The following is a 72,089-nucleotide window of genomic DNA, read 5'->3' as shown; positions in this document are numbered from 1 at the left end:
TTTCATTCTTCTTCTTCTCTTCCACACAAATTCAAAAAATTGCTTAGTGTGAACTGGAACTTTTTTGAATTTTGAGGCACAGCTTTTCTCATAGTTTTTAAAATGTCCTTATCAATATTATATATCGTTGCAGAATGCATTCATTTATAAACTGATTGGGAATTATGGACCACCACAAAGCATATACCTAAATCTATATTAATAAAAAACTGTTCCTGCGGCAAAAATTACAAAAATTAAAGGAGTGCTAAACATTGTAAGACGAGGAAACGTGATATTCTTATAAAATTATCAAAAATCCCATAAACATTTAAAGTTGAAACTCGTGGACGTAAACCGTGACGCCTCCTTCAATGATAAACCGTATAGTACGCTAATTAAGAAAGACCTCATTTGTGTCGAGTTAAACCCTCTCTATTGACAGCAAGTCATGTGGCAAATTGATTAAAATTTGCTAAAACTCACATAAATTGGTCTGTTTAAAAGTGGAGTAATATTCTTTCGAGATCAACGACCACATTTAAGATGTAAACGACTCGAAACAGAGAAGTGACATTTCCATTTTAACAGAAGTAAGTTAAGTGATTTGCTTAAAAGAATTGAGTAATCGATAAATGACAGAAGAAAATTAAAGGGATCAAGAAGAAATGCAGTAGCCGGAGAAACATTGGGGGTTGTAATAGAATTCAATAATTGTCGGAATTGGATTTGAAAGCTTCAAAAACATGAGCAGATTTAATAAAATCCATTATTATCAGTTTTGTGTTCGATCTAGAACACGATTCGTAATCGAAAAAAAAAACGAAAATATAAGATTTCATAAAACCAATATATTTTTTGGTCCTTTTTAAACCAATTCCATCAATGATTAGATTCTATGACAACCCTGATTAATAAAATTTAGGAACATTGAGTCTTTTTCAGTTAAACAATCAGAATATTATAATAAAGAAATAACATCCTACTATTTAGATGGAAAACTCATTTCATTTGTACTTACACACTAAAAAACACTTAAATGATTACTACATACCATCTGCATTACTTATAAGTACTCTTATAAACCATTATTTGACGCACAATAAAATAACTAAGCAGAATATCTGCCTTTAAACTATAATTCTAAAATGTTTATATTTATTTTATTAGATGAATGCCATTTTGAAATTAGACCGTATGAATCAGAGATAACGGATTAACACAATTATAAAGGCTGGAGAATTCAGTCATTTTAGTCGTAGTAGTTAATTAAAGATATCGTTTTCTATAGATTAATATAGGAATTCCCGGTCGATGTAATGACTAAAAAAAAATGGAAAATCCTATTTAGAGAAATGAATTTAAAAGGTTCCCGTGTTATTATTTAGCCATTGTGCATTTAGATTATCCAACTGTATGATGAAACCTTATTCTTTTTAAATGCCCCCATTGCAGAAAAAGTATGTACCGTCAAAATGTCGTCGGGTATACCGGAATGCATTTAATACTCTATCGGTTTAACTTGAAGAATCATGGGGAAATAAAAAATATATACCTTTAGTTATCAACTAGATTTTGACGGAAATCTAATTTAAACAGGATTTCGTTTATATTAAGCGAAAAGTGAGAGTAAGTTGACTGGTCTAAGAAACGTTTGGAATTGATGACGAAAGTGAGTAAAAATATTTGATTAAATATAAAATATGTACATATACATGTGACATCTAGATGTACATAAATAACATTATATTGTTACTGAAAAAGCAGCTGAGTCTGAACTCAATTAAAAAGATGATTCAGATGATAGTGACTACTTTGCATTAGAAGACGTTTTAGTTTCTAAATTAAATGAATCATTATAATACTTAGAAGAAACACTAATTTTATAAAAGCTGTCGTCTAAAACGCGCTAATTTTTCGGCTAAAACTAAAAAGTTCAACTGCCGCAACAATTTTCTCTAAAAACTAGTCGATTAATAAAATTATGCCTGAATTTTCAGTAAAAAAATTCATAGCACAGGAAGCAAAAAGACTTGTACATATGTACATACATATAAGGAAAACGGGTCTTAAAGCTGGAATTCCACACCACGCGTTCTACGCTTCTTCGCATTCTACGCGGCTGTCAACAAATAGAATCAATGTTGTTGTGTGCTAAAAGTTACAAGCACAAAAGCGTAGGATGCCTTGACGCGTAGAATGCTTAAAGTAGATCTTCTCTCAACTTTTATAAGCGTCATAAGTGGCGCACGAATATGTCAGCTGATTTTGACAATTTTCATATATTCTATTTTTAATAAACTAAAACGAGTTAAATTGTGAAAATATAAAAAATTTAAAACAAGTAAGAAAGTATAGTCGGGCATGACCGACCATATGATACCCTACACCAGTTATGAATATTAAATGTGATTTATTTTTCATAATAAAGCATTTATCTTCAATATTCCCTTGTTCCGATACATTTAAGCAATTTATGGATGAAAAACTAATTTTCTGAAAGAAGCTTTATATGGGGGCTAGGGGCAAATATGGACCAAGCCTGATAAAATTTTGTGAATATATTTATATTTACATAATATTTTATTGTGCTTAATTTCACCGCTATATTTGTGTTTATAAGTTAATTTTGGACATTCAAGTAATTTTCTGAAGGGGACTTTGTATGGGAGCTGAGGCCCGATCTCTATGAAATTTGGCAAGGTCATCAAGGCTTGTATAAAACTTAGTTGTACCGCTTTTTATCAATATACAGGTATATTTAACATAATTATGAGCTCAGAAGCCCTTTTCGGAGGGTTCTGTTGATGGGGGCTAGGTGAAATAATGGACCGATTTTAATCATTTTCAAAATGAAAAAGGAGTGTGTGCCAAATTTCATCCAATTAACTTGAAAATTGCGACCTGTACCTTGCGCACAAGGTTTACATGGACAGCCAGCCAGGCGGACGGACGGACATAGCTTAATCGACTCAGAAAACAATTCTAAGCCGATTGGTATACTTTAAGTTGGGTATAGGATGAATATTTTTGTATGTTACAAACATCAGCACAAACCCAATATACCCTCCCCACTAGAGTGGTGTAGGGTATAAAAACGCGAAGTTCTTTATAAATAAAGCAACAAATCGAAGCTTAAGAAGCGTAGCATGTAATTTGATGCTTTGGATGCAAAGAAGGTATGAAAAGCACGCAAAGCTTTGACGCGAAAACGCGCAGTGTGAACCTCTAGCTTAAGTATTCCAAATCCAAAGCACGAAACTATGTTGAAAAGATACAACCCCAAGAAATCCAATAAATAGGGCTATATATTTTTATGCAGCGGACCATTTTCAATCAAAAAGTCGATTTAAAATGTTTATGTTGTTATGACTTTTTGCATTTCAGGTATTGGTTTGTATAAAACCAATACCTGAAATGGACCAAAAAAAAGCAATGTAAATAAAAAAAACACTTTACGATTTTGAAGATTCTAACTATAATAGTTTTCCAGATATAGATTTTTTACATATTGGGGATGCCACGCAAATTATTGCTCGCCAATTTTTCCAAACGTTAATTTAGATTTTAATGTAACCTATGAAAAATTTTAATAGTATAATATTTTCCCTGATGGAAAATGCCTAGGTCCTATTGAAAGTCCGCCCATTTTTCTCTAAATGTTCACATGAATGTCAAAGTTTTTCATGTAAAATTTTTGTATTTAATTCATATGGGAGGTTCCAATTTGCTAGTCCGCCCATTTTCCTCAACACGTTCAAATAAATGTTAATTCTAGGTCTAGTTTCCCAGACAACGCCAAATTAAGGCTTTTGCAAGATTTAAGGATTTTAGCTCTAATAGTTTATCAGATATACGAATTTATCTATTTAATTCATATGGGGCGTTCCAAGCCTACTGATGAAAGTTCGCCCTTTTTCCCTAAAATATTGATATGAATATAATAAAGTTCTTCGTGCAAAATTTTAAGATGCTAGCTCTATTAGTTTCCCAGATAAACGAATTTTTGTATATTTTATTCATATGGGAGGAGCAATGTCCTCCCATTGGTAGTCCGTCAATTTATTACCCAAATTGTAACATGAATGTTAAAGTTCTTCATGCAAAATTTGAAGATTCTAACACTAATAGTTTCCCAGATTAGCGATTTTTTGTATTTAATTCATATGGAAGGTACCACGCCCCCACTGCTAGTCCGCCCCTTTTTTCTTAAATAATAATATTGACACTATAGTGGTTCCGACAAAATTTGAGGACTCTATCTGTTATATTATCTCAGATATACTGATTTAATATTTTCTTCATATGGAAGGTGCCATGCCACTATAGGCATTCTGCCCATTTTGTCCAAAAATATCCTTATGTATGTCAATGTTGCCCATACAAAATTTGAGGACTCTAGCTCTTGAAGTTTCTGAGATTTGAGACTTTTAATACAAATTTTTAATGTGGGCGTTGCCTACTTGAAATTTTGAAGTAAAAAGTTGCCTATAATTCCTTCCCGACATATAGGAAGACACTGAAAATTTCAGAAAAATCGGTCCAGCCGTTTAGCTGTCCATAAAGTCCAAACAAACAAACATACCTACACACATTCATTTTTATAGAAATAGATGGGGGTGCCACGCCCCCTATTGCTAGTCTCCTCCAATATTTCCACCAAATAATCATGTGGATGTCAAAATTGTCCATAAAAAATTTGAGGACTCTAGTTGTACCATGTTCCGAGATATTCGACTATTGAAAAAGTGGGCGTGGCACCCCTCCCACTTGCAATTTCAAAATAAAAAGTATCCTATTGTTCCTTCCACATATAGGGGAACATACATTGAAAATTTCAAGAAGATCGCTTCAGTGGTTTAGCCTAATATGTATAAGGTACAAACAAACAAATAAACAAACATACATTGATTTTTATATATATAGATTCTAATCTATTCGACTAAATATTGTTCTAAAACAGTTATTCTAAAGCTAGCTTTCTGTCAAAATTAGCTGATATAAAAAATATACATACATACATATATAATGTAAAAAAAGACTCAGCCAGGAAATAAAATGGCATAATTTTGCCATGAGCGAATCGAACTGCTCCACACCAATTTGAGAGCTTGGGTAAAGTCTCTTTTGGTAGATCTCACTCCACTTCATAAGCCTCTTCTCGTCTTTGGGAACATCGAGGAATAATTTCTGCCCACACCATTGACTTGGCCTGTTTGAAAATGCATCACTGCACTACATCTGATGCTTAGTGAAAAAGTCGAAACACACGGACGCGGTTTAGTGATGCAATGAAATTTTTTCTCTTGTCTAGGCATCAGCATCAGAGACTAATCAGTAGATGCAGTGCAGTAATGCCTTTTCGAACATACCCTGTATAACATTTTCTTGCGAGTTCTCAACATTATCATCTGCACATAAAAAATTTAAATTTCCCTGTGTATTGTCTCTTTTAGTCATAATTTTCAGGAAACTTTTCAGAGTTGTACATATTTAAAGTAACAGGTGATCTTCAATGATGATGGCATTGCAACATTGGAATCTTAACTTAAATATTTGTACAAAGTTTACTAATCATTTTTCTTCTGTTCATAACAATTACGGTATTCACACATGCGTAGCAATTTGAAGTGTCATGTCCATTAGAATTTTATCAAATCATTGGCACACCAAACGTAAACTTTGAAATCCTTCCAACTCATTAGATTATTATAACACTTTTTGCAAAGAATCTTTAGAACCCATGGTACATTTGATAAAACTAGATGTTTGAAACGTGTTTTCAAGTTAAAGAAAAAAAAAGAAAAATGTAACCAAAAATGACGTGAATATGGCTAGAATATTATTTTTTTAACCACAATGTACTTTGCTTTCTTTTAAGAGACTCTGGTTTAAGTTGCAAATTCCGAAGCATATGCATCATTTAAAAAAAATAGGCGCTTTTGAAGATTAACGGAATTACTTTGCTCAATAAGATCTGAGTCAATGATTTTCTTGGTGAGAAATTTCATTACGGTTAATTTTTTCAAATAAAATTTAAAGTTTTTTTCCATTTCTCCCAAGAAAATTTCTGTTTGCTTTTTGTCAGGACCGCTTAGAGACCCAAGTATATAAATCTTTATGACTTTGGTATTCTTCAAGATTCCTCATAATGTTTCCACCTACATAATCAAATGCATCCTCCTTCCTGAAGAATTTTAAAGAGATCACCAAAGTCTTTATTTTTCTATATCTTCTGCCTTTTCTAAAAATGTTGTATTACTGGATTTTCTTATACTTTCAGGGAAGAATTAAACCATTCAGTGGATTAATCTTCTACATTCCCTTTGCCGTTGAGATGCTGATTTTAGTGTTGTCAATCAGCATATAAACAAAAAAATTCAATAGATTTTGGCATAACGATAAAGTGGTAACCCAGAAATCACAAACAGACAGCTGTTTACCAAAACAAAAAACTCAAATTTATAAAAAACAGTTTCTTTACTAGTTTAAAATGTGGAATAAAGAAAATAAAAGAATCTTAATTTATTTATAATTTATAAAAAATAGTTTTGAATTTAGTTTTGAATCAAGGACGTCAAACCCGTCGTTTATTAATTGTTAAAAAACAGCTGTCCTGGTGGGATTGTATACGAAACGAAACCAGGTTAATAGCATCTTATAATATTCGCTGTTGTATGCGAAAAGAGTTGGGCTGCTAAATTCACCTTTTGTCTTCCTGAAACTTTGAGACACTCCTGAAACCTCACTGTAAGATATTTATAACTTATTTTAGAAGCATCGGAAGTACATACGTGAGTGAAATCATAAAATACGAGTTGCTTTCATGACTTCTCTGAGTCCTCTAGCTATTTAGACCTGAACGTAATTTGCTGGGTCATACTCATACGTTTCCGTTAACTTCAATTTATCAAATGCGAGCACACGGACTTTATCTTCTGGAGCCAAGTCATTGGTATGTCGCATAAGAGCAATGGATGATGACAGAACATACTCGCTTATCTCTAATTTCAAACACCAGCATTTTAGTATTAACATATGAGGTAGCGGAAAACATTTCATGCCCTGGGTACTGCAATATTTAGACAAATGGCATTTGATATATCAGACCATTTCTATTGTATTTTTCCATAATTCGCCTTATTTGGCCCTCGTAAACAGCCAACACATCCCTCCAACAAAATTGTTTGGTTGAGCAAATTGAAGTATGAGGTTTTTATTCTTTAATACACATCTTTTAAACATTAATAAATAAATTTATTTAAATTAATCCCCAATATTAGCCGTTCCATTTCCCATCTTTCTGATAACATAGAAAATAAGAAATAAGAAAATAGTCAATACTTATTTTATAACAAAACAAGTCAGAGTGCTATATTCGGCTCAGCCGAATCTTAAATACCCTCCACCAGCTACTTTTATATTAATACTTTTTTAATTGATGAAATATTTGTAGAAATAAGTTTTCTCATGTCTCAAATAGAAAACCCCAAGATTTAAACAGCTTAAATCTGTTACAATTCCAAGATTTATTGAACATTACTAACCCCATTTTCTTTTATATTTTTATAGCGTCCTAAGATATGCTTTAACGATATTTAATGTGCATTTGTGCATGTGTGTGAAAGATTTAAGGATTTTCAAAATACATATATGTATATATAATTTTGTTCTACAAAAATTGATAATGCAACTAGTTAAATACGGTTACATTGCTTTTAGGGGCAGGACCTAGTATGGGAGACATGACCAATTATAGACCGATAGTAAAAAATTCCTTAAGCAAAATTTCTGTACATAAAAGCTATATTTCAGTCAAATTTTGTATCTATATCGTAATTTAGTAATAACTAATGTGTGTTCAAGTGATTTTCTGAAGGGACACTTGCACGGGACCGACCGCACTTATGTTATGGACCGATTGTAAAAAAATCTTGAAATAGAATTTTCGTATACCAAACTAATATTTGTGCCAAATTTTGTATCAATAGCTTTATTTGGCAATGAGTAATGTGCGTTTAAGAGATTTTCGTAAAAGGACCTTGTATGGAAGACAAAATTTAAAAATTCTGTATCATTATTTGGCAATAAATGTTGTGCATTTAAGGGATTTTCTGGAGGGGACTTAGTATGAGAGCTATGACCAAATATGGACCGAACGTAAAACAATTTTATAGTGTAATTTATGTATATAAGAGCAATATTTGTGCTAAATGTATGGATATCAATATTTTGTAATGAGTTATGTGAGTTTAAGTGATTTTCGGGAGGGGACCTTGTATGGGAGCTATGACCAATTATGGACCGATCGGAAAAAATTTCACAGTAATATTTCTGTGCTTATAAGCAATACTTGTACCAAATTTTATATGGATATCTTAATTTAGTAATGAGTTATGCGCGTTTAAGAGATTTTCGGGAAGGGACCTTGTATGGGAGCTAAGACCAATTATGGACCGATCGGAAAAAAACTTTCATAGTAATATTTCTGTATATGTGAGCAATACTTGTACCAAACTTTATATGGATATCTTAATTTAGTAATGAGTTATGTGCGTTTAAGTGATTTTCGAAAGGGGACCATGTACGGGAGTTATGACCAATTATGGACCGATTGGAAAAAAAACGTTCATAGTAATATTTCTGTGCATATGAGCAATACTTATTCCAAATTTTATATGAATATCTTAATTTAGTAATGAGTTATGCGCGTTTAAGTGAATGTATGGGAGCTATGTCCAATTATGGACCGATTCAGAAAATGTTTTCTTTCAATGAATTCTATTGATATAAGATTTTAACTTGTAAAATTTTGTAAAGATATCAACATTCTGACGGAAGTTATTAACAAAAAAACTCATTTTCCGGGAATATGTACTTTTGTATGGGAGGTATATGAAATTATGGACCGATTCTGGCAATTTTCAGCAATAATCAAGATCTTGTGTAGAAACAAATGTATGAAATTATCTTGCATAGTTTTTGAGAAAATTACATCAGAATGTGTAAAAAATGCTTATTTTTTCGGAGTTGTTTTAAATTTTGATTTTTAACTTTTCCCGATGTGAACCGATTTTGCTCATTTTCAAAACCAAACTGTACCGGATAATAATGAATATTTTGGGTGAATTTGGTTTGGAATTGCTTCGTTTTAACGTGAGCGTATTTTACACAGACAGACAGACGGACGGACATAGCTACATCGACTCAGAATTTCATAAGCACCCAGAATATATATACTTTGTTGGGTCTCAGATGAATATTTCTTGGTGTTACACACGGAATGACAAAGTTATATATACCCTCTATCACCACTGATGGTGGTGGAGGGTATAAAAAATTTGATGAAAATTGCATTCTCAGGTTTAATATATTAAAAAAGTTGAAGAACAAAAAGTACCAAAACAAGTAAGAGTTCTATATTTGGCTGTGCCGAACCTTATACATATATATGTATACACCTCACCATGATGTGTTATAATAAAGTCAGTACTTACATTTTTTATGTTGAATTGTACCTTGTCTCAGATATACTTAAGCCATTTATTGTTGAATAAAATTGTGGACATTTAAGTCAAATTTTGAAGGGGGCTTTTTATAGGAGCTAGGGTCAAATGAGGCCCTATAATTAGAAAATTCATGAGGGTTATTAAGGCTAGTATAGAACTTGGTTTTACAGGTTTGTCCAGATAGGAGTATATTAAACATAATTATGAATTGAAAAAGCCTATTCGGCGGGTTCAGTTGTATGGGGGCTAGGTGAAATAATGGACCGATGTTAACCATTTTCAATAGGCTTCGTCCCTGGGACAATAGAAGATCATGTACCAAATTTCATTGAATTATCTTCAAAATCGACTCAGAAAATGATTCTAAGCCAATTGGTTTACTTTAAGGTGGGTATAGGACCAATATTATTAAGCGTTACAAACATCAGCACAAACCCAATATACCCTCCCAACTAAAGTGGTGTAGGGTATAAAAATTGTTACAAAAAATCTAAAAATGCTAGTTGTAAAATGAAAAATACCAGAAAGTAAATGAGTACTTTCTGGTATTTTTTCGCTTAATCAAAAAATGCCAGTCATGGAACAAAAAATTACAAAAATCCTTTTCTCCAGATTTTTATGAACTTCTTGGTTCAATATTACAAAATATTCAAAAAGGTCCTCTTTGAAGAAGGAAAAAGTACCGAAAAGTCCCCTTTTACATGTTCTCACCTACTCCTGGCTCTACATGCTTAATTTCATGTTTCTGGGTTCAATATTATAGAAAATTCAAAAAGTACTTTTTGAAGAATCAAAAAGTACCGAAGGCCCTACATGTTTAATTTCATGTTTCTAGGTTCAATATTATAGAAAATTCAAACAGTATCTTTTGAAGTACGAAAAGGTACCAAAAAAGTCCCCTTTTATGTGTTCTCACCTAATCTGGGCTCTACAAACTTAATTTCATATTTCTAGGTTCATTAATATAGAAATTATAAGAAGTGCCTTTTGAAGAACGAGAATGTACCAAAAAGTCCCCTTTTATGGGTTCCCACTTAATCTGGGCTCTACAAACTTAATTTCATGTTTTTACCCAATAACAACACACTGCTTTATTCGTAAAGTGTTTATAATTAACTAGCTATACCCAGTGTGCTTCGCTACCCTCATCGTAATGGAATAAAATAAATATAATTATTGTAAATGTATATAAGTATATCTGCAATATCAAAAAGTCCCTTTTAGAGAACTCTTTAAGTTTGATTTTATGATTCTAGTCTCAATATTACAGAAAAAAAAAACAGTGGAAGAACGAAAAAGTACCAGACAGTGCCTCTTTATAGATTTTCATTAAATCAGGATGACGCATCTTTAATTTTCAACCAGAAACCAAAAAATCGCATAGAGATTTTTATACAATAAGGAAGCTGCGTGTTCAATTTTATGTTTTTACGTTCAATATTATAGAAAATTCGAAAAGAATTAGGAAAAGATCAAAAAAGGATACTCTGGTACCTTTTTAAATTTTCATTCAATTATGTTTACATATGTTTATATATTCAATATTTTAGAAAGCTCAAAAAGTACCAGTTGAAGTACGAAATAGTACCAAAAGACCTATTTTATTTTATTTCATGTTCCTAAGTTCAATATTATAGAAAATTCAAAAAGTACCAGTTAAAGAATGAAAAAGTACCAGAAAATATTCTAGTTTAAATTTTCATTCACTCAAGTCTCTGATAGAAAATAGAAAACTCAAAAAGAACCAGTTGAAGAACGAAAAATTACCAAAGGGCCCCCTTTTATAGATTCTCATTAACTCCGGGATCCACATGCTTAATTTTATTTTTCTAGGATCAATATTATAAAAAACACAAAAAGTACCTTTTGAAGAACGAAAATCTACCAAAAAGTCCCATTTTATAGATTATAATTTACTCCGGGCTCTACATGTTTATTTTTATGATTCTGTATTTAATTTTATAGAAAACTCAAAAAGTACCAGTCGAAGTACGATAAAGTACCAAAAGGTCCCCTTTTATAGATTCTTATTTATTCCAGGCTCTAAATGCTTAATTTCATGTTTCTAGGTTAAATTTTTGTAGAAAACTCAAAAAGTACCAGTCGAAGAAAGAAAAAGTACCAAAAAGTCCCCTTTTATAGATTCTCATTTACTCCGTGCTCTACATTAATTTCATGTTTCTAGGTTCAATATTATAGAAAATTCAAAAAGTACCTTTTGCGAAACGAACAATTATCCCTTTTATAGGTTCTCACTTAATCCGGGCTCTACATGCTTAATTTCACGGTTCTAGATTCAGTATTATACAATAATTCAAAAAGTACCTTTTGAAGAACGAAAATGTACCAAAAAGTCCCCTTTTATAGGTTATCACCTAATCCGGTCTCTACATTCTTAATTTAATGTTTCTAGGTCAATATTATAAAAAAATCAAAACTGCCAGTCGAAGAACGAAAAAGTACCAAAAAGTCCCATTTTATAGATTCTAATTTACTCCGGGCTCTACATGTTAATTTTTATGATTCTGTATTTAATTTCATAGAAAACTCAAAAAGTACCAGTCGAAGTACGATAAAGTACCAAAAGGTCCCCTTTTATAGATTCTTATTTATTCCAGGCTTTAAATGCTTAATTTCATGTTTCTATGTTAAATTTTTGCAGAAAACTCAAAAAGTACCAGTCGAAGAAAGAAAAAGTACCAAAAAGTCCCCTTTTATAGATTCTCATTTACTCCGTGCTCTACATTAATTTCATGTTTCTAGGTTCAATAAAGTACCTTTTGCGAAACGAACAATTATCCCTTTTATAGGTTCTCACTTAATCCGGGCTCTACATGCTTAATTTCACGTATCTAGGTTCAATATTATACAAAAATTCAAAAAGCACCTTTTGAAGAACGAAAATGTACCAAAAAGTCTCCGGGCTCTACATTCTTAATTTCATGTTTCTAGGTCAATATTATAAAAAAATCAAAACTACCAGTCGAAGAACGAAAAAGTACCAAAAAGTCCCCATTTATAGATTCTAATTTACTCCGGGCTCTACATGTTTATTTTTATGATTCTGTATTTAATTTTATAGAAAACTCAAAAAGTACCAGTCGAAGTACGATAAAGTACCAAAAAGTCCCCTTTTGTAGATTCTTATTTATTCCAAGCTCTAAATGCTTAATTTCATGTTTTTAGGTTCAATTTTTGTAGAAAACTCAAAAAGTACCAGTCAAAGAAAAAAAAGTACCAAAAAGTCCCCTTTTGTAGATTCTTAATTATTCCAAGCTCTAAATGCTTAATTTCATGTTTTTAGGTTAAATTTTTGTAGAAAACTCAAAAAGTACCAGTCGAAGAAAAAAAAGTACTAAAAAGTCCCCTTTTATAGATTCGCATTTACTCCGTGCTCTACATGCTTAATTTCATGTTTCTAGGTTGAATATTATAGAAGATTCAAAAAGTACCTTTTGAAGAACGAAACATTACCAAATAGTCCCCTTTTATAGGTCCTCACTTAATCCGGGCTCTACATGTTTAATTTCATGTTTCTAGGTTCAATATTATAGAAAATTCTTAAAGTACCATTTGAAGAACGAAAAAGTGCCAGAAAGTCCCTTTTTTAGGTTCTCCCTTAATTCTGGTTCTACACGCTTAATTTCACGTTTCTAGGTTCAATATTATACAAACATTCAAAAAGTACCTTTAGAAGGACGAAAAAGTACCAAAACAGATTATCATTTACTCTGGGTTCTACATACATAATTTCAGGTTTCTAGGTTAAATTTTATAGAAAACTCAAAAAGTACCAATTGTAGGATGAAAAAGTACCAAAAAGTCCCCTTTTATAGATTCTCATTTGCTCCTGGCTCTACATGCTTAATTTCATGTTTCTAGGTTTAATTTTAAAGAAAACTCAAAAAGTACCTTTGTAGAACGAAAAAGTACCGAAAAGGGACTTTTCCCTTTTCAGTTTCGATTTCAATATCATAGAAAACTCAGAAAAAAGTTTCAGCATAAATATTATGAACTGCTTTCATTGACTAAAGTTAATAATATTTAAGAATAAGTTCCTAAATTGTATGAATTTTTTCATTTTTATATTTTTAAACATAATATAGAAGCCTTGACTTAAAATATTAAAAATTTTCTTTATATTTTTCTGTTTATTAAAAAATGTTTGAAATTTTCTTTAGAAAATTTTTTATTTCTTTATGATTTTTAGATTGAAAACAATGAAATATGCGCGTAACATGCAACATTTTCTGAAGAATGGATGTTTAGCTATATGCTGGTTTTTTTATTTTATATTTTGTTTTCCAGCATTTTTATTTATTTATCATAAAAATTCGCTAATATGTGATTATTTTCTAAAAAATGGAAGATATTAATAGGTAACGATTATTTATTTATTGCATTTTTGATGAAAATCAAAGAAAATGAACAAAAAAACAAAAAAATCTTTCATGTACAAATTCATACATTTTATGAACTTTTAATATTCTGAATGAAAATGGTTTGGGAAAAAAAGTCATGTTCGATTCATTCAATTTATTTCAAAATTCATTCCAAATATGAATTATTTTTTTCTGTGCAGTTGGAGAATGAAAAAATACAAAAAAATATCTTTTGGTACCGGTGTTCCAAATAACACCCCATTAGCATATTTAGTGTTTCTAGATCTAAAAATTTTATATAAATTGGATCATTGTGTTTGTGTTTCCCGTTTTAACCCCTTTTGGTACTTTTTTCTTCCCCATTAACGAAATAAAAATTCAGTTCCAAAAAGTTGCAACATCGTATTTGGAGCCTGTTAAGTTAATAAACCAAAAACAATGTTTTATGAAAAAAGTACCAAAAATAGGTAAAATTTTCACCCCTTAAACGGCCGAATATCCAAAAAGTACTAAATTCATATTTTTATTTTTTCGTTAAGTTATGAAGGAGTCAAAAATATATATGTTCTCTGGTTTAAAAGATACATGGGGTGCAAAAAAAGTACCAAAATACAGTTTTTACCCGTTTATTCTCCAAAGGGCCGAATTTTAAAAAAGTACCAGACACCTGTCCGCTTATTTTTTAAATGAACGACGATAAGCTTTAAACTGTTTTTGTATCTTTTATAGTTTAGGAGATATGAGGTTACCGAATTTACCGGTTTTTACCCCCTAAACATTCGAATTTCCAAAAATCTATCTATTTGGTGGGAGACCAACCTCCTGTCCAAATTTCAGCTCTTAAGCTTCAATCGTTTAGGCTGTGCGATGATGAATCAGTCAGTCAGTAACGTTAGAATTTTATATATATAGATGACTCAGCATGCATGAAAAATCTCAATTTGTTATGAAATTTCTCGCAGATATCTGGGGGCTTCTAATTTCAACAAACATTCAGACGCTATCTATAAGAATATAGAATAAATATACTTTATAGGGTCGGAAAATTATATTATACTCTTCTCACGAAGATGAAATTCACTGTTACTAATTTTCATCAGTATCCTAAATGTTTAATTATATGTTTGTTCAATATTGCAGAAAAATAAAAAAGTACATTTTGAAGACAGAAAACTCAAAAAGTACCACTAAAAGAATGAAAAAGTACAAAAAAAACAACAAACTTATATACATATGTACATTAGGGATATAACTATAGACATTTGTTGCATAGCATAGTCGAATATAGCATTAAAAAATGTGAGGAACTACGTTATTTTTTCGCGGTCGCTAAAAAAGTTCACGCACTAAATGTCTATCCGTCTGTTTTTTAAGATTAGTTTTTTGAAGGCTCCATATATTTCGGGAATGCAAATCTTAAATAATTCAATTAGATATCCTTTTAAGAATTTAGCTATTTAAAACCAGTAAAATCGGTTCATAAGAATCGGACAAAACAAATATGATAAACAAATATAGTATATTTGTCTAAAAATCAAAATGTGCGGAGATATAGGCAGTGATGAGCTGCAATGTGACAAAAGTATACTTTTCGGTAAAAATGCCCATATATAAATATATAAATTTTGAAATAATAAAAATAAAAACTTGAAAAAAATTTGGTTTATATCAGAAATTCGGGTTTGTGCGTGATGTTTTTAATTTCAAATGACCTAACCAAATTATTTTCAGTACTTATACAACATTGGCAATCACGTAGTGGTATGCCAAAAATTTCGCCAAATTAGTTATATCCCTAATGTACATATATACATATGTATGTACCTTAAACCGACTCACAAAAAATGGTGCTTGAGTTACCCCCGTCAAAATATTGGCTGTTATGTAATATGATGTTACCCAAAATATTTTGGGTTTAGTGTTGTCCGTTCGTGAGCTGGACAGTTTACAAGAATATACCCTATAGGGGACACGATTTTTCATGTTCAATTCAAAATTTTACCCAGCTTCAAAAGACGACCCTTTGGTTACGCATTCATCAGATATTTCATTTCCCCGGATGTTCAGGAACCCATATCAACTCAACGTGATGTTGTGTAAGTTGTGCCAATGATTGAATACAAATTAGAAGACATTTCGACTTACTAACATTGGAGTTAAGAGTCTTCATTGATGCAAGGCGGTCCAAGTATATATCTATAGTCGAATTTTCGAGATTTAGTTCCCGGATTCTTATCGCGGCTGTATAGATGGCATATATCTCTGTCTGCATGCTAATCTTTGTACCTTGTTTACAATAGAGAGGTAAGTCTTGATATCCACCGCTTTCCACCAAACAAGAGCTCCGTAGGTCAAAATAGGTCTTATGGTCGCGGTGTACACATCCAGTGCACAATGTATGGTTTAAGACCCCATCCTTTCCCAAAGGTTTTATTTTGTTCCTTCTTCATTCTACTCTCAGCATTACGTGTCCACGTGAGCTTAGAGTCTTAGATTACGCCAAGATATTTGGCTTCGCTTGAGGTATTCAGAATGGTACCATCCAAACGCGGAGTTCTGAATTCTGGAATTTTGTGAACCAGTTGTTTATAATTACATAGTTGCAATTTTTTAAACATATTTTCTTAAAATGCATTAATGTATAGAAGTTTTAGTCATCAATAGAATGAGGAAAACTAAGTAGAACTTTAATGTCCATCAATAGTAAAAATAGAAAGGTTGAAATAATGTTTATGTCGCTATCTATCTATCTATCTATCTATCTATCTATCTATCTATCTATCTATCTATCTATCTATCTATCTATCTATCTATCTATCTATCTATCCATCTATCTATATCTCTCTCTCTCTCTCTTTCTCTATCTATCTATCTATCTATCTATCTATCTATCTATCTATCTATCTATCTATCTATCTATCTATCTATCTATCTATCTATCTATCTATCTATCTATCTATCTATCTATCTATCTATCTATCTATCTATCTATCTATCTATCTATCTATCTATCTATCTATCTATCTATCTATCTATCTATCTATCTATCTATCTATTACTGCAGAGACCTTACAGTGTCTAACTCTTGGTCATTCGTTTCATCTTTTCTTTGAAAAATGTTCAATTGGATATTGGAGACAAAACAAAGAGGACACTGGATAATCAACTGAATTTTCTTTAAAAAGCTCTGAAGTAACCAACTTTGTCTGCACTTTGCTTTTCGTTAGTTTAAATATGAGATAAAGGCACATAGATTTATATATGGAACTACCATGTCTCATTTATTTCAAGGACTTTCTTCTTATAAAACACCGGATCTTGAAAGTATTATTCCTTCAGATGCTATTGATTTATAAAGCATGCTTTGGAATAGAATTATACTTAAACTACTTGACAGTATAGTATCATAGAATCTGAACATTATGAATATGATAAATAAGGCTAATACATATACATATTTATTGTTACGAGAGATCTATTCATGCCAACTGAGGTGTTAACCCTATAGATTTTAACTGGATTTTAAAAGCAGGCCAACTGGGTTTAAACCCAGGGTTTTTATATTGAAGACACAGAAACACAAATATACCACCGTTTACCTAATCACAATACTAGTTTCCAGGCAGAAGTCCGAGCAATAACGGAATGCGTAAATTAGATAAGAATAAAAATGACGCCCACAGGGCTTAACAGTCAGAAGGCAATTAGGACGATATCAGGTGATAAAATTAAATCTAAAACCGTATAAGATTGTAAAAAAAGCTCTAACCAAATACTCTCCCAGAGGTAATGTTCACATCATATGGGTACCAGACCACTCGGGAGTAGTCGGCAATGAAAGAGCGAATGTAAAAGCTCTAAAGGGAAGGGAGCTTGAGGTAGTTAACCTGACGAACGCAAAACCATTTGACGCAACGAGGGCAGAATTAAAATTATGGGTGAGAGAAACCCATAAGGCCTCTTGGAATAATGAAACCGTGGGTAGGACAACAAAGATCCTATGGGGTGACCCTAGCGAGAGCAGGACGAGAAGCCTCCTCAAAATTAACAAGTCTGAAGTTAGTATGATGGTACGTATTCTGAGTGGACACACAGGATTACGGGCACACCTATACAAAATTGGACGTGCGAATTCAGACGAATGTAGAGCATGTAGAGAGGACAATGAAACTCTGCAGCACTTTCTTTGCCTTTGTCAGGCTTTCGCCGAAATTAGATCCAAATATCTTGGAAGTGATATTATTCCGGAAATAATATCCCTCACGAACACTGATTGGAAAATTCTTAGGAATTACGTCCAGGAAACTGAGCTTCTGAACGTCGGACGATAATACATTTAGTGAATACTATATAAAATTTTACCCGAAGAAACATAGCTATTCTTATTACTGGAGCAATAAAAACAAAGCCAACGAAGGCTCTGTTAACTATACTGAAATTGTTACCAGTTGATCTAATGACAACTAAACAACGAGTACTCTGTACACTTTGAAAATGGCGATAAAAGAGTTCAAATTATCTTTTACACAGTCTAGTTATTGTAGTGTCCTTCAGGCAGAAATATTTGTCTGCTATCATACGTGGGACAAACTGGCTGAGGTATTATCATATATCGAGGTCCATATGCACTCTGTATGGTGCTTTGAGATTACTATTAAGCCTCCCTAGGGAGAAGTTAAGAACGCTGTTTTCGGTAATAATGTGATACTGGAAACATGCCAGGAGATTGAGTCTCGAATATAATGATTACTGCAATAGTTGTAATATTGAGGAGGAAAAGGAACAATATTTTTGTTCAGTTTTACTCTTAGATATGGAGAAGCTTTCTGGCATAAATCGTACTTTCTAAATGGACTCTGGAAGAAGTGTGTAATACTACAAAAGTGTCTAATAATATCATAATTAGATGGACTCAAGCGAGCTGCTCATTGCCTGACTACCCTTTGTACATAAACCTAAACTAAATTATTCTCTATAAATTAGATGATATAATTAATACTTGAATAAAAAACTGATTGATTTCTATCTAAATAGAGTTAACGACAAAAATAGCAATACAAATGCAAAAATTAATCTTTTAATATAGAAATATCGTTAGTTAGTAATTACAAATACAAAATATTTATGTAAATACTTGCACATCGGATTCTACTTATTGAGCAAAAACAATTAATTATTGATTTTATTTAAATAAACCAATAATAAATAAAACAAAATGAAAGTTTTCTTTAGTTAATGATCAAAGTCAAAATAAGTATCTTCATAGTACACAAACACTTGATTATAAATACGTACATTGAACATAAATAGTACGAATGTGAAATGACCTCGTTTTAAGCCAAATTAAATATAAATAAAATAAAAACGACTAAAAAATAAACGACGACACAAACACAATCATAACGACAGACAGACATAACTAACAGAGACGAAGAAACAAAAATTGTCACAAAGAAAACGAAGGCAAAAAGGCCAACAACTAATGGCAATAACCAAAAAAAAATTGCATAAAATATGGTCGCTGTTGAAGACTTCGTCATCGTGTGTTTGTTAGTTCGTCTTTTAAAGCAGGAAGAAATATACATACATAAGAAGGAAACAAGAAAACATGTCCTTGAACACAAAAATATCAATAAATTTTAAGGATTTTCTGTAAAGTTTTTCTGGTAATCAATTACTTTGTTAAATAAAAACCAAAAATCAAGACATTGCTGCTATTGTTGTTTGTCTAAATTATTAATTAAATATTTGCCTAATCGCTGGCTTTTGTTTGGGGTTTTTGGGAGTCGACCATGTTTTCTTTAAACTCAAAATTTCGTATTTTATATTTTCTAAAGTATTTTAATGAATTACAATAAAAAATTATACATACATATAGAAAAACAACAAATGCCGCTAAACAACAACAGCTGTTCTTTTATTGTTGTTATTTTATATTGTTGTTTTTTGGAAATATAAGGAGAATAAGAGTATATAAATCAACTGAATAAAACCCGAAGTTGCATGAAGAGAAAACACGAAGTCATTTATAGTCGTATTTTGTTATTGTGTGCCATAGTGATTTAGTGAGGCCAAACGCCGCTTCGCATTAACAACATTGCAAATGAAGAGTTTAGTTCTGTTTTCAACCCCGACGAAGTGGGTTTACTAGCGTCGCGTTTGTTGTTTACAAAATTCAAAGAAAGAAAAAAAAAAGAAAACAAAAGCAAATTAAAAGAATGTTTGAGAATATTTAAACAAATACAACAAAACCTAAAGAGAAACTTAACAGAGATGTTAGTAAAACTAAAGAGTAAAACCACACAACTGATGTTACAGTTAACATGCCTGTACTAACAGCTCTGTTGTTAGTTAGTTGGATGGATGGATGAAGAAGAGTGTGTGAGCGAAAGAGTGAAGAGCCATTTTCTTTAACAGTTTCATATTTTCTTGTGTGTGTTTTGTGTTCTGTTTTATTTTTTTTTTTCAGTTTTTGACAGATTTTATTTTATTACGCGAGTGTGTAGTAAAAGACGACGTGCATTTATTAACGCAAGTGAAAAAATTTTCTTTTGCTTTTTTTTTTTTTCTAAGTTTACAATAAATTTTTTTATTTGAAAGTAATTAAACAAGAAAATAAAATGAAACTAATAAAGTTGCCAAGAAAATTTGCAGAAAACTGTATGCTAAATTTGCCAAAAATACAAGTTTTTATAATTTTAATAAAGTTTTTTCCAAATTGCTTTTATTACAATATTCGTGTTTAATTTGTAGTGGGTTCATTACGTTCGTTGCAATGCCATTTTGTATTTGGCAAATTGCTTTCTCCTAATTAGTTTTTGTTTATTTTGTACTTTGTGTTAAAAATTAAGAAAATCTAGTTCCAGCAAAGTGATGTATGGGAAAGTGAATTTTCTTTAATTTCTATAGAGCCTTCATATTTTTATGTTCTGTTTTTGCTTTCATCATTTATCGGGTGTTTTTTCTTCAACTTTTAGTTGCTAGTCGTGTTTCTTTGGTTACGTTTTGTGTTATTTTTTTTTTTTCTTCTATATACGCTTTGCTCGTTTTTCATTCGTTTGCCAATTACGTTGACGACTAAAGACATCGTTAATTTCCGTTTTGTTGCGTTTCCTTTTCATATTAAAAACAATAATATATATTATTTTCTTTAGTTTGTTTTATTTATTTTTCATTTCAAACTTATATTTTATCAAAAAACATGGCTGCTAAACATTTAATAAAATAAACAATAAATTCTCTTTACACTCTATTTCTCTCTCTCTCTCATTCTTCGTTACAATCTAACACTCTCATAAGAAAAAACTGTTTAATTAAACAAAATCAAAATAATATTAAGCAAATATTTATTATTTTGCCAATATTAGCCAAGTGTCAGTTATAATAATTTAAATAAATAAAAGTGCATTACTAATTAATTAATTTCTTTCTCTCTCTCTATAACAACTATTTAGATAAAACTACTTTCATTTGTTAATGTTTAATAAAAACAAAAATATGCAAATTTTATTCTAACGTTTATTTTGTGCAAAATATGTGTTAAAAAAAAAGTTACAAAAAGAAAAAAAAAAAACAAACTAAACCAATATTAAAACTCCAAATCGAATACAAATAAAGAAGACTCATAAACAAATAATAATTTGTGACATTATTGAGAAACAAAAACTATAATAAATGTCACTTAACAGTTGTTTCCTATTACTGCTTATTAGGCTGTCGTAAATAGACAGCGCGTATGTGTGAGTGCGCGAATTGTTTTGATTTTTCTTCTTGATTTTTTTATGTGTTTTCCCCATTTTGCTTCCTATTGTTTTTTGGGGAAAATCTTTTGTTAATGAAATCAAAACCAACAACAGCAAGAAGAAGCTTTATATATGTTGCTCTAAAGCATAATTAAGGATTACAATACTGTTTTTTGGAAAACAAGGAGAACAATAACAAAAAAGCTAAAGAACTATATAACAAAAAATGGTGAGTAGTTGAAAAAATTTATTTATATACTTAATATGGTTATGCAATTAAATTGCAATTTTCCTTAATATTCTAATTGGAATTTATTTTTTTTTTTAATTATTTTTTTATATCTAACTAATTAAAATATCAGTTAATATTTGTATCAGGGATGGCAAATGCAGTTTTCAAATTGTTCAAAATTTAACTTTTTTGGTTTCGATTATACCATATCAATATCAGTAGACTTATCTGTATTCATATGCATATAAGTATGTATTAGTCCATAGATTAGTCAATAGACTAGTCCATAAATCGACAAGTTTATAGTCTAGACAATTGAATAGTCCATGGACTAGTCTAAATAATAGACTATTCTACAATCTAGACAAATGACTAGACAAAAGACTAGCCTATTGAATACACTAGTTTATAGACTAGATAGCAGGCAAGTTCATAGTCTAAACTAGACTTAGACAAGACATACACAATAGACTAGACAATTTACTAGGGTATATAATAAACGAGTCTATAAACTATCCTCTAGACAAGTCTAGTGAATAGTCCATATACTAATCTATTAACTAAAAAATATACTATTTTATAGACTAGATAATAGGCAAGTCCATAGTATAGACTTAGACAAGAAAAGAAACAGATATGTAGACTAGACAATATACAAGCCCATATACTAATATATAGACAAGATAATAGACTAGATAATAGACTAACCTTACTACTGCAAAAACTAAATCATGCACCTATAGAATAGTTCATATACTACCAAATCATACACTAGTCCCTAGGATACAACACCTATTACACCAAAAAAGTACTTTACTACTGCAAAAACTAAATCATACACCTATAGAATAGTTCATATACTACTAAATCATATACTAGTCCCTTGGAAAGAACATGGGAAACTTCATAAACTAGACAGTAGTCTAGTAAAAATTTCTTTAAATATGTATCTATTACACCGAAAATTTGCCAACCCTGATTTGTATATATTTTATATTATTGGTCCTGCACATCATAAAGGGTGTGTAAAAATGTATACCAGATAAGAATTATGTGTAATTTTTTGCGATCGGGAAACCAGCAAAGTTTTAATGCATGTTGATCTTTGAGAACCTCTGATCTTTGTTTTTATACTAGTTTGACTATCTATAAAGATCGTAATATCGCTATATACTTTTGGTCTCATATATATATATATACATAAGTCTTCCTTCTTCCACTACTAGGATTTCGTCTTTGTGAAAAGGCTACACTTTTCACAAATATTCCACTATCTATTCTATTATCCTTTCTTAGAGTCATTTTTATAAACCGCAATATCATTCTCATTTATTCTCTGCCAGTTATCTCTAAGTGAAATGACTATAGTGATCTCTTTGCCCCAGCAGATTTGCTAATAATACATGATAATCCGTTCTGATATCATATAGTTAAAGTTTCTAATAAGTGTATGCCCTCAATGGCTTTACAGAAACTTGAAAGGAGGATATATATTACAGCAGGCAGCCAGCAGTCCAGTTACACGTCCTTTACTTGAAAAAGTTGGTGGGAAAACGTTCTATACCGATTTATTTATCGCCCAATATACAGAAACTCACTTTTCTGGACGTAGATCCTTAGTGTTTCCGAAGGTGGTATTATTTGGAAAAAGAACGCATTCAACACATTTAAATATAATTTCGACAAAAGGCATATAATGCTCTGTCCTCCGTGCGTGTTATATGTTCATCCAATCAGAATATACTTGTATCATACTAATGTCACACTTATTAATTCTGAAGACGCTTCTTGTCCAACTCTTGCCTGGATCGCCCTTTAAAATGTTTGTAGTTCTATTCACCGTTCCACTATTCCAAGTGATCGTATGGGTTTCCTTTCTTCCTTTTATAGGAAGGGTCATTGTAAATTAACCACGAATACTTTAAATACAACAATTTCTGAGAGTTCGTGGGCCCATATATTGTCGACCTTAAATTAATATTCCATTCTCAACAAACTTACTTCAAAATATTACTGCATAAATGGTGGAAATTGTGGCACACCCTTTGTAATTGCAATGAAATTACTCTGTTTTAATTGCCATTCAAAATTTCAGTTCCCAGATACAATAATTGGTTATTTCCATAGAAAACTAGTATAATATCCTACGATATCCTTTTTCAATTTTATATCAAAAATAATCAATATATGTACGTATGTATGTTCCAAATCTTCAGATCAATTTATTGTTTAAAGATAATAGTTCAATTAAGGCTTTATCAATCGGTAGTTATAGCAATGACTCAACTTAACTAAGATAAGTTTCATGATCAAGTTTTAGTAATTTAAGTTTTTTACGAGTTAACGATTTGTGTAATAATAGAAAAAAATTTCCAAACTGCAATACTGACTAGAATCCTAATTGTGCTCTAAAAAACTCTATTAAAAATATTACTTAATAAACACCTTATATGTATATGATCTTGTACTATTATCAGAATTGCATATTTCGTACTATTTAAGCAATAATAGAAATATCTAGAATCCTCCACCTATTTTCCATATTTTAAAATAAATAAATAATAAATAAAAATAAGTACTTAAAGTAGACAGTTCTCTTTTCATTGCAATTTTTCAGAGATGTAATACACATGAAACAAAATATGTATGTACAATTATTTACTTATAAGTCCTGTTTTGTCCTTTTCTACCTTTCTTACATTTTTCACAATACAATTTATCTTGTACCCGACAGTTTTTCTTTTCGTTTTCCTTTTGCCAAAAAATTAAGGAAATCATGTTAACGATAAAACCAACCCTTATTTAATGTCTTCCTAATCTCCTAAACTTCACAGAACAAAAACAACACAGCATCTGTTGATAGGCCTGACCTTACTAACTATGAATTGTTGTTTTTGCACTGTGTATGCGTGTAAGTATACAAAGGAATTTCTTCTAATATTTAGGCAAAAATAACACCTAACTCTTTACGTACGGCTCTTTTTTAATTTCAGAATAAATGATTTATGTTTTTCATTAACATAACTTTCGTTGCTTTATAATAACTTTATTTCTTTGTTGCGGAGCATATTCGAAATAGCCGGGAGTTTTCGATTCTGCAAGGGATGAGTCTGAAAATTAACAGAATTAGGACATTTGTATACAAGCCAACAAATTCTAAACTGAAGGACCATAGGATTGAGCTGCTTGAATCTGATTATGGCCTCAAAATTTATCCATTACATCAAGTTTTCGAAATATTTTGTCTTTAAAATCGAAAAAAAGTTTTTGGCCATTTTTGAGATGGTATATAATAGGTTACGCCAGGTCCTAAGAAATACACATAGGCTGCTTTCGGTTCTGATGTGTGCTCCTTAGCATGGAAAATTATGCTAGAAAACCCTTATATTGTGACCTATGAAAGGAATTACAGTTTCCTGGACATACTTCCTTAGAATTTTCTAATCAGTCTTTCTGAGGGATGTAACATTGCTCCTAAGATATTTAGATGCAACTTTAATGAAAGTCTGGCAACGAGAGTTTTCCAGCTTTTCACTACGCGTGCCTTACATTCTTCTGAATCCGTTAGTCCGTTCTAGTAATTCCAGTCAGAATATGAACCATCATACTAATCTCTGACTTACTAATACTTAGGAAACTTACCATCCTCCTCACTTCTGTATCACCCCATAGAATATTTCGTTTCATTAAACGAAGTACCCGTATGGAGTTCTCACGACCATGCCTTGTTGCGTGGAACGGTTTTGCATGCCTAAGATTAACTTTCTATAGTTCCTTTTCCTTAATAGCAAAATCATTTGTACTTTCATTGCCGACTATCCTCGATCTTAGACTTAACCTGATCAACATATGTATGTATATCGTCCTAGTAGCTTTCGTCATCGTAAAATATGCTGCTGCCGCCATATTTAAGGAAGAAGATAGAAATATCATTCTTCTCTCTTGCGGTACGTAGAGAGACCAGTACAATAATTTCAATAATTTTCAATAGGCTTCGTCCTTGAGAAAAGCATGTGCCATATTTTATCAAATTATCTAGAAAATTTCGACCTGTAGCGTGCGGATAATAATAAAAATAATAATAATTATCCAGGAGCGAGTGGTGTAGGGGTAACATACCGAGCGAATACACCACCAGAATCTTTACAGATGCTTCTAAAATGAACTGTGGTGTTGGTTCTGGTGTCTTCTGTGAAGACGCTGGGGTAAGTATATCTCACCGTCTTCCAAATAACTGTAGTGTCTTTCAAGCAGAAATATTCGCGATAATGTCAGCTTGTAGGGTACTACACGACCTCAATATTCGCGGCAACATAGGAATTTTTGTCGATAGTAAAGCGGCACTTCTCTCACTGAATTCTTATACTACCACTTCCCTATTAGTTAAGCAATGCAAGAAGGATCTATCAAGGCTGGGTCGCCTGTCTGACATTACCCTTGTCTGGGTCCCTGCGCATAGGGACTACTATGGAAATGAACAGGCAGATGAGCTTGCCAGAACGGGATCTGCTCTTGATATCTCCAACGCCGTTTCAGTAGCAACCCCGTTAGGTTTTATCAAGAGTAGTATCCTCAGATTCTATCTTCAAAAGGCTAAAAATAGGTGGAATAACCTAGACACATGTAAAGGGACCATTATGTTGTGGCCCTCCTTAGAAACGCACAAGTCACCTTATAAACCGAAGTAGACGGGATATATCGAGATTAATAGCTGTAATAACAGGACACTGGGTGCTAGGCAGACATGCAAGTAGGCTTGGGCTACCCTTCACTGAACACTGTCGCAGTTGCAAAGACAGAGAAAAGGAAGAAACGGTCTTCCATCTTCTCTGCGAATGCCCTGCTCTATCCGTGAAAATAAATCGTTTTCTTGGCAGTTACTTCATATCTAATCTTGGTGAAATATCTGGATTTAAGCTCAATGATATCCTAAGATCTAAGACTATAAAATACTACATCTAACGAGTGGAGTGGTCCGTTCAAAACGGAGTCTCTTCGGCTCTACTTGACTGTTCGCGCGCAGTGAACTATCACGTTAACCAACCAACCATACATACTTATAAAATTACATTACAACGAACTTGTGGTAATGTGAATATCCCACATTGTTAACTTATCACTAATGTAAACACTTTTTGAAATTTTCCACCATTTTACAAAATTTTTTCAAAAGCGAGTTTTTAACAAAACCTAATTAGTCGACTGTCCTATTTCAACAGGCGATTGTTAGAAAGTCGATTTATGTATATAACACTACTATAATGTAGTGTTGCTACTCTGGCAACACTATTTTATACTACAACAATGTATACAACATAGTACAACGTTACGTATGAGTAATATTTAAATTAATTCAGAGATTCTTAAATTATGTCACAAAAAGTAACTTATTTTTTAACTTTAAAAACAAAATACGTTAATTATGTCAAAATAGATTAAATATTTAAAATGTAAACATATTTTATATAATATTTATTTTATTAAAATTGTGATTTTGATGATAAAATATTTCCAATGAATTATTAAAACAAAATTTTATTTTAAAAATTGATTTCGGGATTTTTATTATTCTTTCAAATAAGTTAAAGAGTTTCTTATCGTGCTTTCAACCCCAATTTTTAAATAAATTCACTGTAATGTATTGATGGTGGGGAAGCTAGTTCCTATGCGCATTTCGCCGGTTGCTTAAGTAATGTGTAAAAGAAATCGAAATTTTTAACTCCAATCCAACTTAAAATAAAAATCCTTTTATATAACTGATTTTGTATGCCAATGTTCAATGGCCCATTTGCATAATATTCATACACAATAACGTCTATATAACACTTTTTTTAGTTTTGTTGCCAACATATTTTTTCGTTCGTTCTTTCGCAAAGTTAAGCTTTAAAACTGTTCTGCTTCAATGAATATTTAGACACAACACTAAGAAACCGGTTTCAAGGAGTTGCTTTGGTAAAACGAAAGAAAAAGAAACACAGACAAGTTAACAAAAAAAAATATGGAAAAGAAAACGAACTAGTAAATAAAACACATGCTCCAGCCATGTTCTAAAAACAGCATCTACAATACAGACAGCAGCAGCACTACATTAATATATTGCTAACATCAACAAAAGTTTTCATCGTCTTTTTGTATGTTTTGGGAGGGTAAAAATGCATACATGTAGATAATATATTCATAAATACATATATGCATACAAACCCTGCAGTTTATAAATTATAACTTGTCTACTTTGCACTAGTTATATTGCTTATAGAACTGCTCTTAATGATATACTTCCTACATTCTTCCTAGTAAGTTTTCTAATGGAAATTAGGCAAAAGGTATTAAATAGAAAGTTTAAACTCAGTGTTCATTTCAAAAAGAGATACGGTTGGCGGATTTCCGGAAAACTAAATATTATTTTTAAAACTTGTAGTAGTTTCAAGAACTGCAGGGTAGACTTTACTGCTGAGCTGTCATCGTAGTAACTACAGCTACAGTACATATTAATTGATCATACAAAGAGAGGAAAAAGAAGAGATGAAATAAGTATTTGAAAAAAAGAAAATGGCTACTAAAAATCGAATGTATAAGTTAACATATATTTTACCCTTTTCCAATATCCTTTTTAAAAACAATAGCATATATTGTAATGATGATATGTGAACGTGAGATTTTATTATCAAATATAACTGAAGTTCATTGGGTAAATTATAGCAATTGAGAGTGATCAGATCACCATCCAAATTTATCGATCGGTTTTTTAATATTTCTTATACCTTTTCCGATGTTTGTTAAATAAAACTACTATTTAAGTTTTTTAAATCAATAGTAAAACATTTTTTAAATCCATTTGTAGAACCCTATTCGTTATCATTAAACTTCAGGCAAGACATTGCAAAAATTCTACTTCTTAAAATTTTATTTTTTAACAAAAATTAAAAACGATTAAAAACAAGTAAGAAAGTATAGTCGGGCGTGGCCGACCATATGATACCCTACACCAGTTATGAATATTAAATGTGATTTATTTTTCATAATAAAGCATTTATCTTCAATATTCCCTTGTTCCGATACATTTAAGCAATTTATGGATGAAAATCTAATTTTCTGAAAGAGGCTTTATATGGGGGCTAGGGGCAAATATGGACCAAGCCCGATAAAATTTTGTTAATATATTTATATTTACATAATATTTTATTGCGCTAAATTTCATCGCGATATTTGTGTTTATAAGTTAATTTGGGACATTCAAGTAATTTTCTGAAGGGGACTTTGTATTGGAGCTAGGGTCAAATGGGGCCCGATCTTTATGAAATTTGGCAGGGTCATCCAGACTTCTATAAAACTTAGTTGTGCCGCATTTTATCGATATATCTGTAAATTTAACAAAATTATGAGCTCAAAAGCCCTTTTCGGGGGGTTCTGTTCTATGGGGGCTAGGTGAAATAATGGACCGATTTCAACCATTTTCAATAGGCTTCGTCCTTGGGTCAAATAAAACGTGCGTGCCAAATTTCATCCAATTATCTTGAAAATTGCGACCTGAACCTTGCGCACAAGGTTTACATGGACAGCCAGCCAGCCAGCCAGCCTGCCAGACGGACGGACGGACATAGCTTAATCGACTCAGAAAACGATTCTAAGCCGATTGGTATACTTTAAGGTGGGTCTAGGACGAATATTTTTGTATGTTACAAACATCAGCACAAATCCAATATACCCTCCCCACTAAAGTGGTGTAGGGTATAAAAATTGTAATATCGATTTAAATGGAGAATTTATATATACACTCAAACCTCGATTTATGCGGTTAATTCGTTTCGCAGAAAAACGCATAATTCGAATGCGCACAAAACGATACACTAGCTCCATACAAAATATAGTAATTGGGTTTTTAATAAAAAAGCGCACAATTTCAAATTATTCCCTTAAAAGTCAAACAAAATCGCATAAAAAAATCAAAAAAAAAAATTAATTCTCTACTGAAACTATTAAAAAATTATGAAAAATAAAGGTAACAAATAATAACACAATACAAATTCCAAATAATGAAGTATATGTACAAAATTTCTTAAAAATAAAAAATAATATTTCTTCGTGTACAAAGGATTTGAACAATACTTTATATATCCGAATCGGAATTGGTAAAAAATCAGTAGTAGTACTTTGTTGAGAAATTTTTTTCGATGTAGGTGGACCAACATTTTTCTCAAAATTATTTTTGAAAGAAAAATTTTAGAATTTGGAAACCTCACTAATTCAAATTCGCATAAAATAAATACGCATAAAACGAGGTTTGAGTGTAATTTCACTTAATTGGCAACTCTCTAAGAAACACATTATGGACGGCGTAAAGACTTACATCGGCGTGGAAGTTTATCCCTGAACGCCGTTACTAGTTGTAATTATAGTAAACGATAAATTTACACAAAAAATTAAAAAAATTATTATTAAAAACTATTATTAAAAACTAAATCTATGTTAAAGTAAGCAAAACTACTTTTATACCAATATTTATGTTTTTTCTTTTCAATTTCAGTTGACTTGAAAAAAGGGACCAAATTTTGTTTTGCGGATCGAAGAAAGAAAATTCTTCTTGTCTAAGAGAAGTAACGGTACTAACCGAATACTTTAAAAGCAACAAACAAACTTCATGAACACATTGTACCATGTCAACACGAAAATCAACACTAGCTTCTCCAACAGCTCAAGGGACGAAGGTGGAAAATGCTTCAACGTCATCAACCTCATCAACAGTAAACACAGCAAAGTCATTAGAGAAAACAAATGCCAGCTCCAACTCTCCGGGGGACAAAGATGAAATGGGAGCTAATGCCTCTTCCAGTACAAATACATTAAATCCAAGTGATTCAAAAGCCACAGAACAAATCCAAAAAGCAAATCAAGACACTAAACCATTTCTACAAAGAGTTACCAGAAATTCACCACTTTTACTAGCGTCACCGGTAGGTGCTATCACAATTAAGAAAGAACCACTAGATCCCAACGATCATCACACAAATAGTGATAGTGAAGAGGTGGGGGGGCCAAACACCACAACCAATACTAAGAAGACCAATATAAGAGGACGTAAGTCACTAAAAGAACATAAGGAATTGTTAGAGAAAGAAGAAGATCAAGAAGCCAAGGAAAAAGTAAAAGACAAAGAAGATTTAGCTAAAGAAACAAAAGAGGAACAAAACGAAAAGAAAGAACAGTCTGAGCAAAAAGATAACACAGCACCTGCTCAATCCACCACCAACACAACAGCCTCAAATCGTTTGACCCGCAAGTCAGTGGCAAACCAAGAAGCAGCCAATACTCGTGTTACCAGACAACGTCAGTCTAGCGGAGCTTCAACACGTTCCGAAACACCTCCAGCTAGATCTAGAAGTGGCCGTACCATAGGTCGAAATAAAATGCCAGTACCAATGATTGATACTACTCCTGCCGTCACAAAACGCAAACGATCTGTTGATGTTGAAAATGCAGCTGTCAATAAATCCACTATTGATGAGCCAGGTCCAAAATATATCAAAATAGAGGTAAAAGATCCAGATGTGGAAAATGAGGACGTTTTGCTATCATCACAAAATACCAATGCCAGTTCGGAAGGAGCAGAAGAACCTTTAATTAAAATCAAACAAGAAATTCTAGATGAAAGTGAAAATGAATTGCCCGCTACAACAGAATCTAATACTACAACTGCCAGCAGCACTGTTACTACAAATACTAGTAGAAGCAAAGGTAGAAATGCTAATAGAAAATCGACAACCAATACTACTACAGGAGCAACAACCAATAATTCGCCTACTACACGAGCTACTCGACAGACAAAGCAAACCTCACCGCCGGTTCAAAGTAATAGCGCACCTGCGGATACCAAAAGAAGACGAATGGGCTCACAGACACGTAGTCTCCTCAAATCGAATGTAGGCAGCAATGCCAAGAACCAACCTGCAAATGGTGATGATGAAGACTCTAAAGATAGTGTTGCTTCCTCGACAAATACCGATGACATTGTTTTGGCACTAATAAAAAGTGAAAAAATCTCTATGGAATTAGATGATGACAACACTAATGATGCCAAAGAAATTCCCGCCAGCGTTGAAAAAGATGAACATATTAAAGATACTGTGGTTACAGAAGAAAGCAATGATTTACCTCCCTTAGTTGTGGATACAGACGTAGCCCAATCAATAACTGACGAAAATCCTGAAATTGTTGAATCAGCAGCAGCTTTAACTCCTGTGGCCGCTAGTTGTTCTTCTGTAGCCTCAGGCTCTGAAAAGGCTGCCTCCTTAAGCCCTTCTGAGTTGGTGAGCGAAGGTGTATCCGAAATCAGTGTTAAACAATTTTACAAAAAGCCTAAATTTTTGGAAAATAACTTGGGCATAGAAGAAGATCCTAAATTGGGAAATATAGTGCAGAAAGTTGTGGGTCTGGAAACTGCTACTGTAGTACCACCTACAACGGCAACAGTTTTAGTGACCTCAACGGCTTCTTTATTAACAGACACCAGCGCCAAAACGGATACGACATCAGGTGTACCACTACTAGATGAATCCTATTCAAATGAATCCCTTAAAGAGGGAACTTTATGTCTGGAAGAAAGTATTGATGATAAAAAATTGACTACACAAGATGATAGTAACAGCCTGTGTTCGAGTGATAATTTAACACCTCTATTAATTGTGGAAGATGATGATGAAGAATTAGGAGAAGAACTTGAAGCTAAGGAGAATGCAACTGAAATAACAGAACCTATAGATGTAGAGGAACCATTACAGAAAACACCAACTAAACAGATTGTATTAAATAATGCTGTTGAAGACGAAACTACCAAATTTGCTGTTATCGCAGTCGATGAAGAAGATAACGAACGGGATCAAGACCAAGAAGATGAATTAACTTTAGAAGAAAGTGAAACAATATCAATGGATAACAATGCTTCGATAAATGATGAAGTCATAACAGAAACCGAAGATCCAGCAAATGAAGAAAATATAGCAGAAATCGAAGATTTTAGCGATGTTACAGAAGCTGTGGAAAAAATCGGCAAAATAAGTGAAACTCAGGTCCAAATCGTTGATGATAAGAATAAATTAGTTCTAATGGCAACTAGTGAAGTTGAAAAAGATCACGAATTTAACAAAATTGAACTCATTACCAACGACAAGGAAAACATAACCTCAATTAATACGGTCACTGAAGTTTCTAATGCCAACGTTGCTATTCCAACCCCGGAGGATGAAGATAATGATGTTTTGGCAAAAATAGATGCTGAATTGAAAAAAATCGATGAACGTCATAAAGAAAAACTTGTAATTAATGCTGAAGACAAGTTAGTGGTACCACCTTTGGTCTTAAATATTACTGATGATAACGTTAAGGAATCTATAGATGAATTAATGGTTTCTCATGAAAGTATGGACATTGATGCTGCTATTAAGTTAACAGCAGAAGACGAGACCAAAAACATTACTAAAGAAGATGGAATTATGGATGATGTATTGGATATTAAGCTAGATGATGAACAGCCCTTAATTATAGCAGAAGATATTAAGTTAATAGAGGACAAAGATAAACAAGAAGAGGAGGAAGATGTAGGCATTGGCAGTGATATGGATAGTTTCTTAAAAGAAGAAAAAATAGAGGTTAAAAATAGTTTACTTAAGGTAAGTGTTGATGTTTTATGACTTCAAGGATCTATTTAGTTTCTAATATTTAAAACTATTGAATTTTCTCGAAAATTAACAATTTTTAATTTTCTATGTCCTTTAGGCTTCTTCTGATACAGAAATTGAGAATGTAAATGGTAAACCTACACCCACATCATCCTTAGGCAGTTCACCAATTAAATCAAATTTAAACATAATAAAAGATGATGATACAACTTCCATGAAATCGGGGCAATCAGCAACATCTTGGATAACACTCGATCTAGAAAATGATGATGAGGAAACACTAAGGAAAAAAGAACTACATTTACAAAATTTGGGTTTGGTTACGCATAAGGCGGCCGAAAAACGACGCTTAGAAGTTATACAAAGTTCAGCGGCCAATGTGGAGGCTTCAAAGGCAGCCACACAACACAATCAACACAACAAAAGAAATGGTAAAAATTCATCTCATGCTGCATCCACACATCACGAGTATACTGGTACATTGAAAACAATCATCAAAATTAATCGTAATTCAACAGGTGGTTCCACCAGTGGTAGCAATGGACGCAAATCTCAAAATAATACAGCCGGTTCTTCAACGTCCAAAGAACAACAACAGCAACAAAGGCGTCAATCATTGAAAATGACATTCCAAAAAGGACGTGCTCGTGCCCATGGTACAGGCAATAATGATCGTTCTCAACAAGATCGTGAAGGTCATGGTGAGGACAATTATTATACTATACAAAATGAGGTAGGTTTTATTAAAATAATAAAAATAATTGTAAATATTTAACGTTTTTTTATTCTTTCGTTTCAGACTGAAGGTGCGCTTCACAAATATCATTCTTTTCCTACAACCTCTACTACCTCTATAACTAGATTAGCTTTAACACATACTAACAATAATAGTAACAATATCGTTAAAAACTTAACCACCACGTATGCTAGAAAATCATATAATTATCGTTATAATCATCAACATCATACGCATCATAGTGCCACCTCTAACAACACTGCCCATATTTATGAAATGGGTGTGTATTTTATAGTAAAACAAATTAACATGGCTTAAAGAGTAATATTATTGTTATTGTAAAATATAGTTTTGTTTTTGTATTTGTATATCTTAATGTTTTTTTATTGTGTTACTAACTCGGCAAAGGACAAAAATGCATACTTCCCAAGCAAATTGATAAACTTTAAGACAAAATTGAATATCTTTGCAAATGGAAGTTTGTATTTGGTTCCTGGCATACAACCTTTATTGTTAACAATCTATTTTCTATTGTGTTTATTTCTTGTGTATATAATTTTCTTGTATTCTTTTCAATGTGTATCTGTATTGTTTGCTATACAATTCTCAATTCAGATTCTTCCAATTCAGAATCTCATGACCATATCGCTGGTGTCTCCAGTAAAAAAGACGAAAAAGAAGAAATTCTTATACCGGAAAAGGCGTCATCATTTAAATTTCATCCGGAACGTTTGTGTGAAGATCAATGTTTCTATTGCAGTGGCAAATTTGGTCTATACGATACACCCTGTCATGTGGGACAAATAAAATCTTTGGAAAGACAACAGAAAATTTTAGCCAGTAAGAATATTAATAGACATTTAATTATTAACTTCTCGCTGCAGTAGAAATAAGTATTTTATATTTTAATATTATTTTTCCCCCAAAAGATGAAGAAAAACTAACAGTAGATAACTGTTTATGTGATGCCTGTTTTCGTCATGTGGATCGTCGTGCCAATGTACCATCATATAAGAAACGTTTATCTGCTCCTGGAAATCTAGAATCAATGGCTTCTACATCTAAATCAACGGAAAATCAACAATTCGATGAACATCATAATGCAGAAACTGAAGGTAGTGGAGGCGGCGATGGTTTTGCCACAAACTCCTCCTCACGTAAATGTTTAGTACCCGATTGTGCTCATCCCGCTGCTCACTCGCTGCGACGTAAATGTATACGTAAAAGTGTTAAAAAGTTCTTGCTTAAATTTGAAATTCCCGCGGGTGCCGCCTGTGTTTGGCTTTGTCAATCACACTATGATACAGTTATACAATGTTCAGGCTGTGTTTTATGTAAAAGACGTTTGGGTAAAAATCATATGTATCATATAACATCGGTAAGTTTGTTAGTGCTGTTTATAAGTTTTTGTTTAAATAATTTATGTTTTATTTTATTTTCTAGGACACTGATCGTTTGGAGAAGGCCTTGTGTGAAATGGGTATTCCCGTACAGTTGGGCATTGGTACTGCTGTTTGTAAACTTTGCCGTTATTTTGCCAATTTACTAATGAAACCGCCAGATAGTACGAAATCACAAAAGGCAGAATTTGTTAAAAATTATAGAAAACGGTAAGTAGAACAGTTATTCGAACATAACATCGAATTTTCGAAAACTTTATAAGAATCCTTAAAAAACTTGTGTTTATTCTGAAACTATAAACCAGCTAAATTCAAGAAGCTACCTAGAATCGGCGGAATCAATCCAACAATACAAAGAAATGAAAGTTTATAGACTGACCCTTTTACTTCTGGAAACATATTTTTCTGATAGTATAGACACCGGAGATAATATCCCCGACTTCGCATAATTTCTATTGATAGGTATTTTTAAGAGTTAATGTTAATTTCTATACACAATGCTGGCAAGTTGCATCATTCGAAGCTGAAAGATAGATCTCATAGCAACATTCAACATGTTTATGTTAAAGATAAATCTGTTGAGAGTGCGCTACATGAGTTGGTATGTTGTAGAGTGTGTTGGATAGGGATCCTGTTCTTGCCGCTTTTTTGGACGTAGAATGAGACTTCAGCAACATCAAAATTATGTTAATTAGCTAGTAGAGACTGCAGTTCAATACATAATACATTCAAAATAAAGAAAGAGTTGTTCAATGCATGAACTTCATCGGTTGTCATACTTATGTTTGTTGTTTTACGTTATTCCCTGGGGAATAACTTAAAACTCAGCTGTTGCTGAGTTGAAGATCTTTGGCCGATTGTTGTGGAATGCGTACGGTTATATGGATTGGTGGAATGTTTTTAGAACGGACAGCTATAGAAAAACCAAATCTGAAAGGTATGCGTTATTGGTGCAATTAAAAGTCACCATAGAGGCTGCGTTAATTAAATCTAGATTTCATTTAGATTCCACCTCTTAGATCCTATAAACTGTATGTCATGTATACCCGTACCACAATCGATCAATGCGCAACCATTAGGCAATGTTACATCCTGATCTTATTAGTGTCAGAACAACTTTTGTTGTCGAGCAGGTTTTCTTCTGTGTCTCCTATGGTCGTTGGACAATCTTCAACTATGAAATTCATGCGATATCCAGCGACCGCAGTATTTATGGCGTTACCATTAATTTCGTTTAGATCTGCCATATACGGGAACTGATCTGTCGGATCCTGCACATAACTAAATATGTTCTAATTGTATATAGGAAGATCCTTCCTGACATGCATCGGGAGAGGAACCAACAATGCTTTCTTATAGGACTGTCAAGATTTTTGAGTGGTGCACGACCGGAATTTGTGGTCCATCAACCCTCACGCCAAGAGTTAAATTTACTTGCTTCGTCAAGGTCATAACCAACAACAATGATTATGTCGATATCTCCCATGACAAATGGATCTTCGCTCCGGAACGACCCGATTCATATTGGCCACAGTCGAACTTTTACAACAACAACTACTTATGTCGATTGTCGTGCACCCGGAACGATCTAAGAAATGACCGAAATGATACTTATGGGATTGTACAGAGGAAGTCCAATAGGGATTTTAACGGATCATTGTACAAATATAACTCTTACTAGTAAATGAAACAATACCATACCGGATTTTGGCAGTTTGTGCGAAGATGTTGGGGACCTCGACACAATTGAACACATGACATTTTCCTTGAATACTGAGTCCCAGGGAAAGATGTCCAGTAGATATGTTCGACGACGAACTAGGGAGTATTGATGTGTATAACCCATGTAGTCTGTTAGGTTTTATTACGTAGATTACAGCAAGAATTCTGATCCTCTCACTTTTCAGAAACTAAGCCGCGAATCTACCAAATCGTTTGTTCTATAGCTACATTAAATACGCTTTAAAATTTTCAATATTTTATTAACAAAACAACAATTCTATTCATATCTTTCCAGCCTCCTACAATTTCACAATATACACGATGGCAGTAATGATGCTTCCGAAGCTGATGAAGATGATAGCAACAGTAATAGTGCTTCGAATCATGATAATAATGAACAGCAGCAAAGAACAGATACGTCAGCAAAAGAAAATAATGCAACAGCAAATGAAAAAGAAACTACAGAAAAATCCGCTGACACTTTAGCAGAAAAATCGAACACTAATAATAACAATGCCGTCGATGAAATTGAAACGACAAATACTCTGGTACATGACTTCGAAACGGCCGGTATGACAACAGATTCTTCCAATTCTTCTTCGGTTTCGAATACAGCCACAAATTCACCAAATGAAATGTCAAAATTAAAAGCAATTCTCCAAAGTAATGCTTCTGCCGAAAAGCAACCATCTGCCGATATCTCAAATGTCTTAAGAGCAAATCCTAACATTTCAATGCGTGAATTGTTTCCGGGTGAAGAAGATTTGGGTTTGCATTTTAAAGTACCCTTTGGTGGTAATAGCAGTCAGAGGACGCCTGAAGGTTGGACTAGAGTACAAACATTTTTGCAGTACGACGAGCCCACACGGCGTCTTTGGGAAGAATTACAAAAGCCCTATGGCAATCAAAGTTCTTTTCTGCGCCACTTGATTTTACTAGAAAAATATTTCCGTAATGGTGATTTGGTGCTGTCGGCTAGTGCCTCGAATAATGCCAGTGTTTATACGCAAACTGTAAGACAACGTTTAACTTCCTATGATAAAGGTCATTGTGGCGGTTTACATATGGGTACGGGCACGCCAAAGGAAAATACTCCTAGCTGTAGTGGCAGTAGTAATAATAATAATAATACAAAAGCCAAGGAAATTGATACTCAAATACCAACATTTGTAATCAATGAAGATGATGATGAAGAAGATTCTGAGGATCAGGATGTTGAAATGACTGAAGTCGACAAATTAACGAAATCAGCTTCTGTGCAAAAGGACAACAATGCCAGTAATCAAAATGTCCATCAATTACAACGATCACGTAGTCTTTCGGTGGATAAACTAACTAAACAATTGAGTTCTAATGCTGTTACCATTACAGCACGACCAAAAGATCCAGCATCTTTATTAAATAGCAAAAGAGCTACTCCCTCACCACAGAAATCATTGCTTAAAGATAATCTTATGGCCGGACCCGCCAATACTTCCACTTCCTCGACTACAGCTAATTTGGCAGCAGCTAACGCGGCAGCTGCCGTTGCTTTGGCGGCTTCAACTGCCTCGGCCAGTGTGGGAGGTGGACCCAGCAACAGTCGCAGTATTTTGAAATGTAATTTATTGGGCATAAATAAATCAGTTGAAATCTTACCCATCAGCAGTACAACAGCTACTGCAATAACCAAAGCCTCCAGCAATCCTAATGCGCCACCACCACCGCCTCCTCCTCCAGCTCCCATACCGCCAGTACCCGAAACAAAACAACAGAAAATACTTGATGTGGCCAATAAACTTTTAGGCAATCATTTAGAAGCTACTGCTGCCAATCAGAATAAAAATCAAACTTCTCTTCTTAGTTCACCACCCGAGCTGGTAAGTTTACAAAGAAGATCCACTGGACAAGTGATGCCGGGTGCAAACGCCAATCCAAACAGTAACCAACAACCCAGTAATCTTATCAAACGTCCTCAGTTATTGGGTAAGCCTGGAACATCAAGACCACCTCCTAATGTTGTTATACTGCCAGATTCTCTAACGCCACAAGAACGTTTGCAAAGCAAGACTTGGCGTCCCACACTAATGCCTGTGGAGGAAAATCAAAACTTGCTCAACAAAAACGGACCACTTTATCAGACAGCCGATGGTCGAAGACTGCCGGCATTAGTGCAAGTGCAATCGGGTGGCAAACCTTTCCTTATTTCCATATTCGATTACAATCGTATGTGCATTTTACGACGTGAAAAACTTATGCGTGATCAAATGTTGAAAGCCACTAAGAAACGGCAGGAAGCGAAGCAACAACAACAGCAGCAGCAACAACAGCAAGCACAAACACAGCAGCAACAACATCAGCAGCAGCAACAGCAACATTTACAAAATCAACAACAACAACACCAACAACAGCAACAATTCCAAAAAACCAATTTACAAAATATGAACAAAAACTATCAAACTCCCTCTACAGCTGTTAATCAACGCCAACAACAACAGGTGGCACAACAACAATTACTACAACTACAACTTTTGCAACATCAACAAGCTCTATTTAAAGCTGCTGCTGCGGCCAATAACAACTCGAACACACAAAACCCACCACGTTATCAAACTATTGCTCCCAAACCCGCTACAAGTAACATCACAACTATGCCTCCCCTACAGGCTCCCATCAATACTAATGCCAATTTCACCGCCCCCATGATGCCTCTATTAGCGAATGCTATAACAAATGCAGCTAATACCGGTAATGTTAATCCCGCCTCCTCAACACTCAATAACACTTCATGGCTATGGAATAACTTTCCCGATGCCAATCAACTCTTACTCAATGGCGGCGCAGCTTCAGGTGGTGCAAATGTACCAAAACTCCCCCAACTATTAGCCAAACCTAATAATCCTGCTACAAATTTAACAAATGCCAATAATGCTATGAAACAGCAGCAGCAGCAACAACAACAGCAGCAGCAACAACAACATCAGCAGCAACAATATTTATTGTCGAAAATTCCAAAATCTCTAACAGTTATACCCCAGCATAAGCTAATGCATAATAATCCAGCTGCCAGTGGCAATGCTAGTGGTAATATGATGAAGGAGTGATGATTATTACATTGTTATTGGACAGTTAAAAGTCGCAGGAGAAATTATATCATTAAACGTAAAGTAAGGACTTGTAATACGCATTGTCGTAAAACAAAGTAAGTAAAGTTATTTGAGAATTTTGTAAACCTTATTTGGAAGCTTAGTTCAAGCGGTCAAGCTTTCGGCATACTTAGCACTATTAAATCTAGGTACATAAAACTTCGGCATTTTTGATCAAAAGAGAACACAGTTTCATTCCCTAGATCATATTTCATTGATATTGATATTAAGGGCTTTTCATCAAGATTTTTTGAAACGTTTTGGACAGATATCCAAAGGTAGACACGTAGTGTCTGAAAGTGGTCAAAGCATAAAAGTAACGGGATTACTTCTTTTGTTTCAATTTCTTCATCGTTACTGCTTCTACAGCATTCATTGTAAGGAAGTGTTAATCTTTTGGCGTTTTTACCAACTATCCAATGACTCGTTATATGAGTTTTCCTAATATGCTAAATCTCTTTGTTGGCCGTGCTAGTGGGACCTTTCTGCTATTCATTCTTGAAAGGAACTCTGACCCTGTAAACTCCATAAAATTCCTTGTGTGGGATAATATAGTCGGTTGGTTGGTTCAATACTGAGGGCAGTATGTTTAAATTACTCACATGTCCAAAAGATTCTAGATCTCCAACATCTAGTTGCGTTTAGACTCGCAAACGTAAGTTTCCGAGATTGTTTGAAGTCTAGGATAATTCCTAAAAATTTAGCATTAGTATCTCAACATCAGCTTCAACTTGTATGCCTCTATTGTCCAGTTTAAAAAAAATCGAGTTATTAACAATGAGCCAAAGTCTAGTGGATGGATCACGTCGAACAGGGGTGTGCCTCTTGCTTAGACTATTCTAGATTTCAACAGTGTTACCAACCAATATACTCTTCAAAAACGAGATTAGTAAGAGTCTATTGAAGTATTTTCGTTATAGAAGTCGTCTTCTCTGTCTAAGTACACTTTCGTAGTATACTATTTAAATACGCTATATCTCTTAATAATTCGGACCATCTGATGGAGAAGTTTCTCTGTAAAGTACACCTTAATGTACCGTCTCACAGTGGGGCAGAATGGAAATTTTTTGGAAATAAATCTGGCATTTCTAAACGGCTGATCCGATCGGGATAAAATTTGGTGTGAGCGTAGCCAAGGAGTATTCGAGTTTAAGTTTTGAAGATGAACCCTGCAGATGCCCCAGGGACGGCGCTGTGGCGGCTCAAAGTAGGGTACCTACGACATGTAAAATTTTTAAACTCGTGCCATTTTTTTGTTTTTCACCCAAATACAAAGATTTTTATATTTTGTGAAAGCGCTCGACGAGATCTTGAAATACCACTTATCTCTTATAATATCCGAGTTATATGCATATAAAAATTTAGTGATACAAAATTTACCATACCTTGGTCCGCCTTTTTTTGAATACCGGGCGTAATTTTGGACCAAATGGACTCAATTTTTTCTTGTTAGTTAGACAACAAAATTTCCAATAATATACAAAAAATTTCAGATCAATATCGTTTACAGATCCAAAAATATACGTTTTTTAATTTAAAAATTCAAAAAATTTTAGATTTTTGGCGTTTTTTTGCCAAAAATGTGTCTTAACTCTTTTATTAATAAAATAAAATTTTTATTAAGAACATATAACAATTTTATAGTTTTCTAAAAGGTATCTTTACGCAGAACGCTTTGGCGTAAAAAACTTGTCCTATTTTTTGAAAATGTTGCCACTGCGTCCTTCCGAATATGACCTATTTTTTATCAAAACTTCAACTTTGGGCGACATGTTCTAAAATCCCAAAGCTGGGATCAGAAAACTGAAAGCAGTTTTGGAAACCTCAATATGTTTTCTATTTACTCCAAAAGTATTTTCCCAGCCCTGAAAGAAATGTGGACCCTATGGGCAAAAAAGTAAAAAATCCCATTTTTGGGATTTTCATTCCTATTTTTGGGAATTGCGGGATGCCCTTTGACCTTTTCAATTTTTTTTTGCGTATTCTTATTTAAAATGACAAATTTAACAAGCGTTGAAAATTTCATTGAGTTTTGTTCATAAATAAAGATTTTGTCATATATTACATATTTGTTTAATTTCTAAAACTATGATTTATATCAAAATTTTAATAGGATCGCAGATAGCTACAACAATTTAGTCCATATTTATCCCTTAATATAATTTTTTAGTTAGATATGGAAATTCTCGACCCTTTACAAAAAATTTCAAGCCAATATCTCAATTACATTCAAAAATATGTTCATTTAAACCTGTGTCCTTTAATTTCATCTTTTTCATATTTTAGTATTAAGTATGACAGAACATACATTTGGTGTTGAATAAAATATTTGGACAATTTTTAAAAATTATTTAGTTAATTATTTTATTATAATATTGTATATAAAATAAAAAAATTATAATTTTATTATGAGCCACGCACAACAACACCTAAATCACCCCACACAAATTACCTTTCCCGCCCACCGAAATATAAAACACAATTTAATACAATATCATCAGTTAGTATAATAGCTTTTTTTATTTGAACTGTTTATCTTAAACATAATACAATTAATTCTTACAACCTACTTATATAGTTAATTCCTAACACTACTTATTTTCTATAAAATAATCTGTCATATCGGTATACATATCCAGAAGGTAATATAAGTCCTTTAAATCTTCCTTGTTTTGAGATGATAGAGTTTCATAACAAATCCATCTTTTTCGCATAGTTGAAAGAACAGGATCAGAAGATAGAAGTAAACTATTAAAAATATCTTCATTCTGTGATTGCCTGGAGCATTTTCTTGAGCTGAATAGTTGAACATGCTTAAAATCTCGATTCCTCGCTTCCTGGGCTTCTTCTGTTAACTCTCCAAGTGGAAGAATATTCGATTCAATTATTATTTGACCATGACACAATACTTTGTGTACTGTTGGTGTTAGTTCCCTCCATGGATACAGAGATACAAGTAATTTAGAAATTTCAGATGTGTATTCCCCAAATCGATTTTCATTAATTTTATGTTTACTATTCAGTGCCATTAAAATAGTTTTAACTCTTCGAAGCAACTCCTTGTCGATTCCAGTTATTTTTGAAGTAATTTCAAAATCACGAAAAAACCTTCTCGACGTATTACCGTCATTTGTACTACCGCAACTTGAAAGTGGTTTGTCGATGTTTAATCCCATCTGAACTTTAAATTCTTTTTGGATTATGCTTTTTTCCGCAGCTCTCAGTTCTTTCAATTCTTCATTATTTTTTGTTGATTTAGTAGGATAGTTTGTTTTTTTTCCTGGATCGCCTTGTATGATGGTAATATATTGTGTCCTTTTTCATGCAGAGCTTTCCTTAATATTTGGTACTTATTTCAACTGAGACCCAGTTCCAACATAAGCGCTATTGCTTCCTCTTCAGTAAAATTTGATTGTGATGTTGGAGTTGGTATACTTTCCACAATTCGCTTAAGTCGTTTTGGTGATGCATTAGGAAGAATAGTTGCAATATCTACGGCATCCATATGTTGGTTTTCCTTTTTCAGCATTTCGTTAAATGTATCAGCAATTTCCTCATTTGAGATTGAAAAAAGTTTTTGTGTGACCCTCTTTTTTTTTACCTTGAACATAAGTCTTCGTATGACTTGCAAGGCGCTCCTGTTGATGTGTTGTAAGTTGAGATTTCCGTAGTAGTTTCCATCCAACTACAAAATTTTAATCGAAATTTCTTTTGATTTCCATCCACAGACTTACTTTTTACATCAAAAAGTTTTAAAAAGTTTTCAATTTTTGATATGCCTGTTTTGTCTACTTTTCTACTATATGTAGTTTTTATATAATTTGAAATGTCTTCAATTCTTTCTGGCCCCTTTGAAGATATACTCCATAAAACGGAACACAACTCTTCGTACTTTAATGTAATCTTCATTGTAGATTTATTAAATATGGTACTTAAAATCTGAGAAGTTTACTTATATACCAATTCTTGTCATTTCCGATACAGCTATTCCAAAGTAAAAAAATACGAATTGTCTACCTATTAACATTTAGGACTATATTAATATAACCTGTAATTCAGTCATTGATATTTCTTATTAGTGAATGAATCGAAATTATCATTACCTGTATATTTTTACCTACATGATCATAAACGAAACAGAACGAAATGATCTGTCGAAAAAATTTTGGTAAAAAATGGTTATAAATTTTTGAAAATTCAAGCATAATAGGACCTTTCAATTATAAGGATAAGCAAACAAATAGAAAATAGGTAAATATAAGATTTAAATATGTGCTGTCATACTTAATACTAAAATATGAAAAAGATGAAATTAAAGGACACAGGTTTAAATGAACATATTTTTGAATGTAATTGAGATATTGGCTTGAAATTTTTTGTAAAGGGTCGAGAATTTCCATATCTAACTAAAAAATTATATTAAGGGATAAATATGGACTAAATTGTTGTAGCTATCTGCGATCCTATTAAAATTTTGATATAAATCATAGTTTTAGAAATTAAACAAATATGTAATATATGACAAAATCTTTATTTATGAACAAAACTCAATGAAATTTTCAACGCTTGTTAAATTTGTCAAATAAGAATATGCAAAAAAAAAATTGAAAAGGTCAAAGGGCATCCCGCAATTCCCAAAAATAGGAATGAAAATCCCAAAAATGGGATTTTTTACTTTTTTGCCCATAGGGTCCACATTTCTTTCAGGGCTGGGAAAATACTTTTGGAGTAAATAGAAAACATATTGAGGTTTCCAAAACTGCTTTCAGTTTTCTGATCCCAGCTTTGGGATTTTAGAACATGTCGCCCAAAGTTGAAGTTTTGATAAAAGATAGGTCATATTCGGAAGGACGCAGTGGCAACATTTTCAAAAAATAGGACAAGTTTTTTACGCCAAAGCGTTCTGCGTAAAGATACCTTTTAGAAAACTATAAAATTGTTATATGTTCTTAATAAAAATTTTATTTTATTAATAAAAGAGTTAAGACACATTTTTGGCAAAAAAACGCCAAAAATCTAAAATTTTTTGAATTTTTAAATTAAAAAACGTATATTTTTGGATCTGTAAACGATATTGATCTGAAATTTTTTGTATATTATTGGAAATTTTGTTGTCTAACTAACAAGAAAAAATTGAGTCCATTTGGTCCAAAATTACGCCCGGTATTCAAAAAAAGGCGGATCAAGGTATGGTAAATTTTGTACCACTAAATTTTTAAATGCCTATAACTCGGATATTATAAGAGATAAGTAGTATGTCCAAGCATGTTTTTTCAAGATCTCGTCGAGCGCTTTCACAAAATATAAAAATCTTTGTATTTGGGTGAAAAACAAAAAAATGGCACGAGTTTAAAAATTTTACATGTCGTAGGTACCCTACTTTGAGCCGCCACAGCGCCGTCCCTGGGGCATCTGCAGGGTTCATCTTCAAAACTTAAACTCGAATACTCCTTGGCTTCGCTCACGCCAAATTTTATCCCGATCGGATCAGCCGTTTAGAAATGCCAGATTTATTTCCAAAAAATTTCCATTCTGCCCCACTGTGCGTCTAGTTATTGCCTAATATCATCTTGAGTTAAAAAAATGAAAGACAAATTTGGACATCTTTGGAAATAAAACAATTTTAACTTTTCTTCCAATTCCAAAATTCTCAGATGGGAATCGAACCTATTACCTTCTATATAACAGACTAGAACACTAACCTTCCGGAGGCCAAAGTAATATTTTTTAACGAAGAAGTTTTCTTAGAAAAAAAATTAAAAAAAACAGGTTATGAAACAATTTTTTACTTTGGTTTGATTGGGGTGTAGTTTTCACGACGGGTGCAAGATTAATACCGGTACGAGTTGCTGTTGTTGTAACAGCTTAAACTATTCGTCGGATTCTGTATTTAGGTCGAAGTCTAGGTATTGGGCAACTTCTAAAGGGTTAGTCCATAAATCCATTGGGCAAAGTGAAGTAGAGTGGGGTGGTGTTTAGTTATCATGGGGCCCTGTACTCATGCTAGGCATATATTGGGGGCGACACGGTCTATGCGGGACCAATAGGCGTTGAGCCTTTTGCTCCATACCAATCTTAGTTGTGCCAGAGCAACTCTTGTTTTCTACTGCAAGTTCTTCTCTAATTCTTCTTGGGTGGCCTACAAGAATGACATTCATGCGGCAATGATGGTATGAATAGCGTCTCTGTGAATATCGTTCAAAGCCGCTGTATGTGTATTACAATCCAAGGGATCCAGCACTTATCTTCCTATGCTCTCCTCGTATACACGAAGGTCCTTCCTGAGATGCCTCGAGGGAGCATCTATTACGGCACGGGTGCCAGTGTCTACATCACTGATACCGTTATAAAAAGGTCCTTCAGACTCCCTGACGAATGTAGTGTCTTGCAAGAAAAGTTTCTAGTGATCTTGAAAGCGACGCAATTATACGGAATCATCGATCTAGGTCAGTTGTGACAATGTATGTCAAGCTGATCTTAGAGTATTGGCATTTCATATGGTACAATCGCACCGGGTTGTAGATTGTAGAAATTTCCTTAGGGAATATATGCGACTGTAAATCTTCTAGGTTGAAACCTCTTGGGAATCGACCTGCTTTATCTTCCCTCATTAACAATTTTCCTTTCTTATAAGTAGATTAGAGTTTAGGTTATAACACCTTTCACGCTACAGTAGGTTTTGTCATATTTTTTAAACTTGTTTTGTTAAATTGATTTCATATAATTAATATTGCTCCTTTTTTCTTTTCTTTGCAGAAAATATTAAAAAAAGACTTTTTGGTTAAGTTACAAAGAAATACAAATGAAAGGTATACAACATCATTTTATTTTCGTTATTTTATTATTATTATTATTATTTTTAATTATTTTACTTATTTAATAAGACTCGTTTAATTTAAAAAAAAGCAAAATACTAATTCACAGTTAAAAGTGAATTAAAATGTGTTAAGTAAAAAATTATAACTATATACTACCTATTATTATATGTTAAGGAAAACAACCTCATATATAAAACAAAACCTGTAGTTAATAAGCAATACTTAAATTTTAGAAATACAAAAAAAAAAAACAGAATTAAATAAATGAAACAAATTAACAAGGTTTTTAGAAAACTAATATTTAAGGAATAACAGTGCCTAACATTACTATATGAAAAAAAACAAAGAAATTAAAAAAACAATAATTTGAATAATAAAAAAAAAGATTTTTGGAAAAAATTATTTAAAATATAAATTGAAATTGGTTTATATATATAGAACAAACAAAACACTTATAACTATACATATACACAACAAATTGAATAAACAAATGTTAGCAGTTTTAACGCGAAAAAAATTAAAAGGAAAGGAAAAAATTAAAGGCCTCCATAGTTTAGTCATTAGACGTTAAGTTGAATTAAAACAAAAATAAACAGGCAAATATTATACATAAATATATTATTTACTTTATATAATTTAATGCATTAAACATTTATAAAATTTGTTTAATTAAATCTTATTTAATTAATATGTTAAATCATATAATGATTTTATAGTTGTCCTAAGACAAACTATTCATTTTTATTATTATAACTATTATATACATATATATTAACTACATACACACATACTTACTACATACACCACACAAATACATACATTTAGATCGTATATAACTAAAGGACGTTATTTGTTTATATATATATACAACTACATACACATATAAATATTTTTCTTTTTCTTTTTTTAAGTTCTTTACTTTTTTTATTTATACTCTTATTTCTAAACATAGAATTTTATGAAAATAATATATTTAAAAAAAAAATACATACAAACAAACATTATTATTTTAGAACATTTAATTTTTTATAATTATTATTTTATTTTTTGTTAATATTTTGATGATTCATGTAAATTTCTTTAATTACATAAATCGAATATGCATAAATTTACTTTTTGTGAGTTAATAAAAAAACAACAAATAAATATGTTGTATAAAATTTGGAAACAAACTTTTTATTTAATTTTATTTTTTAACAATAATTTTTTAGTTTTTAAATTTTTGATAATTTATGAATTTCGAAAAATTGTCCACTTTTAGAAACTATTTCATGAACTTAACTAAAAATGTGACATGGAACATTTGTTAATTGATTTAAAACGGCAATACTGAATGAGGTTTTTGTTAAGCAGGGGTTTGCACCCTATAATTATGCAACTCCACTATAAGATTCTAAGTTCCATTGTTATTCCTTTCATAGAAAGTGAAGATCAAAAGATAGAGAAACAGAACACTGGAAAAAGATGAAAGAGGAGAGATGTATGGAGCAGTCGATTCCCAGGGGTTTTCAATCCAAAAGATTAAACCAGTCGTTCTCAAAAGAAAGAAATGTGAGAGAATCTAAATTTCCCTTTAAAACGTAATCGAAAAAAGTACTAATTTCCCTGATAAAATCCAGTAGAATGCGAGGGAACCTATTTCCATTTCAACATAAGATTCCGTGTTCTAGGACAGTAGCAAATTATGTGCTCAATCGTCTCTAGTTCCTCTTTATATTACTGACAAAAGACCTAATTAAGCAATGCCCCGTTCCAGTCCTATAAGTATTTTGGTAGCCCTTACATCAAGTGTTGGCCATTACGCCCTTGATATTTTGAAATTCATTCAACTATTCCAGAACTGGTTGATGATGTCACAGATTCTCTCGAAAATCAACCTATGACAGTGACAGATGTATGCATTCAATCTTTTATCCCTATCATCTAGTTAAGGATATAATCTAGCTAGTTCGCCCGCAACTTCATTACCATGTTCCTAAGAGTAATCTACAGCCAGGCTCGAATGAACCGTGTGACAAGCCAATGCTCTGAGAGCAGCTTGACTATTGACAGATCCAGATCCCAAGGATCTCTGCTTTGAAGACACTAAATTCAGGGAGTCTGAAGCAACTTTTTACGTAGTGCCGGTATCTATCTTAGACCAGTCGTTAAAAACTTTACACCCATCAAACAGTCTATCGGATACAAGCCAATCGTCCAAAAAGTGTCTAGCATAACACGGAAAACTTTTCGGTACTTTACGTATAAATTTCGAACAAAAAAGCTTTACTATTGCAATACTTAATGTTTATAGCTTCCGTTTGCTAAAAATTCTTTAACTAATTGTATGAATCTTGATTAAAATCTCAAAAGAAGTCTTAAAACCGGGAAACTACAGTATGCTAAAGCCAGTTTTTTACAGTACATTATACAGACTCGTGGATAAGTTATTTATAGATTTGAGAACAATTTTGTTGTCATCTTAAGTAATACAAGCCAGGTTGACCTTGAAGTAAGACAGGTGGTTTCACTTAACCATCTGATTCGGGCCATTTCATATAGTTCATCAGTTCGAACAAGTTTATCATTCGCTATCTCATTCACAGATACCCGGCATTCTTTGCTTAACCTAGATGTTTCCCCAGCTAGTTTCCTTTTTATGGGTTTAGCTAGGAAGGCGGTGCATCACACACTCATATTGCCAGGTTATCACACGTTGGTTCGGCGAAACCCCACCAAACGGTCTAAAACTTCTTATTGGAAGTTGGCAGCTAGTTTAATTTTTTTTTGGTTTAGTTAGGAAGCCGGTGCATCATACACTCATATTGACAGGTTATCACACGTTGGTTCGGAGAAACCCCACCAAACGTTCTAAAATTTCTTATTGGAAGTTGGAGCACTGAACGTAATTTTATCAAATGTATTCTTTGGTCTCCAACAGAATTAAATTTAAGAGTTTTAATGATCTCCACCAGTATAATTTCAGTTTCAAAAGAGCACCGGCACAAAGTCTCTATCAGGTTAAACACATAACCTCACTTTGAGGTAAAACGAAAGCACGCGTTTAATACAGATAGCGCATAACTTGGAAATAGTCATATGAAGTAATAAGTACATTAAATTAGTGCGAGTGAGACGCAATTCCGTCGAAAGCTTGGCAACAACTGTAAACCTGACCATCTTTAAAAAATAATGGCGATAACGCGAAAGTTGTTCCCATAAAGTGGATATGCATCATAAAAAGGTGCATATCCACTCGGAGACCATAAGGTCCATTGTGATTCCCTTCAAAGAGTGAAGATTCAAAGACAGAGAAACAAAAACACCACAAGAAAACATGCAAAAAGAAGATAGATAAAGGGGATAGATGAATGGAAACTGGTGTATTTCCAAGGGATTACAACCCATTACCATTACCAAGTCAGTACCCTAAAGAATAAAGAAATGAGATAGAAAATCTTTGCCCCACCTATAAAGCCCACTCGAAGAAGTCACAAATTCCCTTGACAAAACCTAGTCGACTACGAGGGTTAAGACCCGCAATTTCCCCATGTTCGTCATAGAACCTATTCCCTAGCCGTTTCAGCCTGAAATCCTAGAACAGTGGCAAATTATATGCTCGATTGTCTCTACTTTCTCATCTTCGCATAAGCTGCAATAGTCCGGTATATTACTGTTCCACATACTGACAAAGGCTCTAACGGAGCAATGTCCCATTAGCATGCCTATCAATTTAAAATGTAAGGGAGGGGTGGGGGGTTGGGTTTAGTTACTCCGTATTTCGATTCGAACGGAATGTATTTAACATACAAATTCGAAATTTTTTTTCTTTCGAGCCGGGTTACAGAGTAACATACCTGAAATTCTTGATCGATTTCGAAATCTATAAACACATGTATGCGGTAATACGTCTTTAGTAGTTTTAGAACCACATTAAATTCTTTATATTAGTTCTGCAACATGTTCTATATCGCTTTCAAGGGATGGAGGTTTCAAGGAGTAGTTTTTATGGACATTTGATTTAAATCTTTTTACATCGAAAGTGGCGGTAAAAACATCTGTAGAAACATGCGTCAATTATCGAAACAACTGATAGTTCCAGCCGGTAGATTCTACAGTTAAACAATACACCTTCATTTCATAAATGATTAATAAACTTAATGGTTTATTACGGGATAAATGTATAGAAAATTTGTTTAATAAATCTAAAATAAACCACTGATAACCTTATGTCTTTAGCAGTACTAGCCCCGAAGGATATATTCCACTTATTACGAATCAAACCTCTTTATTTTCGTGTGTGAATGGAACCTGATATGATGAACTTACGGGCTGCACAAGAGATTCAAATAGGGTCGTGGTGCTTTGTGCCATTTCTAATCCAATCTATGTGTTTTGAAATAAAATAAATTGAGCTGATTGAACTTGAACGTTCCATTTTACAGAGTTTAATGCTTGGATAGGGTCTTTAACTTGTTGAGCGTTAAATCAATTTATTTTTATTCGTTTTGTGTCCTTTTGTATGGGTTCTGTAGAAGCTTTATACAGTCGATACTCGTTCTAGAGAATGGATCTGAAACTATATCATTGATCTATTACTTTTCTTGGAAATTATTACTCGCGGAACTAGTTCTATGGAACCTTTTGATTACCAACAGCCTTAGAACTAGTTATTTTAGTGATTTTTGTGTAAAATAACTATTTCCTTGAAATGATCTATTTTACTAGAAATATATTGTTAGAGTTTACTCAAATGTTATTATATAGACGGATATATATAACTTTGTCTTTCCGACTCTATAAATATACATATGTATGGATCCTTATAGAAAGCGGTATCGTTTGATGTACATATTTCCGTCCATTCTGTATGTTTGTTGAAATTAATTTTATGAAGACCCCAAATATATACGGAATCAAAATCTTCAATAATTCTATCAGACATGCTTTCGTGAAGTTTGATATATAAAAAAAACTTTTAAAGAAATTTAAATTTTTTTAATTTATAAAGTAATTATAATTTGAAGGGTATATAAGAATCGGCAGAACTTCTTTAACTATACTATTTTGAAGGCAACACAAAAAGCAATTCAAGAGGAAGATTATATGAATATTATTGGAGTTCTCTAAAGTATTGATAGAGAGCCTAAGGAAAACCCCTAGAATGAAGATCTCTAAATAAACTTTTTTTTAACAAATTAAAATAATTATTATTTTTGGTTTCATGTAAAATTTGTTAATTATACTATAATTTTTTTAATATCTGTTTTATGTAAAGTCCTAATATTTTTTTTTTTGAAATTTTATTTATTTTTGTTTGTTTTTTTAAACAATTTACAATATAAATCAAGAAATAATATCAGGTTTATTGAAAAAAGATATAATTAAAAATAATAATTAAAAATTATACATATTTATGTATTTAAATATAAATAATATATTCATATATACATACATATATAATAAATCCTAAAACTGTTATATTATTTTATAAACAGAAAAAGAAATCGAATCAAAATTTATTTTAAATAAAAATGTTATGTTTTGGCTTAAAAATTATTAAAGAAAAAAAAAGAATAAGTTTATAAATACTGTTATAAAAAAACAAAATTTATTGTATATTAAATAAAAAGTATATTTCAAATAAAAAAACGCCTTCAAAAAGAAAAAACATAAAATTATTATGATTTATAAAATACTAACCAACAAACGTTACTAATTTGATAGAAATCATATGATCATAAAACATTTTCAAATTTGGATTTAAAATCTTGGTTTGTTGGATAATATACGTATACGTGACCATTTTTTGTTTATAAAAAATTGTAAAATTATTATTTATTTATAATTTTTTATGGTAATGTAATATAAACTATAATTCAATTTTAAATTAAATTAAATTTTTTGTTCATATTAAGTTTTAAGCTTTTTATGCTTTTGGTAATATTTATTTTAAGCAACACAGAGTAATATTTTACTATAATTATTGTTCTTTTTAAATATTAATTAAAACCATTACTTTATTAAATATATTTAATTATAATTGTATAGTTTGATTTATATAATTGGCTGAAATACATATATATATATTAATTATTTTTCTTATATAAGAATTTAAAAACAAATATCATGTCATTTGTAAAATGTACTCCTCGTATCAATTTTACTATTGATATGTATTAAACTACAAAAAAAGAAATTTATATAAACAAATTATATATAGTATAAAAAAAAACATTTTTTGAATAAATATGTACATATATTTCCCTAAAAATTTATTTATTGTGTTTTATTAAAAGTATATATCATCAAAAATGGAGTTGATTTGACATTTCGTCCTTTAGGTATGACTATAAAATGGACTTGTTATTAGACTTAATAGATAACAGCAAGCTGAACAAGTAAGAGTTCTATATTCGGCTGTGCCAAATCTTATATACCCTTTACCAGGTTAGGTTGATAGGAGGATGTATCTACATCAAATCCGAAGAAATACACCTAGGCCACTATCGGGCCTGTTGTGCGCTCCCTTTCATGGAAAATGTTTGTTGGTAAAAACAAAAACCTTATATAATATTCACTAAATGTATTATCGTCCGATGTTCAGAAACTCAGTTTCCTGGACGTAATTTCTAAGAAATTTCCAATCAGTGTTCGTGAGTGATATTATATCCGGAATTATATCACTTCCAAGATATTTGGACCTAATTTCGGCGAAAGCCTGACAATGGCAAAGAAAGTGCTCCAGAGTTTCACTATCCTCTCGACATGCTCTACATTCGTCTGAATCCGCACGACCAATTTTGTATAGGTGTGCCCACTCAGAATACGTACCATCATACTAACCTCAGACTTGTTCATTTTAAGGAGGCGTCTCGTAAGGGTCAACCCATAGGATCTTTGTGGTTCTACCCACGGTTTCATTATTCAAAGAGGCCTTATGGGTTTCTCTCACCCATAATTTTAATTCTGCCCTCGTTGCTTCAAATAATTTTGCGTTCATCAGGTTAACTACCTCGAGTTCCCGAGGTAAGAAGGCGTCTCGTTAGGGTCACCCCATAGGATCTTTGTGGTTCTACCCACGGTTTCATTATTCAAAGAGGCCTTATGGGTTTCTCTCACCCATAATTTTAATTCTGACCTCGTTGCTTCAAATGGTTTTGCGTTCGTCAGGTTAACTACCTCGAGTTCCCTTCTCTTTAAAGCTATTACATTCGCTCTTTCATTGCCTACTACTCCCGAGTGGTCTGGTAGCCATATGATGTGAACCTTACCTCTGGGAGAGTATTCGTTTAGAGCTTTTTTACAATCCAAAACGGTTTTAGATTTAACTTTATCACCTGATATCGCCCTAATTGCCTTCTGGCTGTCGGTAAATATGTGAAGCCCTGTGGGCGCCATATTTATTCTAATCCAATTTACGCATTCCGTTATTGCTCAGACTTCTGGCTGGAAGCTTGTGTTGTGATTAGGTAAACGGTGGTATATTTATGTTTCTGGGTCTTCAATATAAAAACCCAAGCCCACTTTGTCTCCCAATTTAGAGTCATCCATGTAGCAACGGATTCCTACTGGTATTTGCTCTAAAGTTCCGCTTGAACAAGACATTCTATCTGGGATCAACGTTTCAAAGCTTCCGACATATTTTGTCTCTGGTATGCGATCGGACACGTCCGATGATTGTGTAAAGCCTTCTAATGTGTCCAGTATACATTGATGACGTGTCCTATAACCGCTATTGGCCAGTTCGCCTAAAGTTATGAGCCGTTCGGCTGTAAGTGCAGTCTCATATCTTATATATGTATGTTTCAATGGGTGGAATATCTAGCATTGTTTCCAGAGCCTTCGTTGACGTAGTGCTCATGGCTCCACTTGTACCCAAGCAGCATGTACGCTGAACTACCTGTAGTAGTTTGATACTACACTTTTTTTCGAAAGAAGTCCACCAGATTATTGAAGTATAGGATGGGTCTAATTACACTTTTATAGAGCCAATGTGTCATAGTAGGACTAAGGCCCCATTTCATGCCTATGGTTCTTCTACATAGCGCCCAGCACCGATGTGCCTTGTTAATCCTTTCCTCTATGTCAAGTATTACACCTAAGTATTTAACTCTGTCTGTCACCATCTTTCTTGTGAAGAGACATATTTCTGTCTTCGACGGGTTAACATTGAAGCCTCTAGGTTGAGCCCAGCTCAAGGCCGTGTTCAGAGCCTCCTCAGCCCTTCTACACAAGTAATTTTGATCTTTTCCCCTTAGAAGTATTACGAAATCGTCTGCCACAGACAGGTCTAAATCCTTTCTAGGTTAGGGTCCTTAGGAGGCTATTTATCGTGGTTACCCAGAGTAAAGGGGACAAAATGCCGCCCTGTGGTGTACCGCGAAATACTCTGATGGTTATATCGACCATCTCGCAGCTTATCCATCTGTTCCTTAGCATGTAGTTGAACCAGTTACGGAGCACCCGGTCAACATAAAACTGGTCTAAGTATTGGATAAGAGTATCAGTGTGTACGTTATTGAAGGTGACTTCGATGTCAATACATACCGCCAGTGTATACAGTTTGCTTTCGAAGGATTCACCTATATAGTGGACAACTTCATTCAACGCCGTTTCTACCCATCGTACCTTTACATAAGCATGCTGCTTATATTTGAGATGCTTTTAAAAGTACCAAAAATCCTTTCCTACAGATTTTCATTCACTTAAGATTCTGAATGTTTAATTTTATGTTTCTAGATTCAATATTATAGAACATGCTTAATTTCATGTGTCTTGGTTCAATATTATAGAAAATTCAAAAAGTATCTTTTGAAGAATAAAAAAGTACCAACAAGTTCCCTTTTTAGGTTCTCATCTATATATATGTTTAATTTAATGTTTCTAAACTGAAAAGGTACATTTTGAAGAACGAAAAAGTATCAAAAAGTCCCTCTTTTAATTTTATGTTTCTAGGTTTAATTTTATAGAATATTTAAAAAGGACATTTTTAAGAAGGATAAAGTACTAAAAAGTCCGCTTTTATAGGTTCTCACTTAATGAGACGAATCTTCAAGAACTCCACAAAGATCACAATAACATAAGTTAAAAACTAACAGTTTGTACTCTATTGCCCATTGTGAAGTCGAAGGCCTTATAATTAGTCATGTCAATGTCATTAGTCCAAAAGTCATTTAATGTCCTAGTGGTAAGTTGACTACCGTTAGTTGCCCCTACTCTTTTAACCGTAGATTCTATTATGGATAAAGCGCATGGAATATGCATTGTGCACCACCCACGATAATACCTCCTAAGGACCACCTGGGAATATTATATTCCCAGTGGACCAAAAAACTGGAAAAAAACAATATGGAAAATAAAAAGATAAAAGTTACGGTGCAGGGCTTAAATAAACCAGTACTGACGGCAAGTGTTGATCTACTCGCGAGTCACGTGTCGTCGTCATCCTGCAATCGTAAGCAAAAGACTACTACGGAGGTGGGAACCTTGGCCTCCGTGGCGCACAATGCTTCAAGTGTACAGCATGCCATTGGCATAAACATAGGGGTGAAAGAGAAGGATGTACTCGGAGAGAGCTCTAAAAAAGAGCTTCCCGTCTTCTAATACACAGGCGAAGCCAAGCTTTACTTCACTTAAAGTAACCTCAAGTCAGACACCGGGAGGATCTCTGCTATGCAGTTTACGATGCCGGTAATCCGACAGGCAAAATTCCAATAGACCAGCAGAGTAAGATAGAAGATCTGGTCAACAATAAGATAGTGGACCACGCAATCGCTTCAAAGGGCAAACAACCAATAGGAAGCCTGAGCTGCGAGTTCAGCATAGGCGTGATGTTGATGAGTTTGGCATCTCACCAATGTGTTAGCACCCTAAAGAACTCCCTGGTACGGCGCTAAGCGGGGACTGGCAAAGAAGAGCGAGCTTCCAGTGCTCTTAAAGTCCACTGTCTACATAAAAGGATGGGGCAGTAAACTGAAATTCTTGTAGGTCAAAATGCTGACCTGGCCGTGAAAAAATGGGATGTCTTTTACAGGAAAGAAGAACCTGAGGGAACTCTATTTGTAATAGGTATCGACAAGAACTCCATGGCTAGTCTTGCCAAGAATAAAGGTAGAGCTTACTTCGCCTCTAAATCTGTCATATTCAAAATTGGGAAGGTGCCGATTGGAAGGGCTGTTACAATAAGCCTCGAAAAGGACACTAAAAAACCTAAGAACACAGCATCAGTAGCCACTACTGATAACGTTGAGGAGTCAAATCCTAAAAGCGAGGAAGTTACAACTAACTCGGTAGAAGAAAGTGCAACTGCCCTTTCCAAAATTGAGAAGACGCCGATTGAAAGGGCTGTCAAAACCGGCCCCAACAAGGACTCTAAAACACATAAGACGGTACCCAAAGCATCATTAGCAACTGGTAATATTAAGTAGCCAAATCCTAAAAGCGAGGGGGAAATCACTCACTCGCTAGAAGACAGAACAGCAGTGCTTTCCAAAATTGGGAAGGTGTCGATTAAAAAGACTGCTATTCCTATGTCAGATAAGGACACAGCAGTGCCATCAATAGTAGGTACCCACTTCAGGCTACCCGGAAGAATCGAGTCCAAAGAGTCAGGAGGTGAAAAGTAACTCGCTTGAAGACTGATTGATTGATGACCATGATTGAGGTTATCCAAATAAATCCACCATCAGAGCGAGACCGCCACCAACGCTCTGATGGCTAAAATTAACACAGGTAAGATGCATGTTGCTTTAATTCCAACTTTTCTACGCTGTATCTTATGTCACAAGAACTTATGTTTGCTCCTCCCAACAGAATTTTCCACATCGGATGCAAGGTCGTGGCAACATATACCTTGCATCCGTTTACCTGCCCTTCGATTCTCCGACACTACAACCAACGTCGGATCTGATGAAACTGGTTGAAGAGGCACAAAGGAAAAATAAGAATATTTTAATAGGTTGTGATGCCAATTCCCATCATGTAGTTTGGGGTAGTACAAACACCAATCACAGGGGACAAGCCCTTATGGATTTCCTTAATACTAAAGACTTGATCACATTAAAATTAGGTTATAAAGCTACCTTCGTCAATCGAATCAGAGAAGAAGTATTAGATGTAACTACCAGATACAGAATATGTCGGAAACTTTGAAACGCTGATCCCAGATAGAATGTCTTGGTCAAGCGGAACATTAGAGCGAATACCAGTAGGAATCCGTTGCTACACGGATGGCTCTAAATTAGGGGGCAAAGTGGGCCTGGGGTTCTATATTGAAGACCCAGAAACAGAAATATACCACCGTTTATGTAATCATAACACAAGCTTGCAGGATTAGAATAAATATGGCGCCCACAAGACTTAATATATTTACCGACAGCCAGAAGGCAATTAGAGGGATATCAGGTGATAGAATTAAATCTAAGACCGTATTGGATTGTAAGAAAGCTTTAACTTAATATTCTCCCAGAGGTAAGGTTTACATTATATAGGTACCAGGTCACTCGGGAGTAGTCGGCAACGATAGGGCGAATGTAATAACTTTAAAGGGAAGGGAGCTCGAGGTAGTTATCCTGAGAAACGCAAAATCATTCGACTCAACAAAAACTGAATTAAAAATATGGGTGAGAGAATCCCATAAGGCCTCTTGGAATAATGAAACGGTGAGTAGAACCACAAAGATCCTATGGGGTGACCCTGATGAGAGCAAAACGAGAAATCTTCTCTAAATGAGCAAGTCCGAGGTTAGTATGATGGTACGTATTCTAAGGGGACACACAGGATTACGAGCACATCTATACAAAATTGGACGTGTGGATTCAGACGAATATAGGGCATGTGGAGAGCACAGTGAAACTCTGGAGCACTTTCTTTGCCACTGTCAGGCATTAGTCGAAGTTAGATTCAAGCATCTTGGAAGTGATATTATTCCATAAATAACATTCCTAACTAACACTGATTGGAAAATTCTTAGGAATTACGTCCAGGAAACTGGACGTTCAGTGAATTTTTTTCACGAAAAGGAGTGCACAACCGGCCTAGGTGTATTTATTCGGATTTGATGTAGTATACATCCTCCTATCAACCTAACCTATTTTTATAAAATTGTTTGAATAAAATTATATTATTGGTTTTTAGAAATTAATATATGTATGTATTTTTATCCCTTAACAGTTTAGCCTATAATTGAACTAAGCCCTCAAAGGAGGATCTCTTAAAAAAATCACTCTGATGTTGAAAAATTTCTTATTATTAATATCATGTTAAAGTTTGAAGTAATAAGTTTCACAATAACAACATCAAGTTTTCTCAGAATGGATGCATTATTGGACCTATGCCATTTATTAGACTTCATATTGAACACCAGTTTATGTTTGAATTTCGTTAATAAAATCGGATTTTTTGATAATAGAGTTCTGAAAATATCTGACAACATTATGCCGTGCATCATTTCCAATCAAAAAGTAAATTTTCAAATTTTTGCTTGTTACAGCCCTTTTGCATTTTAGGTGACGATATATTAGTTTTAGGGTTATTTATATTACTTTTGATAAATATTTCCAGAAAAATATTACATAAACTTATTTAAATCAAAAATCTCACTTTGTCATTGTTGACAATTTCCTAAAATTTTTTTTAATAATCAAAATCATCTTGAACATTATGAGCCTTGGCTTGATCACTAAAACATTTGGCATACTGTTCGGCAGCTTCACAATGATCATCAGCCACTGCAATAGCACCACATGCATCAATTATTTCTTGAGCAATTTTAATTTTTTCCTCTGAGGCATCGGTGTATTTGCGGGCATGTGTTAAGGCGATATCCTTAAGGAACTTACCATTATTATCCATCTGAAAAGGGCAAAATGTAAAATAATTTAGATTTTGTTTAATTTTTGTTAGACAGACGACTTACTACTTCGTATTTTTTCATGAGACAGGAACGTAAACATTTACCTTCCATTGTAGAGGCAGGTTTTTTACCCATTAATTCCTCAACATCGGCTAAAAATTACATATACACAATTTTAAATATTATTCGTGTAACCGACCACTAGTTCTGAATTTATTTATATAATACTAACAATCCTTGGCATCAACTTCTCCTTTGCAATCATCCGTAAAAGTCATGAATTCTGCTATTGCTGCCTTCTTATCGAATCCCTTAACAGTGACAGCGCCAAAAGCACAGATAATTGCCAATGTTACCAATAATTTTGTCATTTTTAATAGCTTTTTTTATTAACAAATTATTAAATAAATACAAATTGTTTTGAGGTTGATTTATAACTGATTTTTATCAATAAAACTTTTCGTGTATTTATACGACAAAACAAATATATTTAATATGAAACTTATTGTTGTTTTAATTTAATTACAACTGAATAAAAATTAATTAGTGAATAATTAATTGTATATTTGTCCTAATATTAACAGTAGAAAACATGAAATTTTAGGTTACGCCCGATGTAACATTTAACGGAAAAAGAAATGAAATGACCTTTCATTCGGTTTCAAAAATAGTATGTAGGGGAGACTGGGGCAGCTCCGGCATTGGGGTACTTTCGGCAATGGCGTTATTGATGTAAAGCTCTCATTGTACATCACTAGGTTTGATGTATAGGTATCGGATATCAAAATAAATAACTGCCTCAAAGTTTGCCACCTATTGCTAATATGCTTATTTAGCTGCTCGTGTTTTAATATTTTTACAGGTGTTTTTGTAATATTTCATTCCATTTGGTAATTATTTCGTATATGAAATTTTTAAACTTTTAAGACAGCGTTATTAAAAAGTCATTAAATATTATGTATTTTCTTACAAAAATAAGTCAAATCATAATGTTTTTTGAAGACTAATAGAAAAAAGGAAAAACTAAAGAAATTATTTTTCGGTTTGTCTTTAAAAAATTCTTTAATATGGTTCGAAATTGCAAGCCTAAGACCTAACGCGCTTCTATTGACGAAAATGCGATGGAAAAAGCTGTTTCTAATGTTTTGTGTGGCCTTGAGACGCCAACGTCCGCCGCTAGAAAATATAGCCTTAATAATCAAACAATTGAATTGCGTATTAAAAAAATATATCCCTTAGAGGATCTAAATTCCAACCAGACTGCAAGCAATGATATTTATAAATCTAAGTTTACTACGAAGGAAGTATTTACCAAAAAGGAAGTGCTTGAATTGGTCGAATACATAAAGAAATGTGTGTAATGACTTATGAGGCTTTCCGGAAATTAGCTTATGAATATGCCAATCTTAACGAAAAGTCTTTTGCTGAGAAATGAAACATTATGAAAGAAGCAGGCGAAGATTGGCTTTATGGTTTTATGGAGCGAAACCCAACATTAACGCTTCGAAAACCAGCTTAGCAAGACAATATATTTTACGTTTAAAGAAAAGAAATGTAATCATTTTATATTAGTTTTCTTCAACTTATAAATAATTACTGAATTACCTGTGTCTAATTTTTTATTAAATGGAGTTTTACTTTATAATCCTAACCGGGGAATGTGGGCACATTCGTCGCCCACATTCCCCGGTTAGGGGCACCTTCGGCGAATCTGACTGTTTTGACAAACTCTAAAAATATGTAACTAATACTAATTTATCATAAGTTTTTGGTACGAGTTTTTATCATTCATTATCTTAGAACAATAACCAGCGACAACATTTTTATATCTGTTGAATAAGTACTTAGATATAGAGCTCTAAACAAAAAGTGTCGAATCTGCCCCAGTCTCCCCTATTTGTAAACTTATAGCAAACGTTTTCCAAATATTAAAGATGTTTCATTTAATATTTTCAGTTTTTTTCGTCAATTTAATTCCAATTATGCTAAGTTAGGTCTATTTTGTATTCTAGATATTTTCAAGTTCATTGAAATTGTGCATTTAGAAGATATTCTTTGAAATATTAAATCCAATTCCAATTCTCGTACTCGGAAACTCGTTTTGTTTTGTTATTTTTCTCATTCGTACAAAAACAAATCAATGCAATTAATACGTAGTTTCTGAAACAAAAGTTTCTATGACCTAGTCCACACTAGAAAACTTTTGTTGAGAAACTGTTTCTTAATTCTCTTTTGAAGTTTCCTTAATGTCCACACATAGAAACTTTTGTTTCAGTAACTACGAGTTAATTGCACGCAAAATCAAAAGTTTCCCAAAAAAAGTTTCCTAGTGTGGACCAGGTCTATGTAGACATTAAGAAAACTTTAAAAGAGAATTAAGAAAAACTTTCTCAACTAAAGTTTCTGTGTGTCGACCGTCACATTGATTTGTTTTTGTACGAATGAGAAGAATAGCAAAACAAAACAAGTTTCCGAGTACGAGAAACTCCGTACTGCGAAAGAGATTAATGATATTTCTTTCTCTCTCACGCAAAATCAAAAGTTTCCCAAAAATAGTTTCCTAGTGTGGACCGGCAGTTTCCGAGTACGAGAAACTCCGTACCGCGATAAAGATGAATGATATTTATTTCTCTTCCTCTCACGCACAAAATCAAAAGTTTCCCAAAAAAAGTTTCTTTGTGTAGACCAGCATAAACAAATCAATGCAATTAACACGTAGTTGCTTAAAGAAAAGTTTTAAAGGAAACTTTAAAAGAGAATTAAGAAAAATTTTCTCAACTAAAGTTTCCTTGTGTAGACCAGTACTTTTGTTATTCTTCTCATTCATACAAAAACAAATTAATACAATTAATACCTGGTTCACACTGGAAAACTTTTGTTGAGAAACTTTTGATTTTGTGTGTGAGAGAAAGAGATCGTATATTTTTTTCTCTTTCTCTCACACGCAAAAATCAAAAGTTTCCCAAAAAGTTTCCCAGTGTGAACCAGTTCTAACACGTAGTTGCTGAAAGAAAAGTTTTAAAGGAAACTTTAAAAGAGTATTAAGAAAAATATTCTCAACTAAAGTTTCCTTGTGTAGACCAGTACTTTTGTTATTCTTCTCATTCATACAAAAACAAATTAATGCAATTAGGTGCCGGTTCACACAGGAAAACTTTTTTGGGAAACTTTTGATTTTGTGTGTGAGAGAAAGAGTTGGTAGATATTTCGTTCTCTCCCAAAAAAAGTTCGCCTGTGTGAATCGGCACTGATACCTAGTTGTTGAAACAAAAGTTTATCAGGGTAAACATTAAAGAAACTTTAAAATTAAGAAAAACTTCCTCAAGAAACGACATTTCAGAGCCGAGTTATGTATCTGGCAAATCTAACTCGTTATTAATAAGGACGAAAATCAGTTCACAGAGCAACGTGCGTTTATAGGAAGGTTAAACGATATCATTTGTCGTATTTTTCCGTGACTCTTGAACATTTTCAGAATGTTAATATTCAAAATAACATTTTCTCACACAAAGATCCTATGGGATGACCCTGATGAGTGCAAGACGAGAAATCTCCTCGAAATGAACAAGTCTGAGGTTAGTATGATGGTACGTATTCTAAGTGGACACACAGGCTTACGAGCACATCTATACAAAATTGAAGGGGCGGATTCAGTCGAATGTTGAGCATGTGGAGAGAACAGTGAAACTCTGAAGCATTTTCTTTGCATTGTCAGGCATTCGTCGAAGTTAGATCCAAGTATCTTGGAAGTGATGTTATTCCGGAAATAACATTTCTCACTAACACTGATTGGAAAATTCTTAGAAATTACGTCCAGGAAAATGAGTTTCTGAACGTTGAAAAATAATACATTCAGTGAACATTTTTCTTCATGAAAAGGAGCGCACAACAGTCCCGATAGTAGCCTAGGTGTATTTCAACCTAACCTGACCTAATGTACATATTAACAATTATTTACATATGAGGATTTCCACAGAAAAGTCTACTTTTGTCACATATATGGTGCATGAATGCATAAAATCATAAATTTTGCATATATAAATTTATTTTAATTTTAAATCATTTGTCTACATAGACTACATAAGTACATGGAATTTTCAATGCATAAAATCTTCATCTTTAATACCATGTGCCTCAATTTCTTTTTGGAAACATTCTCCATATTGTTCGGCAGCTTCACACTCATCATCTGATACTTCAATGCCACTGCAAGCATCAATTATTTCATGAGCAATTTTCATTTTATCTTCAGCGCCATCGGTCATTTGCTCCGCTTTAGCTATTGCGGCATCTTTATCGAATTTTCCATTACCGTCCATCTAAAGGAGTAAAAATTTATTAAATATATGTATGTTCATGTTATTCAATAACGTTCACCTACCACACCACATTTCTTCATGATACATGAACGTAAACATTTGCCTTCCATAGTGGAAGCAGGTTTTTTAGCAACCATTTCCTCAAAATCAGCTAAAAATGACATTTAAAGAATTTTAAGTTTAATAATTGAGAATCTTGGGTAACTTCGGTAGATTAGTTGTTAGTGTTAAAGTATGTCTATCCTAAGGTCCAGAAACTCAAGTAAAGTTTTTGATGGAAATCCTTAAATGCTATTATTTAATTGTTTATATAATACTTACAATCTTGTGCACCAACTTCCTCTTTGCATTCCTCCAAATTAGTCATAAATTTGATCATAGCTTCTGCCTTATCGAAACCACTAACTACAACAGCACCAAAAGCACACAAAATTGCCAAAGTTACGAAAAGTTTTGTCATTTTTATTAAACTATTTTTCACTGCTGGTTAAACTCAAACTGTTTTATTGTTAATTTAGAACTGATGTTTTTCGCTATAACTAATGGTGTATTTATATGGTTTTAATAAACAAATAAAATTTAAAAAATTATTTCAAAAATTAATTTCTTTAGAATAAAATAGTTAATGAATAAAGTAGTTAACAAATAATTGCATGCTTGTCTATTTGTTCGAAATAATTAATATTTAAATTATAGGTTTGATTTGAAATATACATATTTTAGTCAAAATTAATATGACATTTTTATGAATGATCATCGATTATTTTGTGATTGATAAGAAATGCAATATATATACAAAGTGTTTTGACGCTAAGCTGGGAGTAATAGTCATTATATGGAATTTTATAACATTTATTTTTACATTTACAACAGGTCTTAGACTGACAAAGCACTTAATAACGCTATCAAATGGAAAATCCCAAAACGGAATTACTTATGAGACACTGTGGTCTCAGATAACATCAATTCATTTTGGAAAATGCTACATCGAAGGTTATGTTAGATTACGAGGATTGCTCGCTAACAAGCGAGTTCACTCGGAGGCCTTGTGGCCCATTGTGATACCCTCTGATCTCTGGCAATCAATTTAGGTCATGGAAAAGAGCTCTACCAAGATAGAGTAGTCTGTGCTCTTGTAAGGCTGGGCAGTCACATAGAAGGAGTTCTACCGATTCCACTTCTTCTTCGTCCAAGCAGCTTCTACAGTAGCTATTACTTGGTAGCCCATACGTTCCGACATATGTATGTCCAATCATATAGTGTCCAGTAATTATACCAGTTAGTAGCCTAATCGAGTTCTTACTAAGAGACAAGAGAGTCCTAGTCCTATCTGTTGTCAGAGTGGGCCAGAACAGTCTCGATATTCTACAAGTGGTGAATTCCACCTGAGTTCCGTCTCACTTAAAACCCATTCATTTATAAGTTTTGTTAGGGGAGTGTGAATATCCTTTTTCGCAAGAATTAAGTCTAGGGACGACCCTATGGTTGAGCATTAATCATATATTTAATTTCCCCGGATGCCCTCATGTCCTGGAATCTGGAATGATTGAATACAATTGAGAAGACATTTCGACTTAATAACATTGGAGTTAAGAGCCTTGATCGATGCAAGGTTGTCCAAGATTTAGTTCCCGGATTCTTCTCGCGGCTGTAGTCGAAGAGACAGCAGAAGAAATTGTTTTTCAGAGAAGATTCCCAATCCCGTGCCTCTTTCTGGACAGTGTTCGCGGCCCAAATCGAATCTATGTATGTAGATTTTATGGCGGTTAGGAAGAAACCTCTGAAAACATATTGTGTATTTGCCATAAAGGTCTCGAAAAAGCAAAATTTTTGACTCAAAAGATATATTCCACCTCTTACCAATTAAGTCTGTTATTTTAATGCATAAATTAATCCTGTTATAGTGAACGAACGGGATGCTCAAAAGATCCAAAAGATCTAATCTACATGTGTATATCCTTGATGTTTTGCAGATGAATGAGAGCCCACAATGTGATCATAGGTTCTCGAACAATAAATAGCCCGATATAAAAACGAAGTTTATGCAGATTTTCTTAATATGGCGTTTTCAGGATCAGTTGAAGAAAAACTAAACAAAAAAATGACTAAAAGAAGGATATATAATACATCAGATCTGGAGAAATACATCTAGTACGCTATTGGTCCTGCAGTGCGTTTTATCGTCCGGTATTCAGAAACTCAGTTTCCTATACGTAGTTCCTTAGAATGTTCCAATCAGTATTCCTTAGGCATGTAATATCGAAATAGCATCTTCTCAAGGTATTGGGATCTCATTTCGATGAAAGCTTAGCTATACTAAAAAAAATATTCCAGAGTATCATTGTCCCTATCCCGCGTGTCCATTCAGAATACGTACCATTACGAAACTTCTAGTCCTGCTGTCGTTAGGTTCACTTCATATGATCTTCTTGATTCTATCCACCCTTTCATTATTCCATGCGGCCGTAGGGATTCTCTCGTCAATGATAAATTCATATAGGCTCACCTTTCGAAATTTACTTTAAATTTCTGGTACTTTTCGAATATTACACTACTACTCAGATCTTTTAGCGTCGAACGATTTTGAATTCATCAATAAGTACATTTTGTCTTTTGTTGTCGATAATTCGCGAGTGCCCTAGTATCCATATGATGCAAAGCTGATCTCTGGAAAAGTATTCGGATAAGGCTCTCTTACAGTCAAAACGGCCTTAGGTTGATTAACTTAATTATCTCCTAGCTTACGGTAATTATATTAACCTCTGTTGGTGCCATATTTATTAAAATACAGTTATTGCACGGACTTCATAGATAACATTATATTTCGTTTTGTGGGTTTTCAATGTAGATCTCCAGGTCCCAGGAGACAGAGCTCCTAGTTTAGAGGCATTCATGTAATAACGGTATTTGCTTGAATGTTTTGCTTCAGTGCATCAATGTTTACGACAAATTGTGTCTCTGGTTTGCAATCGAGCACTTCCTATGTTTGTAAATTCTTTGGTAAATTCTTCTAAAAATTAATAAGAAAGTAGAGTAACAATTTTAGGTTAAGTTCAAGATTTCAAATTTTTAAACACTGATAAAGCTGGCAAATACTATAATAAGGAGTATTAAATGAATTCAGTTAACTTGCAATTTATTGAAACAAAAATAACTTAAAAACTAATACATGTTTAAACTTTTAAATTTCCAAATTCAATTTTTTAATAATCAAAATCATCCTTTATGTTATGAGCCTTAGCTTGATCACTGAAACATTTTCCATATTGTTCGGCAGCTTCACAATGATCATCTGAGACAGCAATGCTACTACAGTTATCAATTATTTCACGAGCAATTTTCATTCTTTCCTCAGAGCCATCGGTGTATTTGTGAGCATGTGTTAAGGCAACATCCTTCAGAAATTTACCATTATTATCCATCTGTATGGGAAAATATTTAATAAGTACATATGTATATTCATATGTATATATTTATCCGTATTTGTATATGGAAACTTACCACTTCATATTTTTTCATTAGACAAGAACGTAAACATTTGCCTTCCATAGTAGAGGCAGCTTTCTTGCCAACTAATTCCTCAACATCGGCTAAAATTTAAATAAAAATAAGTTCAAAATCCAACAAAATAATCTTTTTTTCTCAAATATTACTAACAATCTTTAGCTCCTACTTCAGCTTTGCAATCATCCGTTTTCGCCAGAAATGCCTCCACAGCTGCCTTTTTATCAAATCCTTTAACTAAGACACCTCCAAAAATACAGAAAACTGTCAAAATTACAAAAAGTTTTGCCATTTTTTAAATGTTGTTTATTATTCACAAGTGAACTCGAATCGTTTGAGTGATAATTCAAAACTTATAACTTTTAACAAAACTATTGTCATATTTATATGATAATAGTTCCTGCTTTATTGTTAAAACTTTTTTTGACAATACAACAAATTTCATACAAAACTAATATATTGAATAGTAGAAAATTTATCGCATGTTTTATCCAAATATCTAAAACGATATACTTCTTCATCTGTGAAATTATAAGTTACGCCTGGAAAATCTTTTAACCAAAAATATGATTTACGATATGTTAAGTTTCAAACTATAGTTGATTCACATGTTAATACAAAATTTTGTACATTATAATTGGTGACTAATAAAAAGTAGTTTAAACAAATTTAAAATTTTTCAAGGTCACACTATAAAATGAACTAGATTCTGGTACTCCATTCTAATAATAAAAATATTTTCATGATCTCCGCAATGAAGAACGTAATTTAAACCGATTACATAGTCGAGAAGTAGGCATTGTGGTTTGCGGTGCCATTCCTTATTGTGACACTTGTGATTTGTAATTTTTATCGAAAAACATTATCATAAACTGTTATAAAAGTTGGCTTTAACAGTCTTTTCCTTAAATAAATGGCCTTTTTAGAAAATTATCATGGACGTTTCTTGTCATGGATTCAAGAACAAAATGTCATGACTCTTAATTGACCTCCGTACTCTCCAGACCTTAATATTATAGAAAACGTTTTTCGATGATTCATCCGGAAAGTATGCTTCTGGTAAACAATATGAAAGTAGAGACGAACTTATTGAAGCAATCAAAAGAGTTTCGATTTCTCTCGATTAGATTAAACATTTTATGACTATATGTATATAGCCGGATCTAGGAAGGTACTACTAATAGTTGGATTCTAACTTAAACTTCAAAAACCTGTTGAACTTTTTTCAACAATAACTATAAGTGACAGCTTTAGAAACTTTACTGGATATTCTCCTGATCGAATCGTATATAAGATATGAGGTGGCTCTTATCATCAATGTATACTGGATATATTTGAAACAAACCCCTGATAGAATCCATTGTTATACGAATGGCTTTAAAATGGTTGACAAAATGGGCTTATGTATTTACATTTAAAACTAGGTTTCAGACTTAAACTCGGAATGTAAATATGATTTGATTGAAAATGGTACCGACAGAGGTTAACACAATTTCCGACAACCAGATGACAATTCGGCGACATCAGCTAATAAGGTTACAAATAATACAGTATTGGATTGTAAGAAAGCTATAACTGATCGGCAATGAATGTACTTGTTATATAGGGAAGGTAATTGATGGATGATAACCTGACGACTGCAAGATCGTTCGAAGCAACGAGGGCTGAATTACAATGATTTGTGAGAGAATCCTATATGGCCAGTTGACATAATTAAAATCCTATGGAGTAACCCCAACAAAAGCAGAATGAGAAGCCTCCTTAAAATGATCAAGTTTGTATAGTGGTTTGTATTCTTAGTGAACAACGTATACATATGTATATCCGGACACAGTCAAACAATATTGGGCGAACGAATTTTGACGAATGTAAAGCATGCGAAAAGGAATGTAAAACTCCGGAACACTTTCTTTGTCATTGCCAGAATTTCATTAAAAATTAGATTCTAATTTCTTGGGAGAAATATTATTCCCAAAATTATATACCCCAGCAATACTGATTGGAAAATTCTAAGGCACTTCGTTCATTTCATAGATCACCATTTTCACCACTAGCATTTCCCATTAGCACAACATGCCTGTTAGCGATATGTAATTCGATCTGATGTAATATGCACCTGTACATCTTCCATTCAATCTTAACTTTTTGTAACATTGTAACATTCTTTATTTAAATCTTGTTCACTTTTTGTTTGAGGGAGTTAATCTTTTTGTAAATGAAGGGTGCATATTTTACTTAGTAAATCAGGATGTACCAGCTACAGAAATCTTGCAAGATTACTTCAGCTGTAAGTGGCACAGGTAAACATATGTATAACAAGGCAAGAAACTCATACATTTATTTAAATTGCATTTTATTGAAACAATAGTTCTCTAACTAACACATAACAAACATTTCAATTTCCATTGTCATTCTCCAAAATCAATTAAATTGTGTTTAATAATCAAAATCGTCCTTAATGTTATGAGCCTTAGCTTGATCACTGAAACATTTTCCATATTGTTCGGCAGCTTCACAATGATCATCTGAGACGGCAATGCTACTACAGTTATCAATTATTTCACGAGCAATTTTCATTCTTTCCTCAGAGCCATCAGTGTATTTGTGAGCATGTGTTAAGGCAACATCTTTAAGGAATTTTCCATTATTGTCCATCTGCGTGGAAAAAATAATTAGTATTTATTTAAATTACTTGTTTATATGTGTATATAATGTCAACTTACTACTTCATATCTCTTCATGAGACAAGAACGTAAACATTTGCCTTCCATAGTAGAGGCAGCTTTCTTGCCAACTAATTCCTCGACATCAGCTGAAAGTTTAATATAAATAAGTTTTTAAAATATACATACAGGAGTTAAACAAATATTACTAACAATCATTAGCTCCAATTTCAGCTTTGCAGTCATCCATTTTAGCCATAAATGCCTGTACAGCTGCTTTTTTATCAAATCCTTTAACTAAAACACCACCAAAAAATACAGAAAACTGCCAAAATTACAAAAAGTTTTGCCATTTTTAAAAAAATATTGTAGTTTTTACACTCGAATTGTTTGAATGTTAAATCAAAACTGATAACTTTTAGCTAAACTATTGGTGTATTTATACGATAATAATTGCTGGCTTAAAACTTATTAACACTATTTTAGTTCATGTTTAACCAAAAATTTAAAATATACTTCCTCAACTATGAAATTATATGTTACACCAAAAATATGAGTATGTTTGGTGACCTACGATAAGTTTTGTTTTTGATTCAATTGATACTCATATGTAGTACGTACATGAGAGCGGTACCTATAGGTAGATGCTCAATTTAGTTCAAAGGTGTCCCTTCTTGAACAGCCCTTAAGGATTCTGATGACCTGACTAAATAGATTAGGTTCAAATCTTGATCCTCATGATGGAAATAGGAGGTTAAAACCGTACATTTCTCACTATTATACGTTGATCTCCGATTGATTCCACGACATTATTCCTGGAACAGTAGAATGGATTGTACATCATCTAAGCTGAAGACTTGATTTTTTGGACTATATAGTTAGCGTTTTCATCAATAAGTAGGATAATACCTCACCGTACTTCTACAGATTTTGCGAAGATGTTGAGAATTCAAGGTCTCAGATTGAAATCGCTAACAAATAAGTTCCACGGCGAACTGTGCAATAATGTAGGACGTAGCCCCGTGCAGAATTAGAACTTTCTTCTAATTCCTCAAACTATAGTGAGGATTCTGATCATATTTTTTTCTTTCGGGATCTTATTCATTTTACTTTTTATTCTTATTCATTTTACTTGCAGGAACTAAGTAATCCCTTTGAGGCTGAGTCTAGTTCGATTTTTTTCTATTAAAAAAAAAACAAGTTAGAGTACTATATTCGGCTGAGCCGAATCTTAAATACCCTCCACCAGCTACTTTTATATTAATACTTTTCTAATTCATCAAATATTTGTAGAAATAAGTTTTCTCATGTCTTAAATATAAAAATCCCAAGATCTAAACAACTTAAATCTATTACAATTCCAAGATTTATTGAACATTACAAACGCCATTTTCTTTATATTTTTATAGGGCTTAGTAATATTTAGATTTTCAAAATACATATATATAATT

The 72,089-nt window shown here is 32.9% G+C and overlaps 4 protein-coding genes and 1 pseudogene across 5 annotated transcripts; 1 reads left to right on the top strand and 4 right to left on the bottom strand.

Annotated features, from left to right (window-relative positions):
- The first annotated feature begins 19,968 nt into the window (after window positions 1-19,968).
- Window positions 19,969-47,645, top strand: LOC119601762. Of its 2 annotated transcripts, none has more exons than XM_037952904.1 (10): window positions 19,969-20,145; window positions 21,325-21,841; window positions 30,369-33,507; window positions 33,614-34,249; window positions 34,316-34,322; window positions 34,868-35,092; window positions 35,182-35,630; window positions 35,696-35,862; window positions 37,670-40,555; window positions 47,256-47,645. In XM_037952904.1, the coding sequence occupies exons 3-9, from the start codon at window positions 30,499-30,501 to the stop codon at window positions 40,455-40,457; spliced, it is 7,281 nt and encodes a 2,426-aa protein (XP_037808832.1). In that variant the 5' UTR covers window positions 19,969-20,145; window positions 21,325-21,841; window positions 30,369-30,498; the 3' UTR covers window positions 40,458-40,555; window positions 47,256-47,645. The 2 variants fall into 2 exon arrangements, with proteins under 2 accessions (XP_037808832.1, XP_037808833.1); XM_037952905.1 differs by having other exon boundaries at window positions 19,970-20,145; window positions 34,883-35,092.
- A 12,133-nt stretch (window positions 47,646-59,778) lies between these two features.
- On the bottom strand, window positions 59,779-60,575 carry LOC119601744 (general odorant-binding protein 28a-like). The gene is made up of 3 exons (XM_037952884.1): window positions 60,385-60,575; window positions 60,216-60,304; window positions 59,779-60,151 (listed from the first exon to the last, which is right to left on the bottom strand). The coding sequence occupies exons 1-3, from the start codon at window positions 60,521-60,523 to the stop codon at window positions 59,933-59,935; spliced, it is 447 nt and encodes a 148-aa protein (XP_037808812.1). The 5' UTR covers window positions 60,524-60,575; the 3' UTR covers window positions 59,779-59,932.
- A 3,575-nt stretch (window positions 60,576-64,150) lies between these two features.
- LOC119601733 (general odorant-binding protein 28a-like) lies at window positions 64,151-64,999 on the bottom strand. Its single transcript, XM_037952868.1, has 3 exons — window positions 64,793-64,999; window positions 64,534-64,622; window positions 64,151-64,471 (listed from the first exon to the last, which is right to left on the bottom strand). Exons 1-3 carry the CDS (start codon window positions 64,929-64,931, stop codon window positions 64,250-64,252), a joined length of 450 nt encoding a protein of 149 aa, XP_037808796.1. The 5' UTR covers window positions 64,932-64,999; the 3' UTR covers window positions 64,151-64,249.
- Window positions 65,000-67,674: 2,675 nt separating this feature from the next.
- On the bottom strand, window positions 67,675-68,326 carry LOC119601734 (general odorant-binding protein 28a-like). The gene is made up of 3 exons (XM_037952869.1): window positions 68,129-68,326; window positions 67,973-68,061; window positions 67,675-67,893 (listed from the first exon to the last, which is right to left on the bottom strand). The coding sequence occupies exons 1-3, from the start codon at window positions 68,265-68,267 to the stop codon at window positions 67,675-67,677; spliced, it is 447 nt and encodes a 148-aa protein (XP_037808797.1). The 5' UTR covers window positions 68,268-68,326.
- A 2,018-nt stretch (window positions 68,327-70,344) lies between these two features.
- LOC119601748 lies at window positions 70,345-70,991 on the bottom strand (annotated as a pseudogene).
- Window positions 70,992-72,089: the final 1,098 nt, after the last annotated feature.

This window comes from Lucilia sericata, unplaced genomic scaffold, assembly GCF_015586225.1.
Source record: "Lucilia sericata isolate MDLA Ls3-8-SP2 unplaced genomic scaffold, ASM1558622v1 Contig000187F_arrow, whole genome shotgun sequence".
Lineage (NCBI taxonomy): Eukaryota > Metazoa > Arthropoda > Insecta > Diptera > Calliphoridae > Lucilia > Lucilia sericata.
The sequence above is the reverse complement of the archived record's forward strand: the minus strand, read 5'-3'. Positions and strand labels throughout refer to the sequence as shown.

Excerpts from the sequence above, each read along its gene's own strand:
- LOC119601762 (XM_037952904.1), top strand. The coding sequence starts at position 30,499 with ATGTCAACACGAAAATCAACACTAGCTTCTCCAACAGCTCAAGGGACG. Across the intron at positions 33,508-33,613 it reads TTAAAAATAGTTTACTTAAG|GCTTCTTCTGATACAGAAAT; the intron begins GTAAGTGTTGAT and ends TATGTCCTTTAG. Across the intron at positions 35,093-35,181 it reads ACAACAGAAAATTTTAGCCA|ATGAAGAAAAACTAACAGTA; the intron begins GTAAGAATATTA and ends TTCCCCCAAAAG.
- LOC119601744 (XM_037952884.1), bottom strand. The coding sequence starts at position 60,523 with ATGACAAAATTATTGGTAACATTGGCAATTATCTGTGCTTTTGGCGCT. Across the intron at positions 60,305-60,384 it reads AGAAGTTGATGCCAAGGATT|CCGATGTTGAGGAATTAATG; the intron begins GTTAGTATTATA and ends TGTAATTTTTAG. Across the intron at positions 60,152-60,215 it reads TCATGAAAAAATACGAAGTA|ATGGATAATAATGGTAAGTT; the intron begins GTAAGTCGTCTG and ends TGCCCTTTTCAG.
- LOC119601733 (XM_037952868.1), bottom strand. The coding sequence starts at position 64,931 with ATGACAAAACTTTTCGTAACTTTGGCAATTTTGTGTGCTTTTGGTGCT. Across the intron at positions 64,623-64,792 it reads GGAAGTTGGTGCACAAGATT|CTGATTTTGAGGAAATGGTT; the intron begins GTAAGTATTATA and ends TGTCATTTTTAG. Across the intron at positions 64,472-64,533 it reads TCATGAAGAAATGTGGTGTG|ATGGACGGTAATGGAAAATT; the intron begins GTAGGTGAACGT and ends TTACTCCTTTAG.
- LOC119601734 (XM_037952869.1), bottom strand. The coding sequence starts at position 68,267 with ATGGCAAAACTTTTTGTAATTTTGACAGTTTTCTGTATTTTTGGAGGT. Across the intron at positions 68,062-68,128 it reads TGAAGTAGGAGCTAAAGATT|CCGATGTTGAGGAATTAGTT; the intron begins GTTAGTAATATT and ends TTTAAATTTTAG. Across the intron at positions 67,894-67,972 it reads TAATGAAAAAATATGAAGTG|ATGGATAATAATGGTAAATT; the intron begins GTAAGTTTCCAT and ends TTTCCCATACAG.